Source organism: Vicugna pacos, chromosome 34, assembly GCF_048564905.1.
Source record: "Vicugna pacos chromosome 34, VicPac4, whole genome shotgun sequence".
Lineage (NCBI taxonomy): Eukaryota > Metazoa > Chordata > Mammalia > Artiodactyla > Camelidae > Vicugna > Vicugna pacos.
Genome location: NC_133020.1, coordinates 17,893,386 through 17,947,525, shown reverse-complemented (window position 1 = coordinate 17,947,525; position 54,140 = coordinate 17,893,386). Strand labels below are relative to the sequence as shown.

Sequence of the window (54,140 nt, the reverse complement as noted above, 5' to 3'; positions counted from 1 at the left end):
AATTCTCTTATCATCTATAATAGTTATTCAGTCGATTCTCTTAGATATAAATATGAAATTAACCTCTGCTATCTAATTTTTATAATTCTAATATATCTTAATCTGTCTAAAAGCATTGCCTAAGACCTCCAGAAGAACATTAAGTAGTAATGACATCACTGTCTTGATCCTAACTTTAATGGAAATATTTTCAGTACCCTTATTAAGCAGGAGTAGCGATAGATATATTTATTTTATTATGCTAAGGAAATACCCATCTCCTACCATTTCATTGAGTTCTTAAATTAACAATGGATATTGAATTTTTATGAGATGGAAACAAATGTCTTTTAAGCATCTGCAGAGATAATTACACTACTTTTCGCCTTAAATCCGTCAGTCTGATGTATTACATAAATCAGTTTCCTAATACTAAACTATCTTTACCTTTCTGGAGTAAACCACACCTGGTCTTGCTGTATTCTTTTTTTAATGTATCTCTGAGATTCTGTTTGCTAACATTTAGTTTCAGATTTTCATAAGTGAGCTTGGTCTACACTATTGGTCTGTCTTATCGTCCTCATAGCTGAAGGCATTTCTGATATAGCAATCCATCCTAAAGGAATTATACCTTAGAGTTAATTTACTTTAATATCTAGGAATGTCAACCTCTCCCCTGCCCCAATCCATTGTTAACTCAACCCCTCATCCACATTTCTCAGCACAGAGTCATATAGCTCTATGCTAAGAGATTTTCTTCTAGGCATCTGTTCACTTTTATGTAATTATCATGAAAAGAGTTACTTGTTCCAAGCAGCTTGAGATCCTCAAATTACAGAGTGACCCTCAAAACACCTGTTTGATAAAGTGGCTTATTCAGATAGATTGATTTATGCAGAAGCCATTCCAGAGCAACAAGACCCCAAAAGGCAATCATACTTGAGACCTAAACTTCCCTTTGAGATTAGTCCTATTTATAAAAGCTCTATAAGCGTTGTCCAATAGAACTTTCTGTAATGATAAAAAGTATTATCTGTGCTGTCCAATATGGCAGCCACCAGCCACATGTGGCTTATGAACATTTGAAATGTGATTAGTGTGGAGGAACCGAATTTTTAATTTAGATTAATTTCATATTTAAATAGCTACATGTGGCTAGTGGCTACTGTCCTAGACAGCACAACTCCAAGTGGTCTATGGAGAAAACTGATTCAATGAGCCTGTGGTTGCCAACAGCTGGGAAGGCAACTGTGATGGTAGAAAGAGCTCAGGCGTGGAGGTATTCATTCACTTATTACATCTCAAATATTTACCTACTGTGTGTGCCGTTCTAGGTATCGAAGATACAGAGATACAGTTCTTCTCTCATGAGTTGAGGCAGATAATGAAAATGAATAAGGAATGATAAGTATTCTGCTGAAAACTGAAATAGGGAAAGTGATAGTAACTACATGGCTACTTTAGATTGAATGGTCATGGAAGTTCTTCTTAGAGAGGTGGCATCTGAACTGAATAACTAGAAGGGACCAATTATAGGAAGATCAGGAGGAAGAATGGTCCAGATAGAGGGAACAGCTAGTGCAAAAGCCCTAGGGACTCTGGACATGAGAGGAATTAGGCATCTACAAGTCTATATATATTTATTTTATTATGCTAAAATCTGGTGGGTGAGGGGGAAAGTGGTTCCAGATGGAGACAGAAAGTCAGATTGCAGAGGATTTCATAAGCCGAGTTACAGATTTGTTTATATTCTAAGTGCAGTAAAGCCACTGGAAGGTTTTTAAGCAAGGGAGAGGTACAATCTCTTTTTATGTTAAAAAAGAAAATCTGGCTGCTGTATGGAGAATAGAAAGTGGTGGATTATTATCTATAATAATCCAGTGATAACAAATAAAGAATGGGAGCAGAGAAACCAGGAAGAAGGCTACTATAATAGGGAGCTGGAGAAAGGTAGATGAGCTGGGGGCTGTATCTAGGGGCGAGAGTCAACAGGATTGGTGGGTCCAGCTCATATTCTGCGATCTGGACTATTCACTTGTTAAACTAATCCAAGCCTCATTTTCAAAATTAGAATTCGGTAAATATTAAATGAGTTTTTCCTATGTAACGGGCATCTGAAGATACAACAACAAAGAGAGATCTGCTACCTAATCTTCTGAAGCTTGAAAAATAATTACAATGAAATAAGTGCGATAAAGGAGAAACATAACATATGATCAGAGACCTGATCTAGGCTTGAAGGTCAGGAAATGCTTCCCTGAGAATACTTAAGATGTGACCTGAAAAATAATGAAGGTTGGTTAAGTGAAGAGTGGAGGGGAAGACACGCCCTCCTAGTGGAGGGCATGGTATGTGCAAAGGCCCTGTGAAGAACCGTTTAGAATAGTCTGGTGGTGCTTGGGAATAGAAAGGTGAAGTTGGAGACACAGGTAGGAAGCAGATCATTCAGACTTATAAACTACAATAAGGATTTGGGGCTTTGCCCTAAGAGCAATAGAAAACCACTTAGGTTTTTTTTTTCCCCATTGCAATTTTTATTCTTTTATTTCACATTTAATTAAGGCATAACATACATATAGCAAAATGCAGAAGGTGTGCTAGTCTTAGTGGACCGCCTGAAGAACTGTTACCTATTTACAGACCCATGATGCCATCCCAGAAGATACAGAACATTTTCAGTATCCTAGAAGAAGACTTCAAGCCCCTCCCCACTCAGTAATCCTTACTGCTTGGGTCTCAGTTTATATTCTGGGAGAGATATATGGTATCTGAGATGTATGACACCTCCCAGAGATAGCCACTATTTGACTTAGGTTTTTTCCCATCAATTAGCTTTGCCTGTACTTGAAATACATATAAATGGAATCATATCATATTAATCCTTTTGTGTCTAGCTTCTTTTGATCAATGTCATATTTTTGAGATATATCCTTGTTGCTAGTATCAGTATTCGGTTTCTCTTCTAACTCTGCTATGTAGTGTTCCACTGTATGAATATACCTAAATTTATCTATCCACTTCCTTGGTTCTTTCCAATTTAAGGGTTGTTTCAAGTTTTCAGCAATTATGAATAAAGTCACTACTACCATTCTTGCGCATATCTTTTTATACACATATGTTCTCATTTCTCTTGAGTATATACCTAGACGTCAAACTGCTAACTTATCAGATGGAAATATGTATAGTTTTAGTAAATACTGCTAAAGCATTTCTAAAATGATGGAAGGAATTTAACAACCCCACCTGCAATGTATGAAAGCTCCATTGCTTTACATATTCGCCAAAAACTTGGTGTTGTCTTTCATCTTAACATTAGCCGCTTTTAATGGATGTATTTCTCACTGTGGGATTTCTTTTCTTAATAAATTGTTCACTTTGGAATAATTTTAGAATTACATAAAAGTTGCAAAGATAGGACAGAGAGTTTTGGTATCTCCTTCACTCAGCTTCTCTTATTTTAATATCTTACATAACTAAGATCCATTAGTCACAAATAAGAAATGAACATTCTTGAAATACTAATGAACTAAACCACAAACTTAACTTGAATTTCGCCAGCTTTTCCCCTAATGTTCTTTATCTGTTCCAGGGTCCAGCCCAGGATACCAATTGTATTTTGTGGTCATGACATGGTCGTGACTGTTTAGCCTTTTCTCATCTACAATAGCTTTTGTCTTTCCTTATTTTTTATGACCTTGGCAGTTTTGAAGAGTATTAATGAGTATACAATGTCTTTCAGTTTGGGTTTGTCTGATGTTTTCTCATGATTAGAAACTGCCAAATTGTCTTCCAAAGTGACTATACCATTTTGCATTTCCACCAGCAAAGAGGTCCTGTTGCTCCACAGCATTTGATGGTGGTGGCGGTGGCGGTGGTTGTAGCAATTCTAACAGGTGAACTCAGTGGTACCTCATAGAGATTTTAATTTGCATTTCTCTAATGACAAATGATGCTGACCATCTTTCATATGCTTATTTGCCATCCATGTATCTTATTCGCTGAAGTGTCTTTTTGCCCATTTTTAAACTGCTATTTGTTTTCTTATTCAGTTTTAAGAATGCTTTAAGTGTTCTGGGTACAAGTCCTTTACAAGATTCATGATTTGCAAATATCTTCTCCTAGCCTATGATTTGTCTATTCATTCTCTCAACATATCTGTCACATTGCAAAAGTTTTTAATTTTGATAAGGTCCAATTCATTATTTTTTTTCTTTTATGGATTGTGTTTTTGATGTAGGATCTGAAACCTTATCACCAACCCCAAAGTCACACACAGAGATTTTCTGGGTTTTCTTCTAGATGTTTTACAATTTTAATTTTAAAATTTAAGCTATGAGCCATTATTTTTTGTGTTAGTGTGTGTTGAAGTTTTTTTGTTTTTGCATGTAAATGTCCAATTGTTCCAGCGCCATTTGTTGAAAAGACTGCTCTTTCTCCATTCAATGGCCTTTGCATCTTTGTCAAAAGTCAGTCAACAATATTTGCGTGGGTTTCTGGACTCTCTGTTGGTTCCACTGGCCTATGTGTCCATCCTTTTGCTAATACCACACTGTCTTGATTTCGGTGGTTTCCTAAGTCTTGAAATTGGGTAGTGCAATTTCTCCAACTATTGTTCTTTTTTTTTTAAGTTTCTTTTCTTTTCCATATAAACTTTAGAATCAGCTTGCTGATTTCTCATAAAAACAAAAACCTGCTGTGATTTTGAGTGAGGACGCATTGACTCTACGAATCAATCTGGGGAGAACTGATACCTTTACAGTATTGAACTTTCCAATCCATGAACACAATATATCTCTCCATTTATTTACATCTTTAATGATTTCTTTTATCAGTATTTTGTAGTTTTCAGCATACGGATCCTGCACACACTTCATGGTTGGGGTCGGGGGAGGCTATTATAAATTGTATTTTTAAAATTTCAAATTCCAATTGTCTATTCCTGATATATGGAAATATGATTGACCTTTGTATACTGGCCTTGTATTTTACAACCCAGAGCGGTGCCCACCCAGGATTGCAGGCTGCTATTTGATCTTCTCAGTGTCAACCTAAATAAAGGCAAAAGCTGAGGCAAGCTCCAATTTCCAGAAACTGAGTTTATTCATAAATAGCAGATGAATTGCAATTTGGGAAACACGTGCTGTAGCAAGCTGCAGGTTGAGGGTTTGGGGTGGGCTGGATTTATGGACAAAGAGCGCAAAGAGGGGGACATCCAGCCAGGGTCCCAGCAGTAAGTCCATTGACTTGAAGATGGGGAGAGACTCTTGGTGGGTGGCTAGTCACTGGTCAGCGGATGAGTCTCAGTCTCTGTAAATCAGGTAGATGGTGAAAATCAGTCTCCCTGTTCTTAAGTCCCGTTCTTCTGAGGGCACGTGCATGATATCTTCCATTTCATATCCCCACGTTCCATCTTAGATAGAAATCCTGTTGTGTACTGGTTTGATACAATTTCAAATCTGCTTGTTTATGACATAAGTGAAGTTGTTTTAATTTGTCAGTTCATGACAAAGACCCCAAGAAAGTTGTTTTTAGAAGAAAAGTTGTTTTGATGTAAGAATGAAGTACGATGTGTCAGGATGTCACCATCTCATCTGTTGTCCTTGATAAGCACTCAGAGCTCAGTTGCTGAGGGCTGAGGGCTCATCAAAGAAAACACACAGAGAAGCAACCTTGACAAGGGGACTGCTAGACTGTAAATACAGAGAGTCTGTAAGGAATATCCAGAGTTCGAAAGCTACCCTTTGCTGATCCAGCTCTGTGAAGGTCTTGAGACTGCTGTGGCCAGCCTGCTCTGCGTGCACAGTGGCGTTAAACCCGCTGCAGTCCCAGGAGGAGAGGGGACATCTTTTCCTGCCTCGGCAAGGCACTCCTCATAGGCAGTGACGCAAGCCAAGCACCAGTCCCTGGAGTCCACACAAGGAAGCTGAGACCACAAATCTGGTAGGGCTTCCGGGATTGCTGTCCAGCTTGGCAGCAGTAAGGCTTTATGGGGTGTCCGTGTGAAAGGGACCCCTTTAATCACAGAGTTTCCTGTAACTGGGTAACAGGCATATTCAGCAGGTGAATATCCCAGTCATCATAAAGCCAGTCCCAGGCGACTTGTGCATGAACATTATAAGCTATTTCATCTGGGGTGTTCCACTCGGCATTTATGGGGGAGTTAGGTGGTCCCTCTTCTCAGAATAAACACACTTTACAGCGGCTTTTATCCAGCCACCTGTGATTATTCAATAGTGGTCCTGTGTCAACTCAAAGATGCTTTTCTACTCCGCAGGATCAAAGCCAAAGATACAGCCCCCATATTAAATACTCCCACAACCCATCTCAGCAAAGGTTCTTCAGGAAGCGGATGATACCCGCCTACAAGATGAGATAATCCCTCCATGCTGTGCTCCCTGGTTTCAGAAGCTTCGTTGTTGCCTCCTCCGCCCACGTTGACTACCTTCTGGGTAGGCAGAGGCCTTAAGGTGCTTTCTGTTGTCTTGGCACAAGTCCTCCCTGTGGGAGCGATTTTGAGGCTCACGGCCAAATCTCAGACTGACCTCAGAGCATGCTCGGTCCACAGCACTCTTTTACTTTCACTTTCGCTGTTGCAGGGAACAATAGCCAAGGGACTGTGCATTTAGCACGCTTCTAATTTTGCACTTCCTTAGGTGCACGATGAGCCAGCCCCTCAGGAATCCAGTCCCCCGCCATTTCTAAATCCCACTGGTAACCGACTGCAGCACAGCTACAGTTTCTGGCCGCGCACGATGAGCGCCATCAGGGATCAAAGTTCCTCATCCTCTGCCCTTTCATACTTTCTCTTTCCCAAACCACAAGTTTTTACGAGCCAGGGCTGTTTTTTATTTGGTTGTTTTTTTTTTTAACCAAATCCCACTTCTCTGATACCAATTAACAGATCAGTTTCTACTCACAACAGTTCAGAAACCAAATGCGTGGGTTTTCCACGCCAAGGACTTCTCCAGTTCTCTGCAGACACCTACTGAGTGTGCTACAATTCAAGTCCAGTTAAGTGTTTGGTATAACTTATCAGTGAAAGAATCTCAGCCTGGAACTTGTCTAAGGTGGCAAGAAAAGAGGGCCTAAGACAAGACCCTATGGAACTCCCACGTTTAACGGTCAGGCAGAGGAGGAAGAGCGGGCATAGGAGACTGAAAAGGAACAGCCAAAGAAGAGGGAGAACCAAGGAAATACAATGTCTGGAAAAAATGTTTTAAGAAGCAAGGGGTAGTCAACTATGTCAAATGCTCCTAAGAAGTCAAAAAAGATAGTACTTCCGGCGTTGCCTTTAAAAGTCATTGCCAAACCCAAGGTCACCTAGATTTTCTCCCGTATTATCTTCTAGCAGTTTTATAGTTTTGCACTTTACATTTAGACCCATGATCCATTTTGAATTAATATTTGTGAAAAGTGTAAGGTCTGTTCTAGACTCATTTTTTTTGCACGCGGATGTCCAGTTTTTCCAGCACCATTTATTTAAAAGATTGCCCTTTTCTATTGAATTGCCTTTGCTCCTTTGCCAAAGATCAGTGCATTATATTTGTGTGGGTCTATTTCTGGACTCTCTAGTCAGTTCCATTGATCTATTTGTTCATTCTTCTGCCTATCCCATTGTATCTTGATTACTGTAGCTTAACAGTAAATCTTGAAGTCAGCTAGTGTCAGTCCTGCGACTTTGTTCTTTGATATTGAGTTGGCTGTTCTGGGTCTTTTTGCCTTTCATATAAACTTTAGAATCAGTTTGTCAATATACACAAAATAACTTGCTAAAATTTTCATTGTGAGTGTGTTGAATCTACTGATCAGTTTAAGAACTGACACCTTAAAAATATTAAGTGGAAGATTTTTTTTTTTTAAGCTGGGGAGAAACTTGAGCATATTTTAAACTTTTGGGGAAGGAGCCAGTAGAGGAGAAATGGTTGACACTTCAGAAGTGGGGGGAATGATCAGCAGCATAAGATTGCTAAGCAGGCAGCAAGAAATGGGCTCCAGAGTGCGTGTGGAGGAACTGACCTTAGACAGGAGGAGGGAACTTTGTTGTAAAGGAAGGGAGAGGGTGAGGATGGGTGCAAACTCAGGTGTATTTGTCAATTTAGCTGTTTAGTTTTTGGTAAAGATGGATGCCAAGTCATCTGTTGAGAGCGAGAGAACGAGATGGCACTTGGAAGTTTAATTAGAGAAGTGTGAGCAGTCATTGTGTGGAGGGAAAGAGGAGGGCACAGCAGGATCTCCAGGCAGTGCTGAGGGCCCAGCTGCTGATAAACTGAAGTCTCCATCTGTGCTGACATGTGAGACCTCCCAGTGGTACTCAGCAACCCAGCTGCACACACGGAGAAGAAAACAGAGAACACCCCAATCCTGGATGAACAGAACTGTTTCTACAAAGGTGTGATCAAAGTTCAGAGAGGCAAGGGATTATACAGCATCGACAGAAATGACGGAAATAGTGTCGGATCTAAGATGGACAGAAAAGGAAGTGAAAATGGAAGGAGCTGATGGCTGGAAACCAAGCGGAGGAGCAGCGGGCCGGCAGCCCTGAGTGAAGAGCAGGCACAATGCGAGCAAGAACTGGAGGTGGTGGTCAGAGTTTCCACATCTGTCAAGTTGTAATGAGAATTAAATGTGACGGAGCACATGCTTCATAAATGTTAGACACCACACCAGTGTTGGTTTGTTGGTTTGTCTCTCAGCAGACTGTAAGTGTCTTGAAGGCAGGGATCATATCTCAGACATTCCTGCTCCCAGCGAAGTGTCTGACACTGAGCAGATGCTGAGTGGATCTTCAGGTATTAGAAGGATGGATAAATAAGCTGATTTCCCTTTAGGATTTAGACTCTGCCAGAATTTTCTGAACTTTCTCGTCCAGAAAACAGCTAGCTGCTCCTCTGATAATGCTCTGATAATGCGTTCTGATAATGGCAGAGTGCCTTGTGTTGGATAGATAGGTAGGTAGGTAGATAGGTATGTAGTCAGATAGATAGATAGGAAGATATTTATAAACTCTGAACAAAATATAAAAAACAATTTTTCGAATACATTGAAGAGTAATCAAAATGGTAAAAAGTGGAAGAGATTTAGTGCTTAAAAGAAAGGGAACACATGGGGTGAGATCCACATTTAACTGGCTTTTTAAACAGATTTTCTTGAGGTGCACAGTGGGGAGCTGGGGCTAGAGCTTGAGAAGAAATCTATGGTCTCACTAAGGAAGTCAGAATTTGGCACTGTCAGACCAGCTGGAAATTGATGGACACTCTCAGAAAAGAAGGAACAAGAGGAGAGCCCCCAAATCAGCATACAAATGCCTTCAAATCCATAGCTGACTCCTGAACTGTGGAGCAAGATTCCAAGGAGCTGGTCACACAAGGAATGTCCATCCTTCATCAGGCCTGGTTTAAGACTGACCAGGGAGTGACAAGGGTGCCAATATAATTCAAATGGGAAAGAATAGTCTTTTCAACAAATGATGCTGGAAAAATTGGATATCCACATGCAAAAGAATTAAGTTCAACCCCATCTCACTCCATATACAAAAATTAACTCTGAGGGTGTGCGGGGTATAGCTCAGTGGTAGAGCACACGCTTAGTATGCACAAGGTCCTGGGTTCAATCTCCAGTACCTCCGTTAAAAAGAAAAAGAAAAAGAAATAACTCAAAGTGGATAAAATACCTAAATGCAAGAGACAAAAACATAAAATTCTTTGAAGAAACACAGGAGTAATCCATAGTACCCCTTAGGTTAGGCAGCGGCTTCTTAGACAATGACAGCAAAAGAGAAAATAGCATAATTGGACTTCATCGAAATTAAAACCTTTTGTGCTTCAAAGAACACCACCAAGAAAGCAAAATGACTACTTACAGAATGGGACAAAATATTTGCAAATCATAGATCTGATAAGGAACTTGTATTTGGAACATATAAAGAACTTCACATGGAAACAACCTAAATGTCCATTGAGAGATGACTGGATAAAGAAGTTGTGGTATATTTATGCAATGGAATACTACTCAGCCATAAAAAGAATAAAATACTGCCATTTGCAGCAACATGGATGGACCTGGAGATTGTCATTCTAAATGAAGTAAGCCAGAAAGAGAAAGAAAAATACTATATGATATCACTTATATGTGGAATCTAAGAAAAAAGACAAATGAACTTATTTACAGAGCAGAAACAGACTCACAGACATAGAAAACAAACTTATAGTTACCAGAGGGGGGAGGGGTGGGAAGAAATAAATTAGGAGTTCAAAATTTGCAGGTACTAACTCCTATACATAAAATAGATAAACAACAAATTTATACTGTATAGCACAGGGAACTATATTCAGTATCTTGTAGTAATCTATAATGAAAAAGAGTATGAAAACGAATAAATGTATGTATATATTACTGAACTATTATGCTGTACACCAGAAATTGATACAACATTGTAAATTGACTGTATTTCAATAAAAAAAGAACTTCTACAACATAATAATAAATGGACAAACAACCCAATTTAAAAACGGGTGTCAACCTGAAACTGCTCTAAAAGAATAAAGCCTATTTTTTAAAAAATGGATAAGGATTTGTACAGACATTTCTCTAAAGAAGATACACAAATGGCCAGCAAGCACATGAGAAGATGTTCAACATCATTAGACATCAAAGAAATGCAATGAGTTTGATTAGGATGGCTAATAACAAGTGTCGGTGAGAAGCAGAGAAACTGGAAACCTCCTACCCTGCTGGTGAGAAAAGAAAATGCAGCCATTTTGGAAAACAGTCTAGCAGCTCCTAAAAAGGTTAAACATGAGTTACCGTATGACCCAACAATCCTGCTCCTACTTACAGACACAAGAGAAATAAAAACATATGTCCACCAAAAAAATTGTACAGAAATGTTACTAGCAGCATTGTTAATAATAGCCAAAAAGTAGAAATAAGCCAAATGGCCGTCGACTGATAAATAGATTTAATATATCCATACAATGGAGTATCACTTAGCAGTACAAAGGAACGAAGTACAACATGGATAAACCTCGAGAGCATGATGCTAAGGGGAAGAAGCCAGTCACAAAGGACTGCATAGTGTAAGACGCCATCTATCTGAAATGTTGAGAATAAGCAAATCCACTGGGACAGAAGGTAGATGGCCTGTTGCTTAGGGCCGGGAGGGTGTCGGGGAGAATGAGGGGTGATGGCTAAGGGAGGAGGGACTTCTCTTTTGGAGTAATGATGAAAATGTTAAAAAATTGGACTGTGGTGATGGCTTCACAATTCTGTGAATATACTAAAAACCATTGACTTGTATGCATTAAATGGCTGAATTATATGTTATGGGGATTATATCTCAAAAAGCTGTTTTTAAAAATGTTAATAAAACTGTTCATGTGAAATAGTCTTACAATGGGATATTATTTGGCAATAAAAAGGAAGGAAGTACTGGTATACCACCCAACATGGTTGAACCTTGGAAGTATTGTGCTAAGTGAAAGAAGCCAATCACGAAAAACCAGGCATCATATGACTCCATTTATGTGAAATATCCACAAAAGGCAAATCCATAAAGACAGAAAGTAGATTCGTGGTTGCCCAGGGCTGGGGAGGTGGAGAGAAACGGGGAGTGACAGCTAATGGCCAGGGGGTTTCTTTGGGGGATGACAAAAATGTTCTAAAATTGTGGTGGTGGTTGCACAACTCTGTGAATATACTAAACACCTCTGAACTGTACATTTCAAATGGGTGAGTTATATGATATGTGAATTACAGGCAGATCTCATTATGTTGCACTTTGCTTTATTGCACTTTGCAGGTATTGTACTTTTTACAAAATTGAAGGTTTTTGGCGACCCTGAATCAAGCAGGACTGTCAGCGCCATTTTCCCAACAGCATTTGCTAGTTGCTGGTCTCTGTGTCCCATTTCGGTAGTTCTCACAATATTTTAAACCCTCCAACAGCAAAGAAATTACAACTCACTGAAAGCTCAGAGTTTTTTAAATTAAGGTATGTACATTGCTTTTTTTAGACAATGCCATTACACACTTAATAGTCTGCAGTATAATGTAAACACAGCTTTCATATGCACTGGGAAATCGAAAAATCCCTGTGACTCGCTCTACTGTGACATTCACTTTATTGCGGTGGTCTGGAACCAAACCCACAATATCTCCAAGGTACGCCTGAAGGTCTCAAAGCTGTTACCAAAAAAAGAGAGAGAAACTGACCCAGAAGCACAGACACCACCGTATCAGTTGGAGGCAAGTTCAGAGCCTGTGGGGAGTGAGTTGACTGCCCTTGGAGCATGGGTGTGACACGGCTGAAGGATGGCCACCCCCTTGAATGCTACAGAGAGGAGGCAGTACCATGGTAGCAACACAGACAGAGGAGAGCTGACCCACAACCCCCACATATGACTCAAGCACGAGGGTTGGCAATAGGCTGTATGTATCAACATCCCAGAGCCCCGGACTTGTCCTGTGTGAAGTTGAGTCACCCAAAATCAGTGCAGCAGCACCGTTCTGAGGGTGGAGACCCAGCAGGACCAGGGGTGGCCGGGAGGCACCCTGCCCAGATGGCACTGTCAGGCTGCCTGGTCCAAGGCATTAGAGGAGGACTTAGAAGTGTTTGAGGAAGGCACTGCAAAGCACGGGCCTCCCTGAGGTGTGGGGCCCTTGACAGCCTTGCTTCTGTCAGTGGGCAGTACTGCAGACGGTACAAACAGAAAACAAGCAACAAGAGGGTGGACACAATAGGGTGATGGAACTATTCCATAACTTGATTGGAACAGTGGTTCTATGGGTGTACACAAATGTCAAAATTAATCAAACTGTATACTTAAAATCTATGTGTTTTATTGCATGTAAGTTACACTTGAAAACAAATGTCAGACTTCTTTAAAAAAAAAAAAAAGCTCTTTTCAGGGACTTCTGCACCCCACCACATTGCAAATCTTCCTAGATGATATCATCAGAGATGAAGGTGCACAATGATCTATCTCTAGGGCGTTAAGATTTAGGGACTGTCCTGTTAACTTATCTATTAAACAGCCAGAGCTGGTTGGATGGCCTGACTTGGGTTAAGATGCTCTTTTATAATTTCATTTGTTATTATTACGTAAGTAAGACCTAGTATTATGGGAAAAAAATAATAAGATTCAAGGTTAGCAAAAAGTATAAAATAAAAGTCACCCATCATCACATCCCTTTAAATGTTAATCACTCCTGTGCCCTACCAGGTATAAATTCTTCTATACATTTACAAAAACAGCATTATGCAGGATGCGGCTTAAACTGCTTATTTCATTGAATAATGTATTGTGAACCTTTATCTCTATTAATATATATACTTTAAAAACATTATTACAGTCGCTATTTTGTATTCCATCATTTATAATACAGTCTACTTACCCAGTCTCTTATTGCTGGACATTTGGATTGTTTCCTTTTACAAAAAATGTTTGCTATTATAAAATTTTTTCACAGACCATCCTTACAGCTAAATCTTTGCACACATCTTCAGTTATTTCCCTAGGATAGATTCCTAGACGTGGAATTGTTGAGTTAAAGAGGGTGGGCATTTTTAAGGCTTTGACGTCAGACAGCCCTGACCTTGAACTCTGGCTTACGGCATGGAGCCTTAGGCAAATCACTTTGGGTGATGAGTTTTGCCCTGGGCTCCTTCTTCTCCCTCTATCTGCTACTTGTCACATTTTACACTTTGCGAATTCGGTCTTGCACCCTTCCTCGACTATACACCCCAAGGGCAAGGCCGGTGTATATTCCTCGCTGTATCCTCACCAGCACCCAGAACCGAGCTCAGCATCTAATTAGAGGGAATCTGGTGCTGCAGGAGGAGTAATGATCTGGACAGAAGACACCCAGGGTCCATTCCCAGCATCATCACTGCCAACGTTATGGCCAAAGCAAAAGCCCTTCATGACCTGGCCTCACTCACCTGCCCAGACTCACCTGTCCAGACTCATCACCTCTCCCTCTGCTTTTACACCAGCAATTCTGGGTCAGTGGGTCTCAGAGCACACTTTGCTCTCGTGCATTTCTATGCCTTTGCCCACATCTCCAGACTGGTAGTCCTTACTGTGCCTTTATGAAATTTAGGAAAAAGTATGCCTTCTTCCCAGTGGAATGCAGGCTGGCTTTCCGGCCCTGCTCGTACTGCGGCCTGGCAACGTATTGCATGGACCAACCTGCATATCATTCCCAAAGCCTGGAACAAACACAGCCGGCCCACCTGGCAACCTCCTACTCAAACACCAAGTCTCAGCTCGACCTCGACCTCCTCTGTGAAGTCATCTCACTCTGGCAGATGTAGTGCTTTTGGAATAGCCTCCATTAAAGCAATTATCGTTACTGAATTATGGTTGCTTGCCTATATACCTCTTACACCCATTAGATTACTCTCAGTGCTCATTCCTCTTTTATTCCTCATACAAAGTCCAGTTCCTGACACATAGGAAGTGATCAACAAACTTGAATGAATGAATGAGTGGTATTTTACCTCCCTGGTCCTCATGATGCTTGACTGAGAATAAAGGAATCAGAAAAAGAGATGCCTGACATTGCTGCCAACTCCAGAACTCTCTTTTCCAATATGCATTAAGTAACTAGTTGGTGAGCAAATGAAAAGAATCGAATCCAACTAAAAGAAAACCCCTTTAAAAAGGTGCAACCTAAAGGGACATGGATCAGTTTAAGTTCTACTCTGGAAGCAGGTTATATAAATTTTTTGAATCTCTTAGATAATCTGTCTTGCCTCTGAGACTTTTCAGAGACATTTCAGACCATCTGAAACACAGTTTAAGAGGAATTGCTTTAGGAAACCCAGAGACTGGCTTACTTTTCACTTTGTTATGTGAATTAACTACGCCTGTTATTTATCTTTCTCAGATACTTTCACAAAAGGAATGACTGTTTTTCTACACAAGGGAGCTCTTTGGCCTCTTTGAAGCTAATGTTACTTCTCTCAAGAGAGGAAATTTTACCCTGGGTCCTACCTCCTTCTCCAGAGATATTGTCCTCAAGGGGACAGCGTTGGTCTCCCCAGAAAGGCAGCAAATCTATTCAAGGGCATCAAGCGTCTGAGAGACGAACAGAAGCAGAGGTCAGGAGCAGCGGCTTTTGCAGACCATCCCCTGAATCCCCAAAGAGTGCACGAACTCTCTGAAATCCTATTCACAACTCTGTGTGCATGTGCATTCTCCAAAGACAGATAGACATCTTTCTTCAGATTCTCAGAGAAGCCCTTTGACCCCAAAGAAGCTGATAAGAACCACTAGAGTGGTCTAGAGTCTGGGCTAAAATAGGCTGGGAAGTACAGGGGATTTTAAGATCTGATAATACCCTTTTGGGTCATACTGAAGACAGATTCCTCAACAGCAACAGACTGGGCCCATACCAGTGGCCCTCCTTCAGGGGCTTCCCCAAATCCCTAGGACTCACTGAAACCCAGCCTGCTCTGCAGACACAGGAAAGCTCTAGGGGGACGTCAGGTGCCTGGGACCCCTGCACTGATGTTTTAACAATGATGGCCTTAAAGGCAAAGACTGGATTCTGAGAGGGCGTGGGACCCTCTAAAGACCAGAATCACTATCCTGCCGCAAGGGGGCACCCAAAGCCCAGACAGATGGTACAAGAGCATCTTTGCCTCTGCTCAAATCAGGAGTGTGACTCAGGAAAGCAGAGAAGCTTCTCCAGCTATGAGCCAAAGCCTGAAGCTCCTGGGTATACAATCGGCCCATAAAGCCCTTCTACCTACGCTCAGTGTCCCCCAGGAGGCCTCATTGCTCCTTTCAGTGCAACGTTTGTGTGTTCTTGCTGGCTTCATCCTTTCCCTGGAGGTGACCCTGCACCTTCCTCGGATTCTGCCCTGAATGTGTAATTTGAATTGTGAAGATCTTGATCCAGGATGAACGCAGCGCGCAAGCTTCTGCTCCCCACTCCCCAGATCAGTCCTGGGCCTGCGGGGTCCTCGCTCAGGGCTCAGTCTTCAGTGTGATTTCAGGGTTGTGAGCAGAGCCCTGGAGAGGTCTGCAGATGCCCTTGTGACATCATTAAAACAGCTCTAGAGTTGTGACCTGCTCACACAAGAAGAATAAAAGGATCCAGTATTCACTGAGGCCTAAGGGAAGAGTTACCAAAAATAGCTGCACTTGAGTGGAGATCCCAGACTAGCAAGGACTGCAGCAAGGGTGCACCCAGAAGGCAGGATGCAAATCTAAAACCAGCAGAAGGGTACCGACGTAGACAAAATCAAAAATACTCCATGTACCGGGGGTGAGAATAGTTCTGTGGTAGATTTTATGCGTGGCATGTGCAAGGTCCTGGTTTCAATCCCCAGTACCTCCATTTAAAAAAGTATTAAACTTATAATGGAATTGAGGAGTTTAAAACATTTCAGGAAACTTAGTGTACTCTATCAAGAAGAATTACCTAAACCTATGTGGGCCCTCCTAGCCACAAATCTCTGGCAAATGGACAGCTTAAGTCTTCTTGAGATGGTAATCACGGATCATGGTCATACATTGTCCACCTGAGATACTAAAACTGTTCGCTTAGAAGGCAGGTGTTCTTTTCACTCCAGGAAGACTTGGAATTAACGTGGTGACATTGTAATGTGTCAGCTTAGCTAAGAAGAAACCACATTTCTTCGAACTCCCTCCCTTATGCTTCCAGGTTAGGGTCAGCCACGAGAGAATCGTGTGAGGTTTGGAAGGTGGAGAGGTAGAACTGAAGCAGAGGCCCTCATTCTGAAGGTCAGCGTGGGTGCTAGGCGGCTGCAGTCCGTGCATCATTGCTGCTCTGCTGGTTCACTTTGTCCGGTCCTGCAGGGCTTCCTCCTCCTGTCGGATCTTCCCCTTCAGCTGCGCCAATTTCAGGGCCAGGCATGGGAGCATCTCCATGGCGGAAGGTGCCAGGTCCTTCTGCAGACAGCCCAAGTCATCCAGGCTGGAGGTGGTAAGGGACAGATGCAGGCTCCGCTTGGTCCTTCCAAGCTCTCCCCTACTGGCCAACTCTGTCTAATGTAACTCCTTTGGAACCCTGGAGTCTGTTGAAGACTTGCAATGTCCAGGGAAAGACGTGGAGGGTAGATTATGGTTCATTTTGGTTAGTTTTGGCCATTAACCCACCCCTTATCCCCAGTCAGGTGACAGGCAGCTGTGCTTGTGTTCCTGGAGCAGCTGGCACACAGCTTGGGGAAGCCAGGGTGGGCAAAAAAGACCCTGTCTTCTAAATATTGGGGATCTATGCCCTGATTGTTGATTGCTGCTCCCAATCACAGAGCAGCAGACAAAGAGGCCAGCAGCCATTGTTGTTGCATCTCCCCGTCTTGTTACAAGCCCCTCCCCCTGCAGCTGATGTGACTTGGCAGTGGGAGGGGGGTACTTAAAGGGCCAGTGCCCTTCCCCTCCATGTTTTTCTGTTTTCCTTTTTCAGGAGCCAGACATGAAAGACTAGGATATTCAAAAACAACTACAAATATGGGGGAAACTAGAAAGTGACAATGTATGCCTAGCTAAGGAAAGGCTCAGAAAAAGCCTGAGAAGACCTTAAGCTTATACCGAAAACTGGTCCTCAGCACAGAAAAAGCCTACAACAATCCAAATGAATAAATAAATAAACAATAAGAATAACAAAAGCAACAAGCCCTGGGTAAGCGGGAGAATCTGATTTCCAGAGTTAACACGTTATTGGAGTCAAATATCCCGTGATCAACAACGACAGAAACTCACAAGGCACACAAAGTCACAGGAAAGTGTGGCCAAGGGAAAAGATAGACCAACAGAACCTGCCCCTGAAAAAGACCTCCTGGAAGATCTATCAGACAAAGACTTTAAAACAACTGTCTTAAAGATGCTCAAAAAACTAAAGGAAAGATGTGGAGAATGTCAAGAAAACCATGTATAAACAAAATGGAAATAAGAATAAAGAAATAGAAAATGTAAAGATAACTTAAAAGAAATTCTGGAGCTGAAGAGTACAATAACTGAAATGAAAAATTCACTGGATGGGTTCAGAGGCAAATTTGAGCAAGCAAAGAAGGAGTCAGAGAACTTGAAGATAGGACAATGGAAATATCAAGTCTAAGGAAAGGGGGGGTGGGGGGAAGGACTGAAGAAAAGAAAACAAAGCCTGAGGGACCTGCAGGAAACCATGAAGAGGATCAGCCTACACGTCATGGGAGCCCCTGAAGGCCGAGAGAGAGAGAAAGTGGCAGATAGATCATCTGAAGAAATAATGGCTTGAAAACTTCTCAGGTTTGATGCCAAGACATAAATATAAACATCCAAGAAGTTCAATAAATGCCAGATAAGATGGACTCCAAGAGGCCCACATTGATACACAATATAATCAAACATTCAAAAGGCAAAGACAAAGAGAGAGTCTTGAAAGCAGCAGGAGAAAAGCAGATCATCATGCACAGGGGACACTCAGTAACGTTATCAGTGTATTTCTCATCAGAAACTTCGGAGGCCAGAAGATGGTGGGCCAATGCATTCGAAGTGCTAAGAGAAAAAAATAACAACAACAGAGAATACTCTGTCTAGCAAAACTGTCCTTCAAAAGTGAGGGAGAAATTAAGACATTCCAAGATAAACAAAAGCTGTGGGAAACCATGCCAGTTAGACCTGCCCTGCAAGAAATGCTCAAGGGAGTCCTGCAAGGTGAAATAAAAGGACACTAGACAAAAACTCAAAGCTACATGGAGAAATAAAGATCTCAGTAAAGGCAAATACGTGGACAATTAGAAAAGCTGGTATTATCATAAGAGTGGTTTGTAACTGCACCTTTTGTTTTCTACAAGATTTAAAAGACTAATACTTGAAAGAAAAACAATTATTAATGTAAAAGCTAGTATTACTGAAACCTTGAAGTGTGACCTCAAGTCTTGTTTTCTACATAATTTAAGAGACTAATGCATTTAAAAGAATTATTAGTTTATGTTTTGGGGTACACAATGTATAAAATGTAATTCTGTGACATCAGTAAATGAAAAGATGTGGAGATGGTGCTGTAAAGGAGCGCAGTTTTGTGTGTTATTTAAATTAAGCTGGTATAAATTCAAACCATAGTGTTATAACCTTACGATGTTAAATGTAATCCATATGGTAACCACAAAGAAAACAACTATAGAATACACACAAAAGAAAATGAGAAAGGAATATAAATATTTCATTACAAAAAATCAACTAAATGCAAAAAAAGACAGGAATGCAGAAAATAAGGGAGGAATAGCTATGAGGCATATAGAAAATAAATAGCACAATGACAGAAGTAAGTCCCTCCTTATCAGTAATTACCTTAAATGTACATGGATTAAGTTCTCCAATAAAAAGACAGAGATTTGCAGAATGGATAAAAACACATGACTCAACTATGTGCTGTCTACAAGAGACTCACTTGAGATCCAAAGACATAAACAGATAGAAAGTGAAAAGATGAAAAAGATACTTCATGCAAATAGTAACAAAAACAAAGCAAGAGTGGCTACACTAATATCAGACAAAATAAGACTTTAAATCAAAAAAGTTTACAAGAGACAAAGGACATTATAAATTAATAAAAGGTTCGATGTAGCAAGAAGATACAATCATTATAAACATATATGTACCTAATGACAGACCATCAAAATATATACAAACAAAAACGGACAGAACTGAAGGGAGAAATAAACAGTTCTACAGTAATAGCTGGAGAAGTCAAGACCCCCCTCACAATTATGACAGAACAACCAGACAAAAGATAAGCAAGGAAATAGCGAAGTTAACACAGTACATCAGCTGGGCCTAACAGACATACACAGAACACTACCCAGCAACAACAGCATACGCATTCTTAACTACACATGTAACATTTTCCAGGATAGGCCATATGTTAGACAACAAATTAAGTCTCAGGAGAATTTAAAAGGTAGATATATAAGATATCTTCTTGGATCACAATGGAATGAAGTTAGGAATTAGTAACAAAAGGAAAACTGTAAAATTCACAATATTGTGGAAATTAAATAACATATTTTTAAACAACCAATGGATCAAAGAGGAAATCATAAGGGAAATTAGAAAATACTCAGAGATAAATGCAAATAAAAACACAACATATCAAAACTGTGAGGATGCAGCAAATGTGTTGTTTATAGCAATAAACACTTACATTAAAAAAGAAAACAAGATTTCAAATCAACAACCTAACTTTACAACTTAAGGAACTAAAAGAAAGAAGAACAAACTAGACCCAAAGCTAGCAGAAGAAGTAAATAATACAGATTAGGGTAGAGATAACGAAATAGAGAACAGAAAAACAATAGAGAAAATCAATGAAACCAAAAGTTGGTTCTTCAAAAAGATCAACAAAATTGGCAAACATTTAGTTAGATGAACTAAGAGAAAAAGAAGAATCAAATTACTGAAATCAGAAATGAAAGTGGGGGCATTACTACCTATTTTACAGAAATAAAAAGGATTATAGGAGAGTACTATGAACAATTGTACAACAACAAATTAAGTAACCTAGACAAAATGAGTAAATTCTTAGAAACACAAAACCTACCAAGACTAAATCACAGAGAGACAGAAAATCACAAATGTGCAAAGAACTTGAATAGACATTTCTCCAAAGAAAATAAATGAATGGTCAATAAGCATGTGAAAAGATGATCAACATCACTAATCATTAGGGAAATGCAGATCAAAACTACGATGAGACACCACCTCACACACATTAGGATGGCTACTACCAAAAAAAATAGAAAATAAGTGTTGGAAAGAATGTGGAAAAATTGGAAACCTTGTGTACTGTTGGTAGGAATCTAAAATGGTACAGCCACCGTGGAAAATAGTATGATGGCTCCTAAAAAAGTTAAAAGTAGAATTACCATATGATCCAGCAATTACATTTGTGGGTATATACCCAAAAGAATTGAAAGCAGGGTCTATCCGGCTTTCAGTTTGTATATCCATGTTTACAGCAGCATTATTCAATAGCTAAAATGTGGAAGCAACCCACGTGTCCATTGACAGATGAATGAATAAGCAAAACATGGTATACACATAAAGTAGAATATTATTCAGCCTTAAAGAGGAAGGAAATTCTGCAATATGCTACAACATGGATGAACCTGAGGACATCATGCTAAGCAAAGCAAGCCTGTCACAAAAAGACAAAAACTGTACGATTCCACTTAGATGAGGTACTTAGAATAGTCAAAATCACAACAACAGAAAGTAGAAAAGGTGGTTGCCAGGGGCTAGGAGGAGGGGAGAATGGAATTTTTGTTTAATGGGTATAGTTTCAGTTTTACAAAATGAAAAGTGTTTCGGGGATGAATAGTGGTGATGGTTGCACAAAAATATGACTATTTAATACTATTGAACTGGATATCTAATTGTTAAGATGGTAATTTTGTTGCATACTTTATCACCATAAAAAATGCCCAATAAAAGTGAAGATCATTGTCTTTGTTTTACTCTATTATAGTCATACACAACCTATAGGTTGAAATGAAAGAAAAACAAGATATAAAATGTTATTATATTCATAACAGAATAATAATTTATTTTTGAACTTAAAGAACATAAGGAAAACTAGATTTTGAAATTGACTATTTTAATAAACTAGTATTTGTTTAAAATTCCAGTAACTATGCACAGACTTTTTTTCTGTGCTCTCAAATATCAAAACACACGAATTTGCAATATCCTGTTTCTCGCAGCTGTACCTAGCCTGCCTGTCACATTGCTTTAGCATGAAAATGTGATAGGATCTCCTCAGCCACAGAAGCCTCCCCATCGCACTTCCTAAAGCTCCCGCTGCTAACTCGGGACTCTAGTAAAGGTGAGATTTGTCCCATAAATCTCCTCCTGCTGCATTTCTTCACTGTTTCCCTTCCATTATGAGCTCTGCACCACTTCAGGAACCCTGAGCTCTCATACTGCCCCAACCCCAAGAAGGAAGGAACTTGATAATCAACTCATATGCCAAGGAACATTTACTGGCACCTTCTGCATCAAGCTCTGTGCTGGGTGTTGCCCCTGTGTTACCACACTGAACAGCTCACATCCACCCTGTGAGATCAGCATCAAAGATCCCATATTATAGTGGAAACACACTCACAGCTTGAGCAACTGGTGGCCCGCTAGTAAGCAACCAGGCAGAGAGACAGCCTTGGATGTGATCCAAGCAGCACAGATTGACCTTGAATAATCCTCCACTTTTCAGAGTTTCACCATCTGGTTGATCCTCCCCAGACTCCTCTAAGCTTACCAGCTTCCAGGACCCTGCCCGTCACCCCCAAAGTTCCTCTATGTCAAAGATGCCCATCAAAGGAGGAAGGATTCTGGCCCAAGTCACAGGAAAGAGGGAAGGCTGCCCCAGCCTTTGACCTTCAGGAATGCCACCAGAGTCACCCCAAGGTCAGGGAAGCAGCTGTGAGAGATGGGGAGGCCCCTGCCTCCAAACCACTCTCTTCCTCTCCCAGTAAAGACGTCAGAAGCAAAGGGAGTGTGGGAAAGATGAGTCACACATGTTTCCCTTTGCATCACAGACTCAGACTCTCCATCTGTGACTTGAGATAAGTCACAGGTAAGCCCAAGCAATGGCCCACAGGATGTACCGGCCACACACCTACACCCCAAGGCATCACCTTCCAACTCTGCAGAGAAAACAACTGCCTCCTTTAAAAGCCAAAGTGTTACATGAACAATGAACAATTTGAAACTGAAACTAAGAAAATAATTCCATTTACAACAGCATCAAAAAATACAATGGGGGGCAATAGCTCAGTGGTAGAACACATGCTTGGCATGCATGAGGTCCTGGATTCAATCCCCAGTACCCCCTCTAAAAAATAAATAAATAAACCAAATACCTCCCCCTGTAAAAAAAAAAAAGACTAATGATGCTAGGCCTCTTTGCAGGTGCTTCCTGGATATTTGTATATCTCCTTTGAGAAATGTCTGTTCAAATCCTTTCCCCATGTCTAAACTGGGTTACTTGTCTTTTGTTGAGTTATAAGAATTCTTTATATATTCTGGACACTAGATTCTTATCAAATATATGATTTTCAAATGTTTTTCTCCATTTAATGGGTTGTTTTTGACTTTCTTGATAGTGTCCTTTAATACACAAATGTTTTAAATTTTGATAAAGTCCAGTTTACCTATTTTTGTCTTTTGCTGCTTGTGATTTTGGTACCATATTTAAGAAATCATTGCCTAATCCAGGGTCACACAGATTTACACCTGTTTCTGACAGTTTTATGGTTTTATTTCTTTGATCTGTTTTGAGTTAATTTTTTTATATGACTTGAGATAAGGGTCCAGCTTCATTCTTTTGCCTGTGAATATGCGTTGCCCCAGCACCACTTGTTGAAGAGAGTATTCTTTTCACATTGAACGGTCTTGGCACCCTTGTCAAAAATCAGTTGACCATGATGCATGAGTTGATTTCTGGACTCCTGAGTTTATTCCACTGATCTGCATGCCAGTCTTTGTGCCAGCACCACACTGTTTTGATTACAGTAGCTTTGTAGTAAGTTTTGAAATCGGGAAGTGTGAGTCCTCCAACTTTGTTCTTCTTCTTCAAGATAATTGTGGCTATTCTGTATCTCTTGCATTTCCATATGAATTTTGGTATTAGCTTGCCTATTTCTGCAAAACAAGGTAGCTAGAATTTTGATAAGGATTGCATTAGATCTGTAGATTGACTTGGGGAGTATTGTCATCTTAAAATTACTAAGTTTTCCAATCCATAAGAACACAGAGTATCTTTCCATTTATTTAGATCTTCCTTGATGTCTTTCAACATTGTTTTGTAGCTTTCAGTGTACAAGTCTTGCGCTTTCCTCATTAGATTTATTCCTAAATATTTTATTCTTTTTAATGCTACTGTAAATGGAATTGTTTTCTATTATATTTTTTAATGAGGGTACTGGGGATAGAACCCAGGACCTCATGCATGCCAAGCATGTGTTCTACCACTGAGCTATTGCCCCCCATTGTATTTTTTGATGCTGTTGTAAATGGAATTATTTTCTTAGTTTCAGTTTCAAATTGTTCATTGTTCATGTAACACTTTGGCTTTTAAAGGAGGCAGTTGTTTTCTCTGCAGAGTTGGAAGGTGATGCCTTGGGGTGTAGGTGTGTGGCCGGTACATCCTGTGGGCCATTGCTTGGGCTTACCTGTGACTTATCTCAAGTCACAGATGGAGAGTCTGAGTCTGTGATGCAAAGGGAAACATGTGTGACTCATCTTTCCCACACTCCCTTTGCTTCTGACGTCTTTACTGGGAGAGGAAGAGAGTGGTTTGGAGGCAGGGGCCTCCCCATCTCTCACAGCTGCTTCCCTGACCTTGGGGTGACTCTGGTGGCATTCCTGAAGGTCAAAGGCTGGGGCAGCCTTCCCTCTTTCCTGTGACTTGGGCCAGAATCCTTCCTCCTTTGATGGGCATCTTTGACATAGAGGAACTTTGAGGGTGACGGGCAGGGTCCTGGAGGCTGGTGAGCTTAGAGGAGTCTGGGGAGGATCAACCAGATGGTGAAACTCTGAAAAGTGGAGGACTATTCAAGGTCAATCTGTGCTGCCTGGATCACATCCAAGGCTGTCTGTCTGCGTGGTTGCTTACTAGCGGGCCACCAGTTGCTCAAGCTGTGAGTGTGTTTCCACTATAATATGGGATCTTTGATGCTGATCTCACAGGGTGGATGTGAGCTGTTTAGTGTGGTAACATAGGGGCAACACCCAGCACAGAGCTTGATGCAGAAGGTGCCAGTAAATGTTCCTTGGCGTATGAGTTGATCAAGTTCCTTCCTTCTTGGGGTTGGGGCAGTATGAGAGCTCAGGGTTCCTGAAGTGATTAGTGTTTGCCAGGAGATGGGGGAGGGGAGAAAGTGGGACTGACTGCTGGTGGGTATGACGTTTCTTTTAGGGGAGATGGGAATGTTCTGGAATTAGTGGTGCTATCTGCACAACATTGGGAAAAATCCTAAAATCCACTGGATTGTACATTATAAAATGGTTTAATTTTATCTCAATTTAAAAAGAGTCAACATGTGCCAAGTTGCCCTTCATTCTGAGCCAGAGGACAGTGTCCTCTTGGGGAGGCATCTTGTGCTGAAGGCGAGGGGCCTGGGGGTCTCCCAAGTCCCCCTGGCATCTTGCATATGAGGTAGGAGGTACCATCTCCATGCAGGCCTGATGTCTCTGGAGCTTTGTAGAGGAAGGGACAGGAGTGATCTCCCCTGCCACAGGGAGGCTTGTCTCAGTCCCTAGAGCAGATGCAAACATCAGACAGGACCCACAGGCAGAGGCCCTGCAGGCTGAGTCACGTAACAGGATTTCTGTAGGGAAGAGGCAAGACTTCAAAACACTGGTGCTGACACAAAAATCAAAAAACATTAGTCACAAAGGAGGAAATAGAAATGGACAATGATCATGGAAAGATGCTGGGCTCGCTGGTAATCAGAGGAATGTAAACAGCAATGGGACAGCATTTCCCCCCAATTCAGTTGTCAGAAATGGTTTGCTACTATGAGAGGTTGGCAGGGTGTGAGGAGATGTGTGCTCTCGTTCCACGGCTGATGGGTGTGTGGCTTGGTAGGGCCACTGTGCAGGGCAACTTGACAGGGCAACTTGACAGTAGCTATTAAAGTGAAAAATGTGCACACCCTATGACTTAGCAATTCCAATGCCCAGAATTTACTCTAAAGAAACACTCCCACGTGCACAGACAAGCATAAGATGTTTACGTGACACCACTTGTAATAGTGAAATGTTGGAAAAAACCTAAGTATTCACAAAAAGCCGATGTACATCCATTTGCTATCAAAATTAGTAGTTCTACGGGTATAATGTAAAATGATCTCCAAGACATATCGTTGGATTTAAAAAGCAAAAGCAAATTTTAGACGGATACGTACTATGTATCATTAACGAAAGAAACAAAGCAAACCCGTAACAAAGGTACGCTAAGCCCTTGGAGCATTCTGCCTGGCAGGCTGGGGTGTGAGGCCAATTAGCCATCCTTTCCTTATCTGGAAAAAGATGGACTTTAAAAAGCAACACAAGAAGAATACGGAGCTGCCAGGCTTGGGCTGTTTCTTTTCCAAGAAATCATTTTTAACAAGTGCCGAGAACCAATGCACGGTTTGTTCCATGGGCTTTATTTCCGGCTCTGTGTTAGAAGACTTACTGCAGGCTTGTGTATACATCCTTTAGTGAAGAGAGGTGACCTGTCATCCCTCCAAAAAAGAACCTGTTTACTGGAAGAAAGTCTAGCTCAGTGGTAGAGCGTGTGCTTAGTGTGCACACAGTCCTGGGTTCAATCCCCAGCACTTCCACTAAAATAAACAAATAAAACTAATTACCTCCCCCTCAAAAAAAACCCCCAAAAATTAAAAACAATTTTTTTAAAAAAGAACCTGTTGATTAACACACAGTCTAACAAGAGGAAGGGAAATCCCCTTATTTTTGGCTATGAACGTTCCTAAAACAATAAGGCACATGCATAAAATTTATTTGTTTTGTTTTTTTAAAGTTCTGCGAGAATACTGACTAATCTGAAACAGTGAGGCAGGGAGAGGACCAGGAGCAGGCCTGGGGGGCAGGAGACCGATCAAAGGGAATTTGAATCGTACCTATAATTGTTCAATTTTTTTTCCATTTTCACCTCTAACTTTTTAAATAAAAAAGGATGACATAACGTTGGAGAAAACTATATTTAAAGATCATATTACTTTTACTTATGACAACATAAAATATTTTTGTTCTCACTTAAACATTAATATATAACAAAACATTATACAATGTACCAATATTTTGTAATAATATATTTAGTAAGAGCAATGTGATTTAATGCGTTTCTTTAGTTTTAAAATCTTGCTCCAATACTTTATATATAGTGACTAGGAGCTCTGGGTCAAAGTTCAAATATTTGGTTTTCATGCCTGACCTGGATGAAAAAAGGTGCTCTGGGTCAAACTGTTTCAGATGTGTCTTCTAATTTCGAATCAGGCGTCCAGGTCAAGGGCATGCCTCTTCAAAGTGGTTTTGCAGTTGATTTTATCAGATGTTTTATTTATATATATATGTGAATATAGAAATATATACACATTTTATATTTTTAAAATTTTGTATTGTGAACTACACCAAACATACAAAATAGTGCAGAGAAATAACAATATGAAAACCCGTGCGAAGATCAGAACATTAGCAGAAACTCAGAAGCATCCTGATCATACATCCCCTTCCTCCCCCTGCAGGGGAACCAGCTCAGGGCCCGGGGTGGGGGGTGTCTCTCACTCCCTTACTTTTCTTTCTAGTTCTACCACCTTTGTGTGTATCCCTGAACAAGCTGCGTGTTTTCCTATTTCATCTACATGAACTCTCACTCATGCATTTTCTGTGGCTTGCGTCCCCACTCCGTATTGCTCAATATTATGATTTTTATTTATTGGTTTGCTTGTTTTTTTGCAGTAAAATATACATAACATAAAATGGACCGTTTAATCCATTTTTAAGCATACAATTCACTGGCATTAAGTAATACATTCACACTGTTGTGCAAGATCATGTGTTTAAGACTCAGCCATTCAATAAAAATATATTTTAAAAAAAGACTCAGCCATATTATCCATGCGTACATGGCTGCACGCAGGTCATTCATCTTTATTCCTTTAAAGCAATACACTGGGCGAATACTCTGTTAGGTGAATCTACTATCATTTATTAGTCCATCTACCATTTATGGACCTATGGGTTCTTTTTTTTCTTTTCCTTTCTTTTCTTTTGCTATTACAAATAGTCTGGCTTAAACATTCTTGCCTTCATCTCCTGGGGCACATGTGAAAGAATGCTCTCTCTTTTTTTTAATTCATTTTATTTTTAAAAAATTGTTGAGGGAGATAATTAGGTTTCCTTATTTATTTATTTTTAGAGGGGATACTGGGGATTGAACCCAGGACCTTATGTATGCTAAGCATGCGCTCTACCACTTGAGTTATCCTCTCCCTGCATGTGCAAGAATTCTTAGTGCATATGATTTCTGGTGGAATTGATGGATTTTACTGGTTTAATTTTCTATAAAGAGATGCTATGAACATACTACTTGTATAATTAAATTTCCATTTAGAAAAAGAAAAGCAAAGAAAGAAACTGGGATGTTTTCATAGAGCGCATGGGCAGGGCACAGTCTCTGAAAAGTACAACAGCCGAGGCATGTCCGCAGGCTGAAGGGTCTGTCCAGTGTGAATTCAGTTCAGCACCTGTCCTGAGCATCCAGCTCTGTCAGTGCTCCAGGCGCTAGTGGGCTGGGTTGCAGGAGGCCTGGGTGCCCTCCCAACTCTCCCACAAAGAGCAAGTCATCTCGCCTCCTGGGCCCATGGTTCTGACATCTGTAAAACGAGGGGGTGGACCCACAGGATCAGAAAACTTCCTTCCAGCCCTTCTAGTTTAGGATTCTAAGCAGAATCAGAGTAGGGAGGCAGGGTAGTTCTATCTAGAAGCCAGAAGGAGACGGATTGGAACCTAGGTAGGGAAGAACTCTGCCACCCCAGGATTCAAAAAAGGACAAAAGACAAATATTGGGCCCAGCCCTCGTCCGCCAGTAGAAGCCATGTGGTGGTAAATGTTTAGTAGTGCCCCTCTGGGGTAGGGAACCCTTGAACTGTAGCATTTTCTGATTTATGTGGTTGTAAATACTCCCACAGGGCAGAAACCAGCTGTTCATCTTTTTCATCGTTGTGTCCCATTACTTAGCTGGTACCTGGACATGCAACAAATAGTTGTTAAATGATGAGGAGTGGCGCTTACCAGGCCAGTATGGCCTTGGGCCCCCGAAACGTCGATTTTATAATTATGGATAGAACTGCCAGGGAACTAAGCTGAGGCTGGGCCATCTAGTATGCAGTGGATGCCTTATGTGCTAGGAGACACTGGGAGCTGGGGCGGAGATACTGAAAAGTGGTCTAAGGTCGAAAGAAATGCCCAGAGGTGCTCAGACTCCATGTCCCCCATGGGCAAATTACAGAACTGGGATATGAGCACCCAGACCCTTAATAACTGGCTCACCCCACTGCCCTGCCCAGTTGGTCTCTCAAAGCCTTGCTGGAAAGGAGGGTCTAAAGTGTTGGGAGTCTGGAGGGACTGGAGGAAGAAGGATGGAGTGGAAGACAAAGAGGGCTACAAAAACTAAGAATTTGATAAGGCTGGGGAATGTGATTTCTGATGTCTATGTAATAGAACAGAACTTCCTTCTAAGGGAAGATCTTGGAGAGAGCTTAGTTCTACTGAGGACTTGGTTATAGATTTTAAAAGGGCCAAGACTGATTTGGGGATTAGGGGCTGAAGAGAGGGAGTATCTGTCTGACAGGTTTCTGAAAGGTGGTTTGTGGCAGAAGGAGGGAGGAGGACCAGGACGCTCAGTGCTCCAACTGCTTCGTGGGAAGGACCACTAAGAATCAGAATACCCAGAGGGAGGGTACAGCTCAGTGGTACAGCACACACTTAGCATGCACAAGGTGCTGGGTTCAATCCCCAGAACCTCCATTAGTTAAAAAATAATAAATAAATACAAACCTATTTACCTCCGCTCCCCCCCAAAAAAGAATCAGAATATCCAAAACACAATTCTAACATATCCTTATGAGATCTAAAGCTTCAGTAAAGGTTCTGCCACACCTGACAACCTTCTGGTTTGGAGGAAAATTCAAGAAAGCCCTGTGTCCAGGGCAGAGGTATGGGAATACCCAAGAGCAGAGAGGCAGGAGCAAGACTGCAGCTGAAAGAGGAATCAGAAGCAGAGGCCACCATAACACCCGAGCCACTGGAATCCGGGCAGGTCCCCAGTGCCGCCTCTTCCCACACTGCCCGGGGCATGCCTGGACTGGAAGGTGTGGGATGTCTTGGGTAGGTATCAAGGGGCAGGGGGACCCCAGCTGACATCCAGGCTGCTGTCCTTGCTCCAGATTACTCTCTCAAAAGTAATGAAAGTCATCAGAGGTTAAGGGCTTCTGTGAGCCTGCCTCCGAGGATGCAAGAAAGGGAGGGAGCCATTGAGAAGGGACCGTGTATCTCTGTGCCAGCCAGTCGTGGGGAGAATCTGAACCTTAAAAGAGAAAGTGGTGGTGAAGGATTTCGAGAGAGCGGTCAGCAGGCTGCACCCATGGGGCCTGTAGAGAAGAGGAAGAGCTTTGCGGGGAGCCAGCCCAGGACAGGCCAAGCTTCACCAGAAGTTGATGCAAACAGCACAGAAGGCAGATGAAGTCATTCCATTTGTCCAGAGAAAAGTCAGGGCCAGAGACCTGACAGTACTCTAGGAGAGCCAGGCAGACCCTGCTCCTGCTCTCCCCACCGCCCCCTGGCCCGGCCAGAGCAGTGATGAGTAGAGAAGGGGGTGGGGCTTGGCCCAGAGAACAGAGGCCTCACGTGGGGGATCACAGACTGTTAGACCTCAGCATCCTCAATTCCCCCTTCGGCAAGTTTCTCCCCAAAGATCCCCAACTCCTCAGCATTATTCCAGGGTCTCATCCATCCCCGCAGAGCCCCACCTCTCCATGCCTGCCTTGAAGCTAAAGACTAACAGTGGATATTGACCATAATCTGGGAAAGGGGTCAGGAGTGCTGGTGACAGCAACACCCTCAGATCCCACCAGGAACACTCTAAGGAGGGAGTTCAGGCACCTGGCGGATGTCGCAAAAAAGGATGGTTTTGCACAAGTAACTCTTCAGATCACACCCTTGTGCGGCTTCCCACTCGAGACGACCCTCCTGCAGAGAGGAGAGGAGGTTGGGGAAAGGCAGGAGGATGGAAAAAGTGAAGAGAAAGGAAACCAAAGAGTGAGATAGAGAACAGATCTAACAGATGAGCACACAGGGGTGAGAGATTTTATGAGCAGTGTGGAAACAGCAGCAAAGCCCCTGAATCAGAAATGGTCCGGAGAGACAAGCCAGTCTTTGGGGAAAGAGGAGCAGAGGGCCATATGACCCATGTGTTCCTGGGACTCAAAGAGGGGAAAGTCAATTGCCAACATCCCAGAATCTGTCTTCCCAGGAGAACCGCAGAAATAGGGAAGCAGTGACCGATAGGATCGACCTTTAATCCCAAGTGCCCAAGGCGGGAGAGGAGATGGCCACCAGTGGCCAACACTGCTGGGGGTGGGAAGGGAGGATGCAGGTGGCAGTAGGGCGAAGGAGGCCAGTTGGGAGGGGGTGACCCCGTATCACAGGCTGGCAGGAAGGCTAAGTGATCGTGTGTGAACTCCGGGCCTTGGTCTGACAGAGAAGGACACAGGTTTAAGTCCCTTGTTTGCAATTCTGAACAAGCCCATAGCAAACTATTTTGGCCATAAAACCAGACGCCAGCGAATGCCAGGCTGGTTCTAGTTATTACTCTCTCCACTAAAATATTCAGTAGTTTTGCTGCCTGGCGCTGAGTGCCGCCCCAGCCCTGTGAGGGTGCCTTGTGGTGCTAGTTTCTTCCCCCAAATCTGAACAATTCTGAATTTATCTGATGCCAAGAGTTTCAGATAAAAACATGCAGGCCTGTCCTCAGTTCTGGTTCCCCTTTCTTCTCTAAACTGCCCACTTCTGTGTAAGAAGTGATGTGGGGAGAGCAGTGGGGACACGCAGGTCAGCCCGCCGGCTGTGAACGGCGGTAACGCGGGCATCGCTGTGTACAGATGCGTGAACAGGAGAGGCGGGTGTCTGTGCACAACCAACATTTTGTAAAGGCGGTATGCATAGACGGGTTAAAGTCTTCACGAGCGGAAGAGAGACAGAGACCACAGCTGGCGTGTTGGGGGCGTCTTTGAAGAGCAGCTTGTCTCTGACAGTCTGCCCTTTAACACTCTCCCAGCATCCAGCGCACGGAAAAGGGGGAGGGGAGGGTTGGCTGCCTGAGCGCAAAACAGTCACAGTAGAGCTTCAACTGCATCGAAGGTCAGCCTGCCACCCGACGGGGCAGGGGGCCACCCCGAGGAGAGAAGACCTTCCCGGGAGGTGCAGAGAAGCGGCACCGGCGCCCAGCGGGGGAGGTGCCAGCTCCGCCAAGGCCCGCGGTCAGCACCCGGGGCGCAGGAAGAGCTGCCAGGGCAGGAGCCATGGCCCTGCCACCTGTCTGCTGGCTGTGGGTTCTGGGGACCCTGGCAGGGCTCTCAGCTACCCCAGCCCCCAACAGCTGTCCAGAGAAGCACTACCGGGCTCCCAAAGAACTGTGCTGCCAGATGTGTGAGCCAGGTAGGAGCAGGCCTTGCCAGGGGCCAGCTGCGTATGCAGGGAGAGGACCAGGCTAGGCGGGAAGTGGAGCAGAGAGGACTCCTGCAGAGGCCAGGAGGCAGCCCCTTGCGGGGGAGGGGGGGGAGTGGCCTTCACTGGGCCTTGACCCTCGACCTCTGCTCACAGGAATGTTCCTGGTGAAGCACTGCGACCAGGAAGGGAAGGCTGCTCAGTGTGGTCGCTGTACACCGGGGGTCTCCTTCTCGCCAGACCATCACACCCGGCCCCACTGTGAGAGCTGCCGGCACTGCAACTCTGGTGAGATGGGCGAGCGTCTGGGGGCGCAAGGTGGGGATTGGGGTGTGGAGAAGCAAAGAGGAGGGGGAGGTGGAGCCCTGGTGGCTTCAAGGCTCTGGCAAATGGAGCCCATGGTGGGAAATGGGGCGCCCTGGGCAGGGCGTGTGGATGTGATGGGGAGAGCTGGGGTGAAGTGTCTCAGGGAAGGGGCCAGGCAGAGTTTGAGGGACTGCTGAGAGGGGGTCTATGGCTAGGTTCAAGGCAATGCAAGGGAGGAAGTGGCCCCAGGACCTTAGATTTCAGCCCACTGATGAACTGGCTGTATTCGCAGACTGCATGCTTGTCTGGAACTTGGCGCACATCTCTCTAGGGACCTAACAATACCAGCAGTGGATAACAGCCCTTTTCGCCCAAAAGCCAATTTAGGAAAATGAATGTGTATGTCGCTTGTGTTTTTATCTATTCTGTAATTTCATCTTTTTAAAAATTAGGACATGAACTGTCTGCGGCTGTGTTATGAATACTTTCATTATTTCTCCATTTTAGCCAGAATTTCAGAAACTATGTATGTACCAGCGTACCTAGGTTGGCAGATTTAAAGTGGCCCCCTGGAACAGGTGTTCCTGGAACAGGAACTTTTGAGGACTGTTTAGCTGAACTGTGACCCTACTTGCCTGGAAGTGCCCTGGGTCTGACTAGGCCTTTTAATACTGGCCCACATCCGGGTGCTGCCGCCTTGCCCAGAATCACCTCTTCTGAACCACGAGGATGGGTGAGCCCTGCCCTCGCAGTGCCCCTCACGTCCACCTCCACCACGATGCCTGGTTGGCAGCCACCTAGCACCTGATCTCGACACACGAATAAAATTTAGATTTCAAAGGCAAAGGATGTCAGTAATCAACTTTACTCTCTAGTAAAGTTAAAACCCTGTCGGGGACCACAGCAGCACTACTCCTAATTGCTAACAGCCGGAAACTACCCAAGTGCACAGAACAGTAGAAGGGGCGAATGAACTGTGGTATATTCACACGATGGAATACTACACAGCAGTGAGAATGACTGACAATCACACCCAGCAACATGGATTAATCTCACAAAGGGTTGAGCAAAAGCAGCCGGGCACAAATGAGTTCATACACATGATTCCCTGTAGGTGGTTCCAAAATTGGCAAAAGCAGCTCATGGTGTTAGGCTAGTGGCTATTCTTGGCGGCGAGGGCGTTAGTGACTAGAAAGGAACACTACCGGCCACCTTGTTTCTTGATCTGGTGCTGGTTACACCCGTGAGTCCCATTTGTCCCAGTTCTCAAGCTTTTACACTCGTGACGCGTGTACTTCAGTAAGGAGCTATAAAAGCATCAGTGAGTAAGAGAGAAAAATCAGATAAGCTGTTTCTACTTCTAAACCACAAATTTTCTAAAAGGTCCAACTTTATCTTGAATGACAATAACACAAATGGCAAAGGCACTGGTGGCAGTGAAAGAGGGGCAGGTCTGGGTGGGGGTGGGGAGGCGGGATTGGGAGGGCAGCCCATCCCTGGAGGTGGGCCTGGGACACAGCTGGGGAGAGGAGTAACCTTGTGTGCTCCCCCCGCCCCCTCTGTCTCCAGGTCTTCTCATTCGAAACTGCACCCTCACCTCCAATACTGAGTGTGCCTGCCCTGAGGGCTGGCAGTGCAGGGACAAGGAGTGTACAGAGTGTGACCGTCCACCCCAGGCCCCAGGCCCACACCCACAACCCTTCCAGTCACCTGACGCTGAAGGTAAGTTCCAGATAACCCTTTGTCTGGTCATTTGGGGTAAGGGTCACACCCCAACTAGCGCACCCTCCCCTTCCATGCCCAGCCCATTCAGCCTGTCTCTGCCTTCCCATCTCATCTAGGGCCTCTCAGGCCTTCAGCCTGGCCTTGTGTCCTCTGGGGCCCCGGCTGCTGCTCATCTTGTTTCTGTTTTTCCAGAGATGCCAGAGGCCAGGACAGCCAGGCACACACGGACCCTGGCTGGCTCCATGCTGCAGCCTGCCCCTACCCTTTCGACCCACTGGCCACCCCAGGAGAGAATGCACACAGAAGAGTCCATGAGAGAAGCCAGTCAGAAGGGTCCTGGGAGCAGGGGTAAGAAGAGGGAGAAGCAGAGTCCAGGGATTAGGAAAGGACTTGGGCCAACGCTGGGGGTGGGAGAGGCAGGTGGGGGATAGAAGAGAGGCAGGGGTGACAGGAGGGCTGGGATGAGGGGAGTCAAGGGCTCGGCCCTCCCCAAAACCCCCTGTGGCCCCTGCCCATCACAGCCCAAAAGTCCCTGTGCAGCTCGGAATGCATCCGCATCTTTGTGATCCTCTCTGGAATGTTCCTTGCTTTCACCATAGTCGGAGCCCTGTTCCTCCATCAACAAAGAAAATACGGATTAAGTAAGAGACAAAATATAGGTCTCCAGGCCTGTTCCTGCACCCCACCCCTCCCCACCACCTGGGCCCTGCCACCCGACCTGGAAGCTCATCGAACTTCTCCAGCTCCACCTTTTCCACCCTATTCCCTCCCTTCCTCTCTTCTCAGCTGGGCTCTCCTGACAGCCCTCCCCCAAGCTACCTGCCTTTGGTCACCCTGTCTCCCGTCTCCCTTCACCCCTTCCCCACCACCGGCCAAGCCTCATCTCATTCTCCCTCTGCAGACGCAGGAGAAAGTCCAGCGGCGCCTGCAGAGCCTTGTCCATACAGCTGCCCCAGGGAGGAAGAGGGCGGCGCCATCCCCATTCAGGAGGATTACCGAAAACCTGAGCCACCTTGCTACCTCTGAGCCGGTGCCTGCAATCAAGTCCTAGCCTCCATCCCACCCCACCGGCCATCCAGGGGGGTAGAGAGCTGGCACCCCCAACTTCAGCACCATCCTCTCATCAGGACCCCTTCCTGTGTACAGACGGGAGACTATCCTGTGTGCCTTTTCGAGACTAGCAGTGGCGAGGACAAAAGGGAATGAGGTGGAGGGCGGGAAGCAGGAGCCGGGTGTGTCCTCGCCCAGCCAGCTTCACCCCTTTGCTGCAAGAGGGCTGGGGCTCCAGGTTAGAAAGCACACTTCTGCCCACGAACGGCCCACGCACTATACCGCTGATCTGGAAACCTGGCGAAATAAAGTGACAGATTGCAGCACCTGCAGCTCTCCAGCTCAGAAATTGCAGTCTCCCAACGCAGGCCACGCCCAGCCCCGTCGGCCACCCGGGGCCTGGGGGCGGAGCCTTCTCCGGGGCCGAAGTGCCCGGGCCAGCACGAGGCGGGGAGGCGTGGGTTGATGGAGGGAGTAGGTAGGGCACCCACCGAAAGTTGGGGTGGGTCCCGGCCACTGGGGAGCCTTCGTCTGGCGTCAGCCTCCCTTTCTTCGCCCCGCCTCTCTTCCCGTACTTCCATCTCCACTTTCTTGGGGGCTGGTTGGGAGCAAAAGGGTGCATGCAGTGAAGTCAGGTCCTGAAACCACCAGGGGATTTTGGGTTTTTTTTTTGCGGGGGAGCAGGTGGAAAGAAAGGAGAACAGTGAACAGGCCTCTGGCTCCTGCACGAATGGCTTCACCCAGAGGCAAAGGCAGCCGCGGTGACACTTCCTCAAAGTGAAAGCGAAAGTCAAGTAGGCAGAGAGGACAGAAGAGAAGGGGACAGGAGCTGCCAGCGAGGGGTGCTTGGAGCCCCCTTTGCAGCCGGGACCTTGCCTGCGGTCGGGGGTGGGCAGGGAGACTGGAAGGGCGGCGGGAGAGGAGGGCCTGAGAGCAGCCCCCATGGGCGCCAAGGAATGGTGCCTGCTGATCTGCTTGGCTCTCTCCAGGGCGGCAGACGCCGGTGAGTCGCGAAGGGCTGGCTGGTGGGGCTTGTTGGGCTAAAACAACATCAGGTAGCCCCTCGCTGAGACCCCAAAAGGGAAAAAGGGCCGGGGATGGCTTCCAGTCGCCTCCTAAGCCCAGCGGGTGGAAGGCTCAGCGGCTGATAGTGTAAGGATCCAATTGTGCTGGGAAGAGAGGCTGACAGCTCTGTGCGGAAAGGGTCAAATGAAGAAATGAGGGGCCCCTTCGGTGGATGTGCTGGGGGCTGCTGTCCTATTGGAGAGGGCATTGGCCTGGGAGCAGACACCTTCAGGAAAGGAAGAGAGGCCCTAGCTAGGAAATCGCTTTGGAGGTGCCACCAGAGGTGGGGGAGGGGAGAGCCACCTGTAATGGCCCAGAGCCCGCAGACCGTGGGGGCTGGCTGGGGAGTAGACACAGCTGCCATCACCCTCACTGCCACGCAAACCCGCCTCAATTTTGCTGCAAATTCCTATGACTGAAGGGATAGTTTTTCACGTGATAGTTGGATATAACAGTTTCCTAAACCTGTCTGGAGCAAGGTAAATCCAGGACTTTAAATCACACCAAGAAGTATGTACCTGGAGAAGCAGGTGCTATCCAGAAAGCTGGTTCTGGGTAAAACAGGAGAAGAGAGGGACATGGAGACAGCTAGGAACAGGGAAGGTTACCCGCTGATGACTCGACAGTTTGGGGCGGGGGAGCAAGTATAGAAGTAACTTTCTGGGCAAGAGGGTGCTCACCCCAGCCTTTTGCCTGCAGCAGAGAGGCAGTGGCGGGCAGTGGATGTGGTGCTAGACTGCTTCCTGGTGAAGGAAGGTGCTCACCATGGAGCTTTTGCCAGCAGTAGGAACACGGTAAAGGCCTTGTTGGTGCTGAAGCAGGTGCCAGTGCCAGATGATGGCTCCCTAGAAGGCCTCACAGATTTCCAAGGGGGCACACTGGCCAAGGACGACGCCCAGATTATCTTCGAGGCCTCAGGTAAGAACCCTCTACCCTGTGTCCCAGTCCGTCTGGGCTCCCACCAGTTCTGGAGCCCAGTTCCCAAGGACACCTGCCACACCTGCTTCCCGTCAGCCCAGGTGTTCTCAATCCAGCTCGACCCCTGTGCTGCCCTTCTCCCCCAGTGAACCTGGTACAGATGCCCCAGGCTGAGGCCTTGCTCCACGCTGACTGCAGCGGGAATGATGTGACCTGTGAGATCTCCCACTACTCTCTCCAGGCCAGGCAAGAGGCCGCCATGGAGACGGCAGCCTGGTTCATCACCAACGTGCAGGTGTCTGGAGGGGGACCTAGTATATCCATGGTGATGAAAACTCTCAGAGATGCTGAGAATGGGGCTGTCTTGCATCCCACGCTGAACCTGCCCCTTAGCCCCCAGAGGACTGTGCGAACTGCAGGTGAGAAAATGAAAAACAGCACAAAGAAAGTTGTGTTTTTTTTAAGTGGTCAGAGATGGGAGAATAGTAGAAGGGGACATGTCCACCTCCATGCATATGGGTCATCTCAGGGTGTCCTCTAGGCCTCAGTCCTCTCTTCCTAAAGACCCCAAATGGGGACAGTTTTCACCTTGCTGGGTGGCCTGAGGACATAAGACATGGGTGGCTCTATTCCTCTATGCTGTCCACAGCAGTCTCACTGAGCCAAGCAGCAGTTTCTCCCCAGCACAGCTAGCCTGGGTGCTTCAAGATGACGCGAACAGAGCACAGGCACGGGGGATTTGTTCATTATCTCTTACCAGTAAACCCCGGTCCTTGCCCTCTACAACCTTGCACGTCCCAGGGGACACAGGAAATTGAGAATATGGTGACAAGTTTCTCCAAAATGCATCAAATCCAATATTTTGTCAGAAGAGACAGCCAAGTCCAGAGGAGATTAGGGGGCTACCCTCCTATCCTTAGAAAGCTCCAGAACACTCAAACCATCCTGTGGTCCACCCTAAATGTATCCTGCTACATCAGAAAAAGGGTCCTCATGTCTGTCCAGGGTCAACCATAGTCCTAGCAAGGCTAGGCATTGCCCCCCTTTTGGGGGAGGTATTTCAAACCTATGAAAAAGGTGAAATAATAATAAACACCTGTATACCATGCACCTGGATTCACCAGTTAACATGTTGCCACATCCTCTCACCCTCCCTCACCCTCTTCTCCATATATTTTCCCCCTTCTTAACTGAGAATAAACTGCAGACATAACCACACTTCATCCCAAATGCTTCCAGGGATAGCGTGTGTTAGTTTATAACCAAAGACAAGAATGTTCTCCATTATTGGGGGGGAGGGTATAGCTCAGTGGTAGAGTGCATGCCTAGTATGCATGAGGTCCTAGGTTCAATCCCCAGTACCTCCATTAAAAAAAAACAAAACTAAATAAAAATTTAAAAAACAATTACCTCCCCACCAAAATAAAACAAACAAATTTTTTTAAATTAAAAAAAAAAAGAATGTTCTCCATTATCATAAAACCATTGCCTCAGCAGCCAGCCCTGGTGGGGAGTGGTCTACTGGGGGTGTGGGCAGTATCGGGGTGCAGGGTGCAGGTAACTCAGTAATGCATGTTCTCAGCATTACTCTCCACTGGCAATTCTGAACCGTATCAGTGATAACACACTCCTCCCTGCCAGCGCGGACTGTCCCCATCTCCCCCCACCATGGCCTGGTCTGCTCCTGATAACCATTTTAAAACTGATACAATAATATTATCAAATATAAAGTCCAAATTCAAACATCTTCATTTGCCCCTGTAGTGGTCTTTACAGCTTTCAGGGTTTTTGTTTTGTTTTGTTTTTGGAGGCCAGGGTTCAAACAAGGATTGTGCATGGCATACAGTTGTCCTGTTCCTTCAGCACCCTTTACTCCAGAAGTCTTCAGAGCCTGGGCGTTTCGGAGCCCAGGCCACTGTCTTGTAGACATCCTGGCATTTGGATTTATCTGATTGTTTTCCTAATTAGACTGAGGTTCAGCCCATTTGGCACAAATACCGCCACTGTGTGCTTTTTCAAACTGACTCCTTTAGTCTTCTCAGCAGATGAGCTTGGCGACACTGAGCAGCTCGTCCAAGGTCACAGAGCCAGTTAAGTGGAAGTGCCTGGCTTCCAAAAGCTCTGTCTGTCACTCCACTAGTTGTTACCGGAGGGTCAACAGTAATCCAGAGTTTTCCATGTGTATTTCTCTCAGGCCATAACTTTCATCAGATCAGCCAAGGGGTAAGTGACTCCAAAAAGTACCATGTGTGCCATGCTGCCTCTCACCACACCCCGAGCATGCCACAGCTCAGAGACCAGGTGGCCTCAAACAGGGAGCAGTCCCCAGTCATCCCTCTTTCTCTCCCACAGTGGAGTTCCAGGTGACAGCACGGACCCCGTCCCTGAACCTCCTGCTGGGGTCCTCAGTCTCCCTGCCCTGTGGCTTCTCCATGGCACCAGGCTTGGTCCTCACCAACGTGGAGTGGCGGCTGCAGCACATGGGCAGTGGACGACTGGTGTACAGCTGGACCACGGGGCAGGGGCAGGCCAAGCGGGAGGGCGCCACCCTGGAGCCTGAGCAGCAACTCCTCGCTGGGGATGCCTCCCTCACCCTCCCCAGCCTCACTGTGAAGGATGAAGGGGCCTATATATGCCAGATCTCCACCTCCCGCTTCCGAGCGCAACAGATTATCCAGCTCCACGTCCAAGGTGAGGCCAGACCTCAGTGATCTGGGGAGAGGGAAAGGGATACGCCTGTTGGGAGTGTTGCCCAGAGTGAGATCAAACACAGGGGCAGTTTCCCGAGAGGCAGACTGCATTCGCACGACCTGAACACCTCTCCATCCTGGAAGCCCATGTGGCATCAGATTGAGCTTCCCACCAGGCTCTGGGGTAATTCCACTGAGACACTCCCCAGCCCAGGGTCCCGCTGCCCTGCCCTGGATGGCTGTCTCCTGTCACCCCATCCACTTGGAGCACGTCCTGAGGAGGGGCAGCGGCAAACCAAGGAGGGGCTATGGGAGTGGTCCTGACCCGGAGGACTGTTTCACCACTGATAGATATCCTTTCAAATCACTGGCCTGTGTCACTAAAAAGCAAGCCAGTCTTTAGCTGGTTTTGCTATTGCTTGTCAGTTACCTGTGGAAATTGTCCCCCCTTATGTCCTGCATCCCAGATGGACCCCTCACACCACCAACACCCCCTGAGGAGGAACCTTCACCCTCCACAACGCTCACGGGCTCAGCAGGAGAGGCTCTAGGCTCCTCAGCTGTCCCAAAGGTCCCCCTGGAATTTTATTACTCCTCCTTTCTTCCAGCTCGCCCCAAAGTACAACTGAGCCTGGCCAACGAAGCCCTGCCAAGCACCCTCATCTGCAGTGTCACCGGCTATTATCCTCTGGATGTGACTGTGACGTGGACCCGAGAGGAGCTGGATGGAGCCCGGGTCCCGGTCTCTGGCGCCTCCTTCTCCAGCCTCCGGCAGAGCACGGCAGGCACTTACAGCATCTCCTCCTCGCTGACGGCAGAACCTGGCTCTGCGGGCGCCACTTACAGCTGCCAAGTCACCCACGTCTCCCTGGAGGAGCCTCTTGGGGCCAACACCTGGGTTGCCCCACCAGGTACAGGGGTGCCCTCCTTTCCCCACCTTCACATTTGGGCTCACAGCTCCCACCCCCTCTGGCCTGTTCTGCTTCCCACAGCGCTTTGCTCACGGTCCCAGTGGCTTCCTTCCCGCCACATGTCCCCCGAGACCTTATTACCCAGCAGGTTATGGGGTACCAGGCACAGCTGAGAGCTGGAGACCAGGGCTGAACGCCTCCTCATCCCACCCTGGAGGAGCTTAGTCCTGCGGGGGGACAGACGAGGCAGTCAGGGAGGATGACCCGGGGAGAGCTGCCAGCTAGCTCAGCCAGCTCGGGGGGAGAGGGGACACCAGGACAGAAAAGAAGGCACATGTGGAGGCCCAGTTACAAAACTGCCTAAAAAGAATTGCGGGAACCTGCACAGCTAGAGGCAAGGCTGCGGGGGAAACGGAGGCCGTAAGCTTGAGCTCGGTCCTGAGCACCCAGACGAGTGCCCGCACATGTGGTCCTGACTGCCACTTCAGAGATGAGTAAACTGGCCTGCTGGATCTTAAGTAACTTGCCCCAGCTCACCTGCTTAGGAAATGGTAAAATAGAAAGTGTGAAAAATAGGCAGACTGATTGCCCTACAGCCTCAACCGCCCCCACTGCTCTCGGGGGGCAGGTAACAACAGGCCTTCAAGCTGGAACTTCATCCAGAGGCCACAGAATGTCACCGAAAGGTGTCATACCATAAAGAATCGGCACCTTAAAATGCACACGTCCAGGCGGACTGTAAGCTTCCCTGAAATGGGGTCGTGCCTCTGTCCACATCGTTCCCCAGCTATTTATAAAATTCCACCTTAACTGTCAACAGCTAATCTGAACTAAATCTCTCTTGCAAAGCAGTTTGAAAAAATGTTGTCCTGAGGTGGGAAGAGGTAGAGGATTCTGTGTGGAGGAACAAATGAACATCCACCCACCCACTTTGTATGTGGACCCTGGGCGAGAGCAGGAGTGGCCTTGATAGGGGCTCCTCGACCAGACACACACACACACCCTCTGTCCCTCCTGCCGGGCAGACGCTGAGGGTGGGGCTCAGTATGACTCCTCCCTACTGATCCCTGTCCACGCCCCTGTCACCCACAGAGCAGGGGATGGCCTTTGGAGTCCTCTTTGCCAGCAGCCTCTTCCTCCTTGCACTGCTGTTCCTAGGGCTGCAGAGACGCCAAGGTAAGAAAGAGCCTGGTCGTCCTCCACTCTGGCCCTGACCCGCCTCACCTGGAGATCAGCCTGCTCTAACCATCGCCACACCCAGATCAGGGATGAAGCCCAAGCACCCCAAGCTCCAGCCGGCCCCCCACCACAGCCCCCAGCTCTTGGGGTGATCCCAGCTGAACCCAAGCCTGTCCCCTCTTGTTTTCTCCTAGCTACCTCACCAAGGCCTGCCGAGACCCCGAGGCACTCTGGGTAGCCACTCTCCTGCCTTAGACTTAAAAGATAGTCACATTCTCCCTGAAGGACTCTAAGCCGGGTCCCAGAGCTCAAAAAGGCCCCGGGAAAGGTATGAAGAAGGCACAGGGACGCCGGCCTTCTGCCACCGCGTACCCTGGGCTGGTTTTCCGAGGGAGGAAATGTGAAGAGGTGAGAGGAAGGCAGGAGGTCTGGGTGGACGTTAAAACATGAGCCAGATTTGAAGTGCGCTGGTAGCAAAAGGTAACAGAAAAAAATTAAAGAAAGAACACATGGGGGTAGTGGGGCGAGGGGTGGGGGCTGGGCCACTACGCATAGTCCCTGAGCTCTGTCCCAATAAACCCCCCACGTCCTCGAAAGCAAAGCTTCTCCACTTTCCTGTTTTTCCCCACGCTGGGCCCCACGGAGCCCTGCCCCCCACCTCGCTGCTCCGACATGCAAAGTGTGCAAGGTGTGAAACAAAGACCCCCAGCAGAAGCCCCGGGGCCCCATCTCAGTTGTTCTGCGTAACTCTGGACTGCGGTCAAGGGCCTGCACTTGTGGACAGTTGCTGGGCCCTTCAGGACACCGACAAACCCCTCACGCCCTCAGTAGCAGAGGAGAGATTTCTCCTTTTGGTCACTTCTAAAGCGGGCCTGGTCACTGCAGGGGGACTCAGCGTGAGACAGCTGTGTGTGCGGACAACGGGGAACAGAGCCCAGGAGCGGGGAGGGAGGAGACAGCAGATGTGTGAGAAGCCTGCAGGTGTTTGTCAGGGAGACGCCCGCTCAGCTTCCTGTCACCACCCGCCACCTCCTGTACCCAGAAGACCTGGGCCCCTTCAGGTACGAAGGCTGACAGTGGAGACTGCTTCCTCCACCAGCGCCCAGATCTTTCATCTCGAGAAGACCGACGGCACACGGAAGCCACCCTGGCCCCAAGCAAGACCACAGAGAAGCTGGAAAGAGACAGCAGCCCCCTCCGTCCAGCCTCAGACTCTCCAACCCAAACAATAACCAAATCAGTTGAGTGGTAGGAAGTTGTAATTTTTTTTTTTGCCTTTGTTTAGAATACAGGAAATTGGTAAATATGCCACATGCCTTTGGTGGAAGTACAACTTATTACTCTATACAAGTATGAGATTGGGGTTAGGAAAAAAGACAGAAGTGATGACAGACACACAGTGGAAACCAGAGCAGGGGCTGCGGGAGGCCCGGCTCCACATGGCTGCCGAGGCCCGGCTTTAGCTGCGTATTTGTTCATGCACATGGCTGGTGGGAGCGGAGGGGGAGAGCAGACACAGAAGGGGGTTGGGGGGCTGAGAAAGAGAGTAGAAGGGCTAACATCTCCAGAAGAACAAAGCCAGCTACATCTGGGGAGCCTCAGAGGGACAGAAACCCAGGAAGTGATTCCTGTGACAGGGTGGGCAGGGCGGGCCCAGAGGGCGGATTTGCTCCAGGCTCAGGCCACATCGAGGACAGTGGTGGTTCTTCTCCAGCGGTGACCCCCTGCACTAGGCATGGGGGAGCCCAGAGGAGAGTGGAGGCCTTCGAGGGGGCCGTTAGGAGGGTACACTGACTGCCTTCGTCCAGCTCTTCCGTCCTGCCCTGGGGCAGGACGAAGGGAATGTGGGAACAGGGCGAAGGGAGAGGAAGGATGGTTTTGCGTCATGAAATGCTGCTGCATGGAAAGTGAGCTCAGCCCAGCCCAGCCTCAGCCTCCTAGTGCAGGTGGACGAGGGACATGGGTGGTCCCCTCAGCCAGGTCCATCTCACTCAGTACCCTTTCCTGAAGCCCATCCTCAGGGCCCACTGTGCCACAAACCACACAGAGACGGGGGAAGGAGAGGAGGCAACATGGAATTCAGACGGGCAGGTGTGCTCTGGAGGGGAACGGGCTGCTGGAAGGACAGAGGCCACTCTAGATGAGAAGGCCCCGTGGCGGCACAGTGGTCCACGAGCACGCCTTGTCTGCGGACTGTCCCGCCTCCTCCCCAAGACTGGGTCAGCAGGGGTACCAGGCTTCTCTAAACACTCAGGAGCGGCCAGGCCTCAGGAAGGACCTCTTGCCTCATCCCTGCCTTTGGCAGTACATCGGGGTGGTGTGGAGGAAAGGATGCCTGCGGAGTTCAGGGATCCTCATTTCCAGTGCCACATTCTCCTTTATCAACAGGACAGGAGAACAGGAGGGCAAGAAGTGGATTCCTCTGAGCTTGGTATTTTCAAGTAAGGCCCCAGACTCATGTTTCTCTATAACACAGGCAGTCTCTCTTTATCTAGGCCCATGAATAAATTTACATGAGAGTCTCAGACTCTGGCTATAGGAAATCATTTGATGCCCTTGTGAACAATACAGGATGCTGCAGAAAACGTGGACAAGGGACAGCCCTTCACAGGTGTGAGCCTGTGGCACTGCTTCTAGGATGGCATGAGAGTCCTGGTATTTTTGCTATAAATACGTGTTCTCCGGGTCTCTGGAGGACAGAGTAAAAGGCTGTAAGATCCCTGAAGACATAGAAAATCTTGGACTAACGGATTGGAACTAACTGCAAAAAAACAGGTTTGACTTTATAAAGGGTCTTGCACCAGGCCCAAGTTGGACTTTAGGCTGCCCTAGGGTCCTCCTCAGGCCTGGCACAGGAGGAGGGCTCCGAGTGGCCAGGGCATTCTCCCAGCTGTCCTCAGCCCCCTCCAGCCAGCAGCAACACCATGGGCATGACACTCTTCTCCCTCCCCAGTCCTGCCACCTTCTTGGGCACGTCACCTCAGCGACACCCCTTCCCTGCCCCTTGGGCTCCTACCCTTTTTGGCTTTGGGGAAACTTGAAAGAACACAAGAGGGTAGGAAGGAGATACCAGCCACCCTTCTTCAGGTGGTGACTTCCAGACTGTGCCACGAGCAGCATTTCTAGTGTCATGGGACAGAGTGCAAATGAAAGCAACAGAAGAGAAGGAGTGAGTGATGGAGAAGCAGGGCTGGGATGGAGGAAGGCGGATGGGAATGTTCTGGGGAGACACAGAGAGAGAAGGACGTGAGTTTGGGTAGCAATGGAGGACAGGGAGGGGGTGGCACATTCTCAAGTAAAAAAGTAGACTGGACACAGGAATCAGGAGGTCCCAGATGGAAAAGAGAAAGAGACAGGAGAAAACAAGAGGGCAAATTACATCAGGTTATTAGACATTCAGGTGTTGTTGTAGGTGTCCCATCCCCACGGTCTCCCTCTGACCCGAGCTGGTGACAAACGGCACAACCCCACTTCCTCGGAACACGAGGGACCATCTTCCCATGGAGTCCATCAAGTCCCTGGTCTCTGCCCTTCCTCCCCCAGAACCAGATGACGACCCCCCGGCAGCGATCTCCATACCTCAGTCAGAGCAGCCCCACTCCCCAGGCAGGCAGGCAGGCAGGCAGGGCTGGGAGAAGACTCCGGGACCTTCCCACCTCTTCACCCCACCAGCAACCTCAGCGATACTTACTTACAATAACTACCACGATGATGGCACAGATAGCTCCCAGCATGATCATCATCTGGAGAAACACAGACAAAAAATGAGCCGTTGGAGTTGGGGAAGAAGGAAAGGAGCCGGGACTAGAGACGTGGGATGAGAACCTCCTCTGTCCTGGGGGCAGCGGAAGGAACCGCAGGCCACCCAGGGCAGCTGAAGGCCTCCCACCCCTCGTGCTTCCCTGCCAGGCAGAAACCCCTGCACCACGGCTGCAGCTTCCCGAGGACATCAGAGGGTCTGCAGCTTGCACCTTTCTCCCTCGTTCCTGTTGCCTGGAGGCTTTCAGAGGAACTCCAGTGGAGGTGCAGACTTTAAGTTTTTAGCCAGCTCGTTCATTTTTCATCATAAAGTGTTTGGCTCATTCCCAAAGGCTGCAGGTATTTAAATATATCTCTACTCTAGCCATCGTGTGGATGTTGGGTGTGTCTGAGGAAGGGCCAGGTGAGAATTTTTCCCCAGGGGTAGTTTGGGAAAAAGCAGCTTGACTAACTGCTTCCAAACTCCTCCAAACTCCTCGGGGTCTCCCAGTCCGGAGTTAGTGGTTTTGAGTACTCTAGCCTACCCTGGTGGCCAGCTTGGGTAATGCAGCCCAAGAAGGCGGCTTTCCAGATTTGCCCCCAGGAGTCCTGCACGACGCAGATGCGAGAGGGAAGGAACGTAGGACCTGAGGGTTTTCCTGCCTTCTGTGCTTTGCGGCCCAGGAGAAGAAGGGGGAGAGGGCAAGAACATTCACCTTGCAGTTTTTCCACCAATACTTCCTCTTTAGCTTGGCAGCGCTGCTCTCAAATTGTGACGCTCCCGCCTGCAAAGCGTCGGCTCGGTCATCCAGCTCTGACAGTATCTGGTCCCTCTCCAGGACCTTGTCCACATTCACACGCATGATGTCCACCACCTGAGGGGGGCGCAGGAACAAAGCTGCTAAGCTCCCAACCAGAGAGCTGGGCAACGAGCAGCAAGTCTGGCCCTGCATTACCTCTAAGGGATGCCTGGCCTCCAGAGCCTTTAGCTGCCCCTCTATGAAAAGAGAAGTTTCCAAACTTCCATAATTTGGAAACTCTCAGAGAAGAAGCTATCCACCTACCTCCTCCACTTGTGCCTGGGTTTGCTGCAGTCGTCTGTTACTGGTCAGATTAGGAGGAGGGCCGGGGGGACCCCCACCTGGAGCAGCCCCTTCTGCCCCTTCGGTGGGTGGCTGAGCTGGAGCAGACCTGTGTAAAGAAGTGCCCAGAATACACAAAGTGAGCAAGACAAGAAAGGAGCCATGTGCACTCTCACGCCACACCACCAAAGCAATGGTGATAAGGTTATCCGCAGAGAGAAAGGATCCCAGCCCCTTGGCAATACCCAGTACAGAGACGCACCACAGAGGCCTGAAGCAAAGGATCCTGGAACAATTCGATGGGGTTCAGGGACATCCAGGGTGGCATCAAGAGATCTCATTTGGGCTCTCCTCCAACCCAAACTCAAAAACTTCCTCTGGCACAATGGCTACAGGGACAGAAGGGCCAGCCTTGGCCTAAATGGCATTTCTCTGGCTCTCAGAAGCCTTTCACATGAAGTCAAGCTGGAAAACTCCAATCCAGGTTAGGAGAAATACTTACACAAGACTAAACCCTCAGGACAAGCCTATGGACTGAACAGCTCTTATTTGCAAAGCCTGAATATAAAAGGAAAGGCCCAACTGAGAGACTCTGCATGAGGGGAACCAGTTATTGGTCCTGTTTCACACAATGATTAGTATATCAAGGCCGCTGTAAGGACAACTTGGAGAATCATCAAGGCCTCTGTAGGTGGAGTGAGTCAAGACCATTTGCTTGCTTTGTTTCTGGCAGAGAAGATGGGGGTTTCACTTACATAGAGCTGGGGCCTAAAGCAATTGTGTTAATTAGGAAACTGTTCCAAAAGCATAGACAGGAAGGAAAAATACTGGAAATGGTCCTCAGTGTACCTGCATCAGAGACATTCTATCCCTTCCTTTTCTAGATAGGCATTAAGTCTCAGGAGACTCTTCGTTCTTTATGTGCCAAAGAGAAATTTTGGTTTACACCACTATACACAGAGGTCATTCTCTTTCCCTTAGCCTTAGGGGCGTTGGGGGGTATGGGAGGAATAATCTAGTGTGGGGTCCTCAAAATAAACTCCTCCATGTCCCAACACATGGAAGCTAAATTCACCTCCTAAAGAATTCCCAGAAACCTAACCTAAGGCATGAGATGTTCTTTGCCAAGGCAGAATTCACAGGCAGGAGGAAGATCTCTTAAATATGATGGAGAATGGAAATCACAATAAGAACTCCTTAAACAGAAGCAGAATCTCACAAAACATACCTCATAGGAGCAGTCCAAGAGTAGGTGTACTAGGGGTGAAGCCGTCACAAAGTCACCAAAAAGGAAAAGCTTTGACTACTCACAACAGAACTAATACTCAGAAGTTCCTCCTCTCTAAGTAAATTTCTTTTGGTCTATAAAGATGGAGAAACAGCCCTCAAAGAGGCTATACTAGCAGATTACACCTGACTCATCCCCGTTAAAAGAACTGCTCTTCCATTCCCTCCCTAGGGCACCAAGGAAGCAAAGGAGAGAAAGCTACAAAACCGTGGGAGCCACCAGACTCACATGCTACTACTGCGCTAAGCAATCTAATTCTCTGATTGAAAGGGAAAATTCAATGAGTAGGGAGCAGCCAGTGCTTGGTCATGAAAGAAGTCCAGGCTGGTGGCACCAATGACGAGATTAAGGTCAGAGACTTCGTGATGCCCTTCTAGTTACCATGCTTTCCCCATCTCCTTGCTTCCGTCCCACATGGATGCTACTGGGAGTCAGTCAGCTGAGAAAGCTTCCCCTCCCCAAAATGAAAACACATAGAACCCCAGGGCTTGGCCAAAATGCACAGAACATCATATACTGTTAAAATCGTAGACATCAAATAGAGAAAAAGGGTAACGGTTATAAAGCATTTATAACAGAAGGGACCATTTCACTTACTACTTGCTGGGAGTTGGGAACACTCAGGAGTAACATATCCAGGGACAGTTATAACCTTTAGGTAACAGAAGTAAATCTTTTCCCTTTTTTGTCACCAAGAGAAGCAACACAAATACATCTAGACTATGATCCTGGAGAGAATGGGAAGTTCTTCATTTGTCTACCATAGCTCTTGAGATGGGGGTGCGGTTGGAGATGATCAGAGACTAAACTGAATGTGTTGAGGGAAGGCGGGGCATCCTCAGCTCTATTTCTCTTCCAAATATTTGGCGAGGACTCAATGACAAGAAACCTCCTATACGGGTGGCCTTGGAATGAATGGCTGCTTGGAATCACATACCACTGGCCCTAGACAGAGTCTTTCTGAGCTGCTCACCTGGCGCCAGAGAACTGGCAGATAAGTTTCTGGAGCTTTGCTCATTGCCAAGAGGGTGGTACACAAATTCAGAGACTGCAGGGCAACCCAAGTTACTAACTGGCAGGTGCACCCGTGACTGTCTTTCTAGAGGCCCTGAGAAGGGCTTCAATCAACGACAAGAAAAGGCCTGGAGCCCCCACCCGGGTGTCTCCAAGTCCCGCCTTCGCCTGAGACCCGACTGAGGAGCCCTGCAGGAGACAGGAGAGGGAGCAATGAATGTGGGACCCCCGCGCCCCTGCCCCGCCTGTGGGGTACTGGCTGCGGCTGGTGCAGGAGTGGGGTGCTGCCTCTCCACCCTAGGGGTGGCCCGGTCCCGGGGCGGCGCGCGGCGGTGCTTCCCCGCGTCGCCGCAGCTGCTGCAATGCGCCATTTTCGGTCCCGCAGAGTCCGACGCGAAGGGTGAGAGTTGGCAAGGAGGTGTCGAGCCCCCCACACCAGAGTCAACTCACATGTCTCTGACAGAGGGAGGAGAGGTCCGTCTCCTCTCCCGAGGCTGCGGCGAGACACCCGGCTGGGAAACGCTGCGGTGAAGCCGACGGCACCGCCGAACTCAGCCTCCAGCTGACCACCCAGAGCACTAGCTGCGGTGGAACTTATCGCAGCTGCCGCGCCAGAGCCAGTCTTTATTAGTACTGGCCACGCCCCCTGGATCACGCTGACAACCCTGCGGCCCAATCCACGCCCGAGACAGGCTCCAGTCCCGAGGCGAAGGCGGGATAAGGCCTAGAGCGCCCGCCCCTGAAAGTTGACCAATCACAGCTCTCTGTTCGTCCTGACGCGGGAGAGGAGCGGTGCCGGGAGGATCATTCCCTGACCAATACATCTCTGGTTTGCTTACCTGTCTAACTAAGCGACGGGGCGGGGTGGAACTATGCGCCAGCCCGCTAGAGGGGCGGCTCCGACAGTTTGGGTTGGGCATTTTTGGGGCTTCCCAGCCAATCGCTGAGCCAGTCCTCAAGTCTGGCCCCGCCCACGGCCCCCCGGCGCCGGCGCCTCCAGCCAATCCTGCGGCCCCCGCCGACAGCGGCGGGCGGGCCCTGGCTGGCTGTGGCCCCGACTCGGCAGCCCTGGGATCTACCGGGGGTCCGGTCCTGGCACCCCAACCTGGCTGGCCTTTATCCGACTTCCCTTCCTCTAACAGCTCTGAGGAGGCTGAATCCATCCAGGCAGAGCCGCAGGCTCCCGGGGCCCTTGGGCGCGGGGCTCCGTCCGACGAAAGTAAATAAGAGGGCTCTGTTCATCCGTCCTACACAGCCAACAAGGCCCTCACCAGTTTCCTAAATTGAACTCCCACCCACTCCTACCCCTCCCAGGTAGCTTACCACATCGACTCAGTTCCCCAAACCAGAAACCTGGAAACCATCCGAGATTTCCTCCCCGTTCATCTTTACCCGCCCTCTAATAATTCACCAAGTGAAGTTGATTTTTCCTTCTTAGTATTTCAAGAATCCTCTTCACTTGTCTCACTGTCCTACTTCATTTCATTATTATCGCTTGCCTGGACGCCATCAGTTGTAAAACCATTATTTTATGTCCCTGTAAGTAAAAAGGTCGCAAATAAACTGACACAATGGTTTCTTACCACTTAGAATTTTTATTTTATATTTATTGAAAGTGTTGCTTTATGTAGATTTTTATCATATTTCATTTTCATGCAATCATAAAAAGGAAAATAGAACTAAGAGTAACAGGGTCACAGAATTTGTAAAACCACGTTCAGACGCTGACACTTATGATTCATTTTTTTGACTCAGTCTTTGATGTGCATGATTTCCACACATCGTAGTCCTCTGTGTGTGCCATCAAGGGCTTTGGTGATGCAGCATTTCTTAAATGTTCCTTTTCTGCCTCTGGAATTTTCTTCCAAGCCTCAGACATCCATTTGGCAAATTTTGATTCTTATAAGCCAGTATGACAAATACGGTATGACTGTCGTCTGGCTACCAGTTATAGCCAGATATCCCAATTTAGATGTTCAGATGAAAAAAAAGTTCCCCTTAGAATTAGCGAAATATAACAGCTTTCTGTTTCATCTTGCCCTCACTCATATCCATCCTTTGAAAAAACCACCAGGGTCATCTATCCAAATGTCACAATCCTGCTTAAAACCCTTAAACAATTGCTCTTAGAAACATAATGTATTGATCATACATGTTTATTCTATCTCCCTTCTGAAACCACATCAAAATGAAAATTTGTAACAATTGAGAACAAATTATAAACCGTCAAAGACAAACAGAATGGGAGGAATTGTGTCTGGCAGCATGAACAGCTAAGTATGCCCACCAGATTCACATAAGGTGGCCAAAAGAATGTACAGTTTCCCCTATACATCTTCACTCAGATTCCCCCAATGGTAACATCTTATATAGCTACAGTACAGTATTAAAATCAAGAAATTGACATTGGTACAATCCACAGAGCTACTCAGATTCTGCCTCTTCTACATGCACTCCTGTGTGTGTGTGTGTGTGTGTGTGTGTGTGTGTCTGTGTCTGTGTGTGTGTGTGTGTGTGTGTGTAGTTTTATGCAGTGTCAATAGATTCCTGTAACCACCACCACAATCAGGATACAGAACTATTAAATCACTGCAAGTCTCCCTTTGTGCTATCCCTTTATAACTACACCCACCCCCCTCCTACACCCTTGACAACCACTAACTTGTTCTCCATCTCTATAACTTTATTTCAAGAACGTTATATAAATGGAATCATACAGTATATAACCTTTTAAGATTGGCCTTTTTTCACAGCATAATGTCCTTGATATCCCCCCAAGCCGTGTGTATCAATAGCTTTCGTTGCTGAGTAGTATTTCCACGGCATGGATATACCACAATTGGTTTAACCATTTACCAGCTTAAAGGACTTTGGGGCTGATTCCACTTTGGGCCTATTACAAATAAAGCTGCTACAAACATTCATGTACAGGTTTGCTTGAACATAAATTTTCCTTTCTCAGGAATAAATGCCCAAAAGTACAATTGCTGGGTAGTAAGGTAATTGCATGTTTAGTTTTACAAGAAACTACCAAACTGTTTTCTAGAATGACTGTACCATTTTAGATTTCTACCAGCAATGTATGGGGAATCCAGTTTCTCCACATCCTTATCAGCATTTGGTGTTGTCTTTTTTTTTTTAATTTTAGCTATTCTGGTAGGCGTGTAGTAATACATCACTGTTGTTTTAATTTTCATTTCCCTGATGGCTAATGATGTTGAACGTATTTTAATGTGTTTATTTGCCATCTGTATATCCTCTTTGGTGAAAGGCCTATTCATGTCTTTTGTCCATTTTCTAATTGGGCTGTTCATTTTTTTTACTATAAAGTACCTTGTTAAATAAATGGTTTCTCCCAGTCTGTCATTCGTCTTTTCAACCTCTTAATTGGGTATTTTGTAGAGTAAACATTTTCAATTTTATTAAGATCCAATTTATCAACTTGTCCTTTAATGCACCACACTTTTGGAATCACACTTTGCCTAGCCCTGGAGTCTCATGATCTTCTCTTATTTTATTTTCTAGGAGTTATATAGTTTAATGTTTCACATCTAAGTCTATAATCCATTTTGAGTTAACTGTTGTATGAAGTGCGAAGTTTCGGTTGGGGTTCCTTTTTTTTTTTTTTTTTTTGGTCAGTGGATGTCCAGTTGCTCCAGGATTGTTTGTTGAAAAAACAATCCTTCCGCCATTGAATTTTTTTTTCACTTTTCCAAAAATCAGTTGGGCATATTTGTGCAGATCTGTTTCTGGGTTCTCTATTCAGTTCCATTGATCCATGTGCTTGTCCTTCTGCCAATGATACACTGATCTAATTACTGCCAATAACACAGTGGCTTAATGGTAAGCCCTAATATCAGGTAGAATTATTTCTCCCACTTTGTTCTTTTTTCAAAATTGGTTTAGCTATTCTAGGTCCTCTGCCTGAAAGATCATTTTTTAAATGCATTTATGTGAGCTGGCAAGAAAGTAGAATATAAGGGCCAAAAACTAAGTGAAAGCTGGTACCTGGAGAGGTAAACTGAGCACTGAAGCCTGGTTTTCCCTGGTTAGGGCATTCACTAAAAAATTTAATTTAGGCATAGTGGCCTCACAGGGTGCCACTGTAGCATAGAAGATAGACCCTAAGGCCTGAACAGGGTTGGAAATCTAACAGAAGGACTCTGCCATTAAGCCAGAACTTCAGAGGACTGTATTATTTTGAAAGAGTAGATTTAAAATATGCTAACACCTGAACTGCCTCTAGGGTACTGCATAGAAAATTGCTAATCTGGAAACTGGGTGTCCACTAGAGATCTTTTCTTTTCCTTTTAAATATATGCAGAGGATTTATCATAACAAGCAGTGGCTTTTCTGCCTGAATTCCTTACTGATCCTAAAAACAAAATAGCAGCAATTTAAAGTGGTTCTGGGTTGGCAGTGCCACCAAGCAGCCAGTCGAAGAAATGCAAATCTTCTCTGGATAAGCTCATCTTCGATCTAGGCCTTGGGGACTTTCCACAGATGCAGGTCCAAGAAAAAAAAAATGTGGTCAAGAAATGCACACAAGTAAAGAACAAAGAACCAAGAGCAAGAGCCAACAAAGATGGAGATAGGAAATAAGCAGTTAGAAAACCAAGCCAAATAATCCAATGTCTGATTAATAGGAGTTCTAAAAAAAGAAAACAGGATGAGAGAGAGATGACAAAAGTAACACAAGAAAAATTTTCTGAACTGAACAAGTCTTTCTGGATTAAACAGTATGGTACATGCCCAGCGCAGTAAAAGAAAAAGAATCACGTCAAGACACATCTTTATGAAATATCAGAATATTAGGGAAAAAGAGACGATTCTAAAAACTTTCAAAAAGAGAAGAAAAAAAGGAACAGGAATAGAAATGGCAACTCAATACAGTATTGGAAGATAGAAGACAACATGGCAGTGCGTCTAAAATTCTGAAGAAAAATGATCATTACCCT

The 54,140-nt window shown here is 46.1% G+C and overlaps 3 protein-coding genes and 1 non-coding gene across 11 annotated transcripts; 3 read left to right on the top strand and 1 right to left on the bottom strand.

Annotated features, from left to right (window-relative positions):
• Window positions 1–5,126: 5,126 nt before the first annotated feature.
• VAMP1 (vesicle associated membrane protein 1) lies at window positions 5,127–49,789 on the bottom strand. 6 transcript variants are annotated; one of them, XM_072954220.1, is made up of 6 exons: window positions 49,633–49,789; window positions 46,863–46,989; window positions 46,515–46,673; window positions 45,752–45,803; window positions 35,789–35,895; window positions 35,464–35,594 (listed from the first exon to the last, which is right to left on the bottom strand). In XM_072954220.1, coding segments are annotated over exons 1-6 (468 nt in total). In that variant the 5' UTR covers window positions 49,635–49,789; the 3' UTR covers window positions 35,464–35,573. The 6 variants fall into 6 exon arrangements, with proteins under 6 accessions (XP_072810323.1, XP_072810320.1, XP_072810319.1 ...); XM_072954222.1 differs by lacking the exons at window positions 35,464–35,594; window positions 35,789–35,895 and adding an exon at window positions 5,127–5,286; XM_072954219.1 differs by lacking the exons at window positions 35,464–35,594; window positions 35,789–35,895 and adding an exon at window positions 5,301–6,477.
• CD27 (CD27 molecule) lies at window positions 31,467–35,315 on the top strand. Of its 3 annotated transcripts, XM_015244948.3 has the most exons (6): window positions 31,483–32,207; window positions 32,373–32,504; window positions 34,092–34,244; window positions 34,440–34,595; window positions 34,769–34,888; window positions 35,149–35,315. In XM_015244948.3, exons 1-6 carry the CDS (start codon window positions 32,072–32,074, stop codon window positions 35,271–35,273), a joined length of 822 nt encoding a protein of 273 aa, XP_015100434.1. In that variant the 5' UTR covers window positions 31,483–32,071; the 3' UTR covers window positions 35,274–35,315. The 3 variants fall into 3 exon arrangements, with proteins under 3 accessions (XP_072810318.1, XP_015100435.1, XP_015100434.1); XM_072954217.1 differs by having other exon boundaries at window positions 31,467–32,207; window positions 34,769–35,315; XM_015244949.3 differs by lacking the exon at window positions 34,769–34,888 and having other exon boundaries at window positions 31,477–32,207.
• TAPBPL (TAP binding protein like) lies at window positions 35,741–43,461 on the top strand. Its single transcript, XM_031670749.2, has 7 exons — window positions 35,741–36,300; window positions 37,062–37,280; window positions 37,427–37,699; window positions 39,633–39,971; window positions 40,579–40,881; window positions 41,974–42,057; window positions 42,255–43,461. Exons 1-7 carry the CDS (start codon window positions 36,240–36,242, stop codon window positions 42,296–42,298), a joined length of 1,323 nt encoding a protein of 440 aa, XP_031526609.1. The 5' UTR covers window positions 35,741–36,239; the 3' UTR covers window positions 42,299–43,461.
• On the top strand, window positions 38,575–38,647 carry TRNAT-AGU (transfer RNA threonine (anticodon AGU)). The gene has a single exon. It is a non-coding gene; the product is annotated as a tRNA-Thr (tRNA).
• Window positions 49,790–54,140: the final 4,351 nt, after the last annotated feature.

Excerpts from the sequence above, each read along its gene's own strand:
- VAMP1 (XM_072954218.1), bottom strand. Across the intron at positions 45,804-46,514 it reads ATTGGTGGAAAAACTGCAAG|ATGATGATCATGCTGGGAGC; the intron begins GTGAATGTTCTT and ends GTGTTTCTCCAG. Across the intron at positions 25,316-45,751 it reads CATCGTGGTAGTTATTGTAA|AAATCCTGTTACGTGACTCA; the intron begins GTAAGTATCGCT and ends TCTTCCCTACAG.
- CD27 (XM_072954217.1), top strand. The coding sequence starts at position 32,072 with ATGGCCCTGCCACCTGTCTGCTGGCTGTGGGTTCTGGGGACCCTGGCA. Across the intron at positions 32,505-34,091 it reads CTGCCGGCACTGCAACTCTG|GTCTTCTCATTCGAAACTGC; the intron begins GTGAGATGGGCG and ends CTCTGTCTCCAG. Across the intron at positions 34,596-34,768 it reads GAAGGGTCCTGGGAGCAGGG|CCCAAAAGTCCCTGTGCAGC; the intron begins GTAAGAAGAGGG and ends TGCCCATCACAG.
- TAPBPL (XM_031670749.2), top strand. The coding sequence starts at position 36,240 with ATGGGCGCCAAGGAATGGTGCCTGCTGATCTGCTTGGCTCTCTCCAGG. Across the intron at positions 36,301-37,061 it reads CTCCAGGGCGGCAGACGCCG|CAGAGAGGCAGTGGCGGGCA; the intron begins GTGAGTCGCGAA and ends TTTTGCCTGCAG. Across the intron at positions 39,972-40,578 it reads TATCCAGCTCCACGTCCAAG|CTCGCCCCAAAGTACAACTG; the intron begins GTGAGGCCAGAC and ends CCTTTCTTCCAG.